Source organism: Phacochoerus africanus, chromosome 3 (assembly GCF_016906955.1).
Source record: "Phacochoerus africanus isolate WHEZ1 chromosome 3, ROS_Pafr_v1, whole genome shotgun sequence".
NCBI classification, from domain to species: Eukaryota; Metazoa; Chordata; class Mammalia; order Artiodactyla; family Suidae; genus Phacochoerus; species Phacochoerus africanus.
In genome coordinates, this window is record NC_062546.1 from 160697585 (window position 1) to 160769673 (window position 72089).

At 37.4% G+C, this 72089-nt stretch overlaps 1 protein-coding gene across 4 annotated transcripts; it reads left to right on the plus strand.

Annotated features, from left to right (window-relative positions):
* The first annotated feature begins 5564 nt into the window (after nt 1–5564).
* On the plus strand, nt 5565–49515 carry NAB1 (NGFI-A binding protein 1). Of its 4 annotated transcripts, none has more exons than XM_047773078.1 (9): nt 5565–5704; nt 6202–6341; nt 16331–17168; nt 29354–29487; nt 32088–32139; nt 39961–40050; nt 42519–42681; nt 44699–44815; nt 47023–49515. In XM_047773078.1, exons 2-9 carry the CDS (start codon nt 6256–6258, stop codon nt 47109–47111), a joined length of 1569 nt encoding a protein of 522 aa, XP_047629034.1. In that variant the 5' UTR covers nt 5565–5704; nt 6202–6255; the 3' UTR covers nt 47112–49515. The 4 variants fall into 4 exon arrangements, with proteins under 4 accessions (XP_047629034.1, XP_047629035.1, XP_047629037.1 ...); XM_047773079.1 differs by having other exon boundaries at nt 42522–42681; XM_047773080.1 differs by lacking the exon at nt 6202–6341 and having other exon boundaries at nt 5570–5704.
* The last annotated feature ends 22574 nt before the right edge of the window (nt 49516–72089 follow it).

A 72089-nucleotide genomic window follows, 5' to 3' on the forward strand; every position in this document is an offset into this window, starting at 1 on the left:
TGTGGAGAAAAGGGAACCCTCCTGCACTACTGGTGGGAATGTAAGCTGGTACCACCACCATGGAAAACAGTATGGAGGTACCTCACAAAATTAAATATAGAACTACCATATGATCCAGCAATCCCACTCTTGGGCATATATCCGGACTATAAAACTTTCCTTGAAAAAGACACATGCACCCATGTACTCATTGCAGCACTATTCACGATAGCCAAGACATGAAAACAACCTAAATGTCCACTGACAGATGAATGGATTAAGAAGATGTGGTATATATACACAGTGGAAATCTACTCAGCCATAAAAAAGAACAAAATAATGCCATTTGCAGCAACGTGGATGGAACAAGAGACTCTCATTCTAAGTGAAGTATGTCAGAGAAAGACAAATACCATATGATATCACGTATCTGGAATCTGATATACAGCACAAATGAAACTTTCCACAGAAAAGAAAAATCATGGACTTGGAAAATAGGCTTGTGGTTGCCAAGGGGGAGGGGGAGGGAGTGGGATGGACTGGGAATTTGGGGTTAATAGATGCAAACTATTGCCTTTGGAGCGGATAAGCAATGAGATCCTGCTGTATAGCACTGGGGACTACATCTAACCATTTATGATGGAGCATGATAATGTGAGAAAAAAGAATGTATATATGTATGTTTGACTGGTTCACCTTGCTGTACAGTAGAAAACTGACAGAACACTGTAAACCAGCTATCATGAAAAAAATAAAAATCATTAAAAAATTAAAAATAAATAAGTAAACAAAACTCTCATCCCCACCTCAAGGAAATCTTTATCAGAGACGAGAAATCAAATGTATTATTTGAAGTTTAACAACTTTCTATTTTTCAAATTTTGTGTAAAAATACCGCAGGGTAAATGGAAAGTGTTTATTTCCTCATCTTAAGTCATGTCACTCCACATGATTTAAATACATGCTCTAAGTGTAATTTCATCTATATTCTGAAGTAAGATTTATACATATTCATCATGAGAGGCATAGTTCTGAGAATACAAATTCAGTGAAAAGCCAAAAAAAAAAAAAAAAAGGTACACGCACTCTTCTCTTCATTGCAGCACTATTCACAATAGCCAAGACATGGAAGCAACGTTAATATCCATCGACAGATGAATGGGTTAAGAAGATGTGGTATGTGTATACCATGGAATATTACTTAGCTGTAAAAAGAACAAAATAATGCCATTCAGAGCAGCATGGATGCAGCTAGAGATTATCATACTAAGTGCAGTAAAGGAGAAAGAGGACAAATACCATGATATCACATACGTGGAATCTAAAACATGGCACAGGAGTTCCCGTCGTGGCGCAGTGGTTAATGAATCCGACTAGGAACCATGAGGTTGTGGGTTCAGTCCCTGCCCTTGCTCAGTGGGTTAAGGATCCGGCGTTGCTGTGAGCTGTGGTATAGGTTGCGGACGTGGCTCGGATCCCGCATTGCTGTGGCTATGGCACAGGCCGGCGGCTATGGCTCCGATTTGACCCCTAGCCTGGGAACCTCCATATGCCGCGGGAGCAGCCCAAGAAATAGCAAAAAAATAAAAATAAAAAAATAAAAAAATAAAACATGGCACAAATGGAACCTATCTACAAAACAGAAACAGACTCACGGATATAGAGAACAGACTTGTTGTCAAGGGGGAGGGGGGAGGGAGTGAAATGGACTGGGAGTTTGGGGTTAGTAAATGCAGACTGTTACATTTAGAATGGATAGCTAATGAGGACCTAAATCTAATCCCTTGGGTCCACAATGGATGATAATATAAGAAAAGGAATGTATATATATATGTATGACTGGGTCACTTTGCTGTATAGCAGAAATTGCCACAACACTGTAAATCAACCATGCCTTAATAAAAAAATAAATTTGGCATTCCTGTTGTGGCTCAGTGGTAACAAATTCCACAAGTATCCATGAGGATGTGGGTTTGATCCCTGGCCCTACTCAGTGGGTTAAGGATCCAGCATTTTTGTGAGCTGTGGTGTAGGTTGCCGAAATGGCTACTATGGCATTGCTGGGACTGTGGCACAAGCTGGCAGCTGCAGCTCTGATTTGATCCCTAGCCTGGGGAACTTCCACATACTCCAGGTGTGACTCTAAAAAAATTAATTAATTAATTTAAAAAGTCAAATGAACTCCAAAATATGCAATGTGTGATAATTTCTTTTTTTAGAAGAGTGTTTTTAAAGTCATGGCTCTTGATCAGTTATACACATTCCTACTAGCATGTCTTTAAGAAACCTGTACATAATCTCTACATATTTAAAACTATTCCAATCTCCATACACTAAAAATCTATTCAATCTGTAATACACATCCAAAACTTTAAAGTTCATATTGCAAAATAAGGGACATTTTAATTTTATTTCTAATAAAATGAATATTACACATGACTCAGTTAACTGTAGGGTCACCAGCACATAGAGTGGAAAATTCTTCAGGTATGGAATTGTTCTGAGGCAACAATAGGAGAACCAGAGGATAGAATTATACCATATCTTAGATATTGTAGGTCATAAACCATAATGTTATTCCTTCTTTCCTCTAAGAACATTTAAAATCTGTTATTTGTTCTTTTGTTTTGAATCACTGAAGCATTTTAAAGAAATCTTTCTAAAAGTAATAAATTAATGCTCTTCCAGGGAAATTTTCACTCTAATGTCAGAATACTACCAACTTTCTAAATTATATTTTTTTTACTAAAAATTTTATTTTTATTTTCGCAGTGTGGAAAATTTTTTTTTCCAAAATTGCCTTTTTGCAAATATGCTAATCATCAAAATATTTTTAATAATTTTTTTAAAGATCCTCTTAAACATACATTTACTGATTTCAAGAGAAGTGTAAGACATACTTATGGGATGGAAAGTATTATAGAATAATCAGAAACCATAATTGTTACCTTACAGGATGGAATGTTTTTCCTTAACAAACCACCAGGGTCTAGGAATGGGAGAAACTGTGTGTGAGTATTATATGGGAGGGAGTGTTTAAGGGTTGCATTGGTGATGACAGTAACTGGTAAGGAAGTAAATAAGAATCAATGCTTCTTTATTCAAGTTGTCTCATATACAGGTCAATGTCTCAATTCTCTTTTTGAGCAGCCATATTATCTATAGTGTTGTCATACAGACATATAGAACTGGATGTTAAAAAGCTTAAAATTTTATCTTTCATTCATTTTCCTTCCTCCCACCCTTTCCTCTGGCAACAAGGGTGTTTAAAGCAATGCAAAGTGGGCCAGAAATGCCATTCTTAATGCAGGAAGAATATTTATCTAAATGTGCTCAGAAAACAAATAAGGAGAGATTTCAATATTTAACTGTGGAAATAACGAGTTACAAGTCAGAAGAAAAAGTATCTGCCCTAACACATTTTCTTTTCAGCATCATGTTCAGTGCTGGCCAGAGGTACACAAGTTTGGGAAGAGAATTTAATGTCATTTCTTCCAACTCTGGAAACAATTCTACTTGGGAGACTCAACAGTCCAGATAAGACTACTCATTTCATGACTTGTGAATCACTGACTGTACATCTTTATGGAAGAAAAGTAGTTTTCTCTAGCTGTTCAGAACCAAAAATGTTTGTAAAACATCAGGATTCCAGAGAGGAACTGGAAAAAAGAATTTTGCAGATTTCTTTTGTTCACTTGAACATTTGCTAACCTTTATCTTCCCAAGAAGGTGTTTTTATTTTATAACAACCTAAGTTAACTTTCTTTTTAGTAGAACAGGGTCCACAATTGCAAAATTGAGACAATTAGGCTAAGACACACTTCTAGGAGTGATTCTTCAGCTGAAGAAAAATTCATATGAGCACGCTTATTCACATGAAATATCAATACAACTATCCCAGACAGAACTTTTCACTAATATGGAAGAAACGGTTCTAATTATACGCACTCCACTGTGGCATTACTCATTCCTATAACGTGTTTTTCAAAAAGTACAAGAAAGGTTTAGTACTTTTACAAGGTCTTTTTCTTTCAATGTTATCATCCAGTCCATTGCTGCAACATAAAGATGTGGTATGAAGAATTTCCCATTTCAAAGAATGCCTTGTATCCCCCATCAGGAAAGTAGGCACACTCTGGGAGGCCAGCCAGGATGTGGGAATGGCCTTTTATAAAACTGGATTTTTATATAGATATTAAAACGGAATTTTACCTGTATTTGCAGTAATTTTATATTTACTAAATATTCTCTAGCCTTCAAGAATACAATGCTAAAATTCGAGGAATTCTTTCCTTTACTCATTTTTGCAAAGGAAAAATAGTCTCTAAAACAAATTTCCACATTTTTTGGCAACAGTTTAAGTACATTTTTGGAAATGTGTAATACTTACTTTGGTTTTAAAAAGTTCATGCAAACCAAACCCCAAAATTCTATAGCTGCCTGGGGAAATCTATTTTAACACACCCCAGGACTGTTCCAGAGCCGTCGGATTTTTACACCATGGAAATAGAAAATATTAACCAGTAAAATAACTGGCAGGTTTTCGGGAGGGTTGAGAAGGCTGGCATTAAGTCACCCAGCAAGCAAGACAGTTGTCAAAGCTGCACTTCGGGTTTGTCGGTTCCCATTTCTCCCCTCCTCCTTTTGCCAGGCCGGTGGTGGGGGTGGGGAGGGGGCAAGAAGGGCGGGCAGAGATTCTCTAGAACTGCCAGTTTTTTTTTTTCCAGCGTCGCGCACCTGCCGTTCCCCCCTCTGCGGGTCGCAGCCAACTTCCGGCAGGACGCCAGGGCCGGCTGGGCAAGGGGCGCACCTGGCCCATCAACCTTTAGCCGGAGTGGGCTGGGGCGAGCCCGGCGCCCAGATTAGTGGGCTGAGCGTGCTATGTTTTTTTTAAAAGTCAGCCTCCCCGGAGATATGGATTTGGCTGGGCGTGCTCTTTGAAATACTATATTGGGAACCTCACACTTTAAAAAAAAAATTTTTTTTTAATTGCAAACCTTCCCATTTCGCTCGGCAGCTGGAGAGCAGGCCCGAGGCGGCGTCTCCTCCCTCCCGCCCGCCACCCCCGTTTTCCTCCTTCCCGCCCCCTCCCCCAGCCCGAAGCAGGACTCGCGGGAGCCGCCCCCTCCCGGGCGCCCACTTGGTTCCTCCCAGCTGCCGTGCGAATGGGCCGCCCTCCGGATTCCGCGGAGGGGGCGGCGGGAAGAGGCCGAGCCCGGCCCGGCGGCCGCCGCCCCCGCCCCCGCCCTGCGGCGGCCCACGCCGGGATCTGCGTCACTCGGCCGCGCGTGGGCGGGAGTCGGAGCGGCGAATGTAGCAAGAGCGGAATCTCCCAATGTGACAGCGCGCGGGGGGTGGAGGTGGCGGAGGCGGGCGGGGGAGGGGGAGGGTGCAGCGCGGGGAGGGGAAGGGGGAGGACGTGGTGGGGGAGGCGCCGCCGCCGCCGCCGCCCGCGCTCCCGAGCCGGGAGGAGCCGCCGCCACCACCGCGGCCGAGCGAGTGCCGTCGGGGCTGGCGGGCGGGAAGGAGCGGCGGGCCCGAGCTGGCGGTGGGGGGGGAGCAGGGAGAGCGCGCCCACCACCTTCCCTTCCCCCCTCGATGGGAGCGGGGGCGTCCCGGCCGCCGCAGCCGACTGAGGAGAGAGAACCGGGGGCCGTCACTTCGGAGTTAGGGCTGAGGCGTCCTTGGGGGAGAGCGCGCCAAGACCGCTGCAGCCGCTGGCCGAGTACGTACCAACTCGCTGTCCGCCTACTGCGTGAAGCGTTCGCGCTCGTGCGGCCGCGGGCGAACTTGGGGCGATGGAGTCTTCGGGCCGCGCCAGCACTTGGGGGGCGGGCATCCAGGGCAGCGGGCCCTGAGCGGCTGCCGCCGGAAGGAGTCCGCAGCATCGGGCTCCTGTGGGTGATTCCCGGAGAAATTCGGTGCGCAGGGGCAGCGAGAAGAAGGCTAGTAAGGCAGTGGCCCGACTAGTACGTTCTCCTGCTTGAAAGCCGGGGGTGCATCGTCCATTCTCCTGACTCGGCTGGGCCGTCGCGCGTGGCGCGGAGCAGTGGTGGGGTTGCGTAGTGTGTTGTGCGTGGTGGTGCGCGCGCCCACCCCAGAGTTTTGCAGCCAGGGGCAGAATCTTTTTGTTGGTTTGTTTACTTTATAAAAGTGTTGCTCTACAGTCTTAATTTTCGTCCTGGGGATCTTCTTCGGAATGTAGTTTTTTTTTTTTTAAAGCGGAAGGAGAGTTTTGCTTGGAAGTGGCTTACAGAAACTTGGCACCGAGGTGCAATGGAAGCGAGAGACTCATTGTGCTCGCTAAGGCCGAGTGTGGAATTTGCAAACACATGTGGGACATACAAGCCTTGGATGCAGAGGTGTGTGACTTTATTCCTGGAGAAAGTGCAGTCAAATGCTTACGGGCTGCAGCCTCAGGGTTCACAAGGTTTAAGATAGGAAACGAGACTTCTAGTGAGCCTAAATGTTAAGATCTTGAGGGAAAAGATAATTGAATTGGAATATGAATAGGTTCCGCAGATCAAGTTTTGCAGCATGTGACCAGTCGGAATCTTTGACTTGCATATACTTATTCCTCATTCCGGGAGGATCCGGAAGGCATGGCAAAATTGGGGGTAGCTGTCAATTTAAAATTTCATCTTGATTCGGAATAACCTGTCACTACCAGTTGGTTTGTCAGTAACATGTCTGCAAGCTTAAAGGAGTGCAAAGATCAGAAGCTGAGAGGGAAATTCTCAGACGGAGTTTAAAAATATTTTGGCAGTTTTAATAGATAATATTAGATTGCATAGGAACAGAGGAACTGAATTTTAAAAAGATTAGTCACGTAGGAAATGCTAGGCTGTTTTGTTAGACAAGTGTGTGCACACACTGAAATGCCTTCTTAGATTTTCACTTCTGTGAAAAATTACCCCTGTAAAACATACCAAATTTTGACATGTCATAATATCTGTGGGTTTTAAGAAGAAATATTGGAAGAGAGAATGCATAGGATTTACTTTCTCTATTTTGGGTGGAGACCGGTATTTTCTCGAAGACCTAAAAAGTTGTTTGTAGTCTAATCTGTGTGCCACTAAAAGTGGTTCTTAGATTCAGGGGTATCTTTTCCCCTTCCATTTCGGGTATTTGAAACATTTAATGTTGCCTTTCATTAAGTTTTTTAAATTATGCTGTCCTTATAGGTATTATCTTGCATGTAAGTGTTCTCTTGAGAGTTTATACATATCTGACAAGGTCAGCCTTCTTTATTCCTATTTGAGTATTGTTGGAAAATCAAGTTTTGAGAGAAAATGTCAAGGAACCATTGGAAGCTTTCTTGTTTTAATTTTATTATTTTTAGCATCTTGCACAAAAGTTAATATGCCAAACCTGATATAAGAAAAATTTCGTTTTCTGTGGCTCTGGTGATTTCCTGTTGTATGAGAATAAATCAGTAATAATAAAAACATTGAGGCATTGTAGATTTTTATTTTATTTCATTCTGCCTGCTAATTGTGAATGTAATGAAGATGACAGAAATCCTTAGAAATAGGTGATACAAGGAAATTTAGTGAGCTTATATATCTAATAAATGATTTAATGTCTAGTGACTACATCTTATTCAAGAATTATTAATAAAATTGAATAGTCTCAGCTAAACTAATTATTTTTTTGTTGTTGACTAGTAAATAACATCCATTGCCCTGTAGAAAAGTTAATAGATTTTCATTCTTCTTATTGTTATTTAGAGAATCAGTTAAAGCATTAGATACTTTCTTTTGATCACACTTTAAGAACATACTGATTTATTATTAAGGATTTTAGCTGTTTGTGCCATGGATGCCTTGAAAGAAGTAACTATAATGTATGACAAAGTGGGGGAGACCTTTGAAAAATTTATTGCATAAACTTTAAATATTTAGAGTAAAAGATGGTTTCATGGAACAGAGTATGTCACGTTTTTGTGTCTGTTGACCTAGACTCTGTCCTAAGACTTGGGCTTCATCTAATCCATTTAATAAGTCTAGTTGTTTTTGTTGGTGCTATTTATGTGCATTATTGGAAATAAAAATATGTACAATTTACATTTAAATGTAAAGCTGTATTTTGGATACCGCAGGAGCATGCTATATTTTGTGTTACTTTCATGGAAATAACCATTGTATAATATGTTTTAAACAGGTTAAGATCCTGCTTATGTATAATTATCTTATTATGCATATTTCATGTGGTGTTTATTAAAAATAAGTAATAAATAATGCCAACTTAAGCAGAATATAAGGTTTCTAGACTCTTTGCTTTGGATTTAGTTTTATTTTAACTGCTTTTTTCATTCTTTTTAGTAGAATGAAGAATAGTGCAGTTGTTATATTAAATGCAGATTTCCTTTTTGATCTGACATGTTCAATAACTAGTACAATAGTAAAATATACTCCCTTAAACTTAACAATGGAACAAGTGGGAAATTAGAGAAGTTGATGTTGGGAAAAATAGTAATCCTCATCAGAATTCTCACAGCTAAAACATACCATTAAGATTTCAAATAGTTTGTCATTTCTCAATACATTGTATTTAGGGGGTTGCACCTTAATTTGCACAGTATGTTAATTTAATGATTTTTAAAGAAAAATTTCTGGAAAAAATGTAAAATTTATATGTACTTCATGCATACTACATGTTCAGATGGCACTTAATGTTTGTTGAATAACTTGATTGTTAGGCAATTGATGAATTTCCAGCCATATTATATGAAATACTACTGTTTTTATGTTGGTATCACAATTAAGTTAATGCACAGTGATCGTGTAATTGCAAAATAAGGAGTTTCCTTGTGGCTTAGTGGGTCAGGGATCTGGTATTCTCACTGCAGAGGCTCAGGTTGCTAGTTTGACCCCTGGTCTGGAAACTTCCACATGCCCCAGGTGTGGCCGAAAAATAAATAATCTGATTTCTTTTTTTTCTAATTCTGATAGATAAATTTAAATTTATACATTGAATACTTTAATTAAAGTTTTGTGAGGTTTATAAGAATTTTTTTCCAGCTTCATTCAGAATTCAGAAAAAAATTAGTAGGAGAGAACATTTTAAGTTAACTAAATTACCATTATTTCATTAGAAGCTATATGTTTAATTCAGGGCTATTACAATAATAAGATCCAAAATATCTTGACTTAAGGTATATCCCTGAATGATTATTAATAAATATGCTTAGTTAAATCATTTGGTACTAAAATACATGCACAGGAGTTAGTACCTGGGCCATCTTAAATAACCCATGCTTTCTACATTTAATCATTCTAGCTTGAATTCTGGGACTAGGACAAAAATGAGAACAATTCACTTGCTAGGCTTAAGGCTCATCCTTCCCTAAGCCAAATTCTGACTTTTTATAAATGTTTTTAGTTTCAACCTGTGTGTACCCTTGCACCCTTCTGCCCCAGGCGCCTATACCTTTAGGCTGCACTCTCCCAAACCTGGCAATAGTTCAGAGGCTTTAAATGTAGGCACTGTCCTCAGATTTCCTATTTCCTTCCTTGCCATTTTCCATCTCTACCTTTCATTTCCTTAGTGTGTACAGGATCTCATCTAGGTGTTAGACAAAAGCAATCTGATGGAACTAATTTACCTTAAATCTGTAAATGACTCATAAGCTAACTGTTCCCAAGATTGAGCTCTGTAAGATGTTTCAGTTAACTTAGGTAATTGTTAAAATTCAAATTCCAGACTCTTTTGGGAGGCAGGAATTTAGAGTCCTCTGCATAAATAATTCAGATTTTACTGGGATTTTTGCCCTTTGGTTTCTCCCCACTCCTGGAAGAGTCTATTCTGCGAATGCCACAAACCTCATAAAAGTGTGTGTGTGTGTAAATATATATGTATTATATATACAATATCATGTATATTTTCTACATGAAGAGGAGGATTCAGGAATAGTGTTTATGAATCCCTTTGAATGTAATGATCATTTGTAAGATTGATATTTGTTGTTTGGGGATAACATACTTCATTTTAATTTGTAAGAACCAGGAGGAAAAAGACCTAGGATCTCTCATGTCTGAAATTGACTTCTTGAAATGCTGCTGTTAGGGCCAGGCTAACATGATGTATATTATAACACTAACTACATGTATTCCTGTAAAAGGAAAGCATTTTCTCTCTTGGAACAACAGCCATCTTATGGGAATCCACCATATAGGTTTATAAGAGATAGTACTGAGGTTGAGAGAATGAAAAGGAATGTAGGTAAAGTAGCAGGACATGCTATTAGAGTGGACACCAATTAATACAGAGGGCAGCCCTTTTGGAATATAAAAGGGAGATGCTGATCAGATTCTGACTCAGACATTGGGTTTCATGCAACAGAAGTCTCTGGAGAGATGTTATTCTACAGTGAACATTTTGTTTGGATTATCGGTGGGGAGGGAGGTGAATAGATGAATGAGACCTAGTTCCTGCTGTCAGGGAGCTTATAGCCTAAAGGAACTTGTTCTGCAGAGCATGTAAGGCTGCTTCCCTGTCCATGACTCCTTATGTGTAATACTTAACATAGCATTTACATAGAGTTGGTGTGTGCTTACTTATCCATCTCTTTATTCTTAACTGATTTTCCATGAAGAACCATTTGAGGGAAGTCCAGTGTATCCTTTTAGGATGGGCATAGGGGCAGATTAGGGACCAGAGAGGAGGCTGGACAGGATGCCTATATGAGTAGTTTGGATTTTTCTTTTCCATGAAGTGGGGAAATCTGCATAGATGAGTAAAGACCCACAACCTGTAATTTAGGAAGATAAAGTTTTATTGCAGTGTGGGATGTATTGAAAGTGAGGAAGCTATTTTCAAAATCCGGTCAAGAAGCAAGGAAAATTAGAACTAGGCGCTTTTAAGACAGAGAAAGCTTAAGGACATGTAGATTTGAGGAAGAAAGAGGAAAACAAAAATAGATGAGTGGATAAAGATGTGGTTTTTATATATAATGGAATATTATTCAGCCATTAAGAAGAATGAAATATTCCATTTGCAACAACATGGACAGAATTGAAGGATATCATGCTAGGTAAAATAAGTCCCACAAATACTGTGTAATATCGCTTACATGTGGAATCTAAAAAATAAAACAGTGAATATAAGAAAAAAGAAACAAGACTCACAGATACAGAGAACAAACTAATGATTACCAGTAAGGGAAGAGAAGTGGGGAGGAGCAAGATGGGGTAGGGGATTAAGAAGTACACACTGGTGTATATAAAATAAATAAACTACAAGGATATATTGTAGAGCACAGAGAATATAGCCAATATCTTATAATAACTATAAATGGAGTGTGGCCTTTAAAAATTGGGAATCATTATGTTGTACCCCTGAATCTTAAATAATATTGTACATCAACTATACCTCAATTTTTTTTTTTGTCTTTTTTGCCATTTTTGGGCCGCTCCTGCGGCATATGGAGGTTCCCAGGCTAGGGGTCAAATTGGAGCCATAGCTGCCGGCCTGTGCCATAGCCACAGCAACGCGGGATCCGAGCCGCATCTGCAACCTACACCACAGCTCACGGCAACGCTGGATCTTTAACCCACTGAGCAAGGCCAGGGATCGAACCCGCAACCTCATGATTCCTAGTCAGATTCGTTAACCACTGTGCCATGACGGGAACTCCAACTATACCTCAATTAAAAAACCTTTTTAAGAAGATGGACTCTGCACTTTCATTAATCCAGGAAACTGGAATTAAATAAAAGAATTAGGAAGAGTAGATTTGGGAATCTGCAAGAAGGGAGGAAAATGAGATAATTGAATTTGGACTTAGCAAATTTGAGATGTCTGACAATCTCCACATGATTGTTAAAATGCTGTATTGTCAGAAAAACAGTTGGGGCTAATGGTTCTCAAACTTTTCAGCTATGAAGATCACTTTTTAAGTTAAAAAAACAAGTATTCATTAATAATTTTGCTTTTAGTATTTGATAGAGAATACGTACAATGATACCTATGAATTTCATTACACTTTTAAATGACTTATTTTATTAAATTGTAGTGTTTATTTATTTGCAAAATAGATATGTATGTGTGAGGAGCATGTTTTTTACTCTAGCTGGTGCCTGGTATGCATACTGCACTTTGCAGTAACTCCATGAACCACTGGTCCAAGCTACAGACAGTGATTTGGAGGTCAGTGTACTATAGGTAACATTGAAGCCTAGAGTGGATGAAATCATCATGGGAGAATATGAAAAGACAGCAGAAAAGGGATCTAATGTAACATGTTGAAGAATTCTTGCACTTAGAATATAGTAAGGGAAGGTAACATAATATAGCAAAAGTCAAGTGAAGAGCATTTCAAGGACCAATATATCAAGCTTCAGAGGTTAAGGAGAAAGGCCTCAGTAGTTAGTCAAGAGTGTTGATGAGGAGTCAAGACAGCGGGCAGTCTGAAGCTCCTTGGAATAGACTGATGAGAGTTTGAAGGAATAGTTTTTTTCCTTTGTGGGTATTAAAGACCTCTGTCCTGCCCTAAATCCTCCCATCCCAGCTTGAAGAAAGCCAGAGAAGTTTTGTTTCCCATATTCATATTAAATGCTTTGTAGTGGTTTTGAGGACAGAGCGGGAGGTGATCAGCAAAGTTTTTTGAGCCAAACCAGCTTCTTGTTTCCTTAGCATAATCTGAATCTGGCAGGTAACTGATCCTGTCCCATAAGGAGCTAAAGTGCAGGTTTTTTTTTTTTTTTTTTCTTGAAAGATTCTGGAACAAATCATTACCATTTAAAATAGATCAGTGAATAACAAGCAACAACAAATGGCCGTAGAGGAATCCATTGTTTAGTTCCTCTTCCTCTGGAACTGACCCAGCTGAGGAACATTTAAGCTGGTGAACGTGGAGGCTTACAGTACTTAGGTAGTAGCCCACCCTTGATTTAGCTCCCCCCCCCCCTTTTTTTTATGGCCACACCCAGAGTATATGGAGGTTCCCAGGCTAGGAGTCAATTTGGAGCTGCAGCTGCCGGCCTACATCACAGCAGTGCCAGATCCGAGCCATGTCTGCGACGTACACTAAAGGTCACAGCAAAGCCAGATCCTTAACCCACTGAGTGGGGTCAGGGATCAAACCTGCCTCTTCATGGATACTAGTTGGGTTCCTTACCGCTGAGCCACAACCAGAACTCCATGGTTTAGCGTTTGAATGCAGTAAAAATAAGTAACTATTTTCTCCTAACTGTGGAATTCATAAAATGGTCAGACTCAGCATGGTTGTTCTAGCATCTTTTGAAAAGGCCAGGTAACTAGAGTTTTCAACTAAGTAGATTTTCTGTACTATTTTGCTGTTTTATATAGTGTTGTATTAGGATCCTTTTATATTTCAGATTGAAGAGATGCAGATCAGAGCTTTCTTTTGATTTATTTGACCATGTTGAAGTATGAATAGAGTTTGTAAAAGAGAAAATCTTCATCTTATAAAAAATTTCTTCTAAATCAAATTAATGTATGAAATTGTGGGTGTTTAAATTATCACAATAGGCTTTTGTAAGAAACTGAAACATTCTCTTAAAGCAAAAAGGTTAGGGAGAAAACTCCTTTCCTAGCAGTAGTGTGGGCCTTTAGAAAGCCTCCTGGGACTCTAAATAGTTCACTTATTTATCTTTCATCTGGCATCTTGTACTCTGGAAATGTACACTTGGTCCTGTCAGTTCTTATAGGGATATTATAATCGTAACTACTTTCTGAGGAACTAGGGGGTTTCCTTTCTTGGTAAATGAGAAAGGATAAAAGCTGAAAATATTTTCTAAAATCATTCCCTATCTCAGAAGAATAAAACCCAAGTTTGGGTCTTAAGTTTCTCTTTTATATTTGTCAAGCATATAGTCTTTGTTTTCTTATTGCTCATAGAAAGATTCAAGAACTCTATTGTAGATTTTTTCATGTCATTTTTACTTTATCCCATAATTTGGAGGAATATATGTCATGAGATTGTTGATAACACCATAAATCTTGCATGGTTACAGTCCTCATAAAAAAGATTGTATTTAAAAGCCTATATTTGTATTTGAAAGCTGTATAGCATTAGGTGTATGAGGGGAAAGTCGGTTTCCTTTTCTCTACCTTGGACACTTTTCAGAAGCCCTTCCAGTTGGTCTACTGTTGTTCAATACAGACTTCAACTTGTGTCTAACCCCCAAGAGCTTGTTTTTGTGGGTTAGTGTCCAGCTGGATGATAGATTCTCTTGCCGAAGAGTCTCCTTGCAGTGGGAGGACAAAGCAGATCCTCCAGTGGGTGATTCAGAAGATGCAGGACTGTTTTTATCCAGAGAACTGAAGAAGCATGAATATGAAAGTGGTCTCAAAACCTGTAGGAGTTTGTGGTGCCCAGAGAGTATACTAAATAGGAATCTTGTAGTGAAGTTTGCCAAATTTGCCAAATCATCAGAGTCTCCTGAGAGGCAACCCAGGGACCTGGGAAATTACATTTTTCAGAAGCACCCCAAGTGATTTCCTGGCTGTCAGCAGAAATATAGTGGGCCCAAATTCAGTCTTTTTTAATGTCTTTTGGGAAGTCATTCGATCACCTGGCAATGTCCTTATAAAATGAAGAGCCATAAAATTTGAGTAGGTTAGTAGTCGACCAAAGCATGTTGTGGATGATGCAGAGGTTCTAGGAGATGGGGCTTCCCAAGAGTCAGTCCTTGGCGCGGGGACTGTGGTAAGGAAGTGCATTCTCCTTGGATGGGAATGACTGGGCTTAGAATTTTATGTAGCGTTCTAGTTGATGGCATAAAGCAAAAGTCCCAGATTTGGTGATCTGGCCTTCAGGGATGTTCCCCAATATTCCTCAGCTTGCCTTATTTCCCAGTTAACAACTGTTCCTTACTGTTTTGAGTTGAGAGTGGAGCTTTCACTTTCCTCTGATGTATGTATTCTTTGGGCTTTCTGTAATTTTTGCTGTAGAGGGTTATAGGGTCCTTTAAATCCTATTGGTGCACTTATTACAAGTTTGTTTGTTTCTCTTAGTTGGAAGTACTTGGCCAACTCCTCTTTGTACGTGGGAGGTCTCCAGGCAACTGTGAATAACTTCTAAAGGCTGCTAAGGGGTCAAGAAGTGCTTTGCTGGGTCTTGTTCTGTCTCTTCGAAGGCAGTCTTCTCTACCTTACTAGGACTCTTAAAATATTACCTCCTTGATTCTGTCTTCAGCTCTTTGCTGGTTTTTTTTTTTGGAGGGATCTCCCAGGCTTCCTGGTTTCATCGTAAAACACACATAGACTCTAGTCTTATTTTGCACTCAGGGCAGTTCTACTTAAGCATTCTGTCTTGTGCCATGTTCAAGTGCCAGTGTCTGAAAGGGAATCCCATCATCCCTGATTTTCTGTATCCCCAATGCCTGTTGCAGACTCACATATATGATCTCATAGTTGTCTATTACTCCTCTCTTCCTTGGAACCAAAGAAAGGGTTAAGAAATGGTAACTGTTTTCATCTCTTATACCTCAGTGATCACCAAGTCCTGTCATTTACTTGTGTGAGTTTTTCCTGCCCCTTTTTTTCTCAGTTCCTAACTATACCACCTTCTATGTTCTCACCTCCAGTTCATACTGAAATCTCTCTTCCTTTGCTTGCCAGACTAATCTTGCAACTTTTTCTTTATAAATGGGAACTAACTATACATCTCAGAGGGCTGCTGTGAGGATTAGACATAATGTAATATAAAGTGTTTATCATATGATCTGACACAAAATAAGTATTCCATGAATGGTAGCATCATATACTGGTTACCCCCTTCTGAATTTGATTATTTTTTACTTTGCCTCTGTGTTCACACCATGAAAGCAGCAAAGTGAACAGTCAGAAATAGGGGATATAGAGCCCTCTGAGCTTTTGTTTGAGTCCCTAGACTTCTAATTAGCCAGTTATGAGATAATTGGGCAAACTACTTACCTTCATTGAGCCTTTATATGTCTTCTTTAAAGCAGCAACAATAGCTGAATACTGACCATGAGGGTTGGTAGGAGAGTAAAATAAAATAACTTATGCATAGAGAAAATGCTTCTTTAATAGTCATTTCGCACTGTGACACAGTGGGTTAAGCATCTGACTGCAGAGGCTAAGGTTGCTGCAGTTCCTGGCCCAGCACAGTGGGTTAAAGGATCTGATGTTGTTGCAGCTTTGACATAGGTTGCAGCTGTGACTGAGGTTCAGTCCCTGGCCCAGGAACTTCCATATGTTTTGGGATGTGGCTATAAAACAAAACAAAAGTCAGCTGCTATGCAAGTGCTCCTTGTTTTGATTCTTCCCAGACTACAAACTTAAATCCTGTAGTGTCTAACAAATAAGTTTAAGAAGTTTGGAGCAAGTGTGATGAGTATTTCCTCTCTTCCTTTTGCAGGTTAAGTCCATTCACAGTAATGGCCACGGCCTTACCCCGGACCCTGGGGGAGTTGCAGCTGTATAGAATATTACAAAAAGCCAATCTGCTTTCTTATTTTGATGCCTTCATCCAACAAGGTGGCGATGATGTCCAGCAACTCTGTGAGGCTGGAGAAGAGGAATTCTTGGAAATTATGGCACTGGTGGGCATGGCTAGCAAGCCCCTTCATGTTAGAAGGCTACAGAAAGCTTTGAGAGACTGGGTTACAAACCCTGGCCTTTTTAATCAGCCACTGACATCCCTTCCTGTCAGTAGCATACCCATCTATAAATTACCAGAGGGATCACCAACGTGGCTGGGAATATCCTGTAGCAGTTATGAAAGGAATAGCAATGCCCGGGAACCTCATTTAAAAATTCCCAAGTGTGCTGCCACCACTTGTGTGCAGAGCTTGGGACAGGGGAAATCAGACGTGGTGGGGAGCTTAGCTCTGCAGAGTATCAGTGAGTCCAGACTCTGGCAAGGCCACCATGCCACTGAGAGTGAGCACAGCCTCTCCCCAGCTGACCTTGGCTCTCCTGCTTCCCCAAAAGAAAGTAGTGAGGCACTGGATGCTGCTGCCGCACTCTCTGTAGCTGAGTGTGTGGAGCGAATGGCCCCCACGCTGCCGAAAAGTGACTTGAATGAAGTGAAAGAGCTGCTAAAAACCAACAAGAAGTTGGCCAAAATGATCGGTCACATCTTTGAGATGAGTGATGATGATCCACACAAAGAGGAGGAAATTCGAAAATATAGTGCAATATATGGCAGATTTGACTCCAAGAGAAAGGATGGGAAACATCTCACACTTCATGAGGTAAAAAGCCACGTTTTTCTTCGTTTGTATGCGATGTGTTATATATCTGAGAGATAAGTTTGGTAATAGTTTTCAACAAAGGATATACATTCCCTGAAAGTGGTATTAAAAATATTTAAGTGTTAAGAAAATATAACTCTTGTGAAATCAGGCCATATTTATTGTGTTAGGGTATTTTTGTGTTGGATTCAAACATGTTGAGCTTGAGGAACTACAGTGTAGTGAATTTAAGCAATGAAAGCATGAAGTCTGCATTTATAAGGCTCTTTTAATTAAGAAATAAAATGGGGTTTTAAATATAACCATTGACTTAAAAATCACTTTTGTCAACCTTTTTTAGAAAAGAAAATTTGTAAAAAAAAAAAAAAGTAAAGTGATTTTCAGCTAGCATGGAAAACAAAATTATATTTGATGAATGTTAGAATTATTATTATTATAGCTTTGAATATTGTTTTAGTTTGACATTTGGCATTAAAAAGTCTCATTTGATCTTTGTAGCACTCTATCCAGAAATATTTTGCTTAAGTAGAAGAATGTATATACATATGTATCTTTTGTATTTAGTCCCCTCTTATTATCTATCTGGCTGACACATCACCTTTAAGATTTAGGTCAAGCATAAGCTTAAGTCTTTTCTGATATGTTTTTCCCCAAGTTGGATAATCTTTCCTTTCCATTTTTATCCCTACATACATTATTGTCACAGTAACTTCAGCACTTTATTGTTCTAATTTATATACTGGTCTGTCCCTCACAGCATACTTTGTGATCCTTCAAGGCAGAGATAATATCTCATTTATTGTTATATCCTCAGAGTCTAAGTAGCCAGTAAATGCTCAAATAATAAATTAATTCCAAAAGTTAAAAAAGCTAAAATGTATAGCCATTTATCCTTTAGAAGAAGGAAATTGTCTTTGAAAAAAATGTTCAGTCAAATGCAGTATTTCATGTTAGTAGCATTAGATCTTTTCCCCAGACATGTACTTTAACGCAAAACATGATATATACTTATTTGAAAAGTATTCAGTCATTTCGGAAGGATGTAAAGTAATTGAAGCTGTAATTGCCCAGATACTTTTCGTTACATATATAAATATGGGATCATATTTTACATACTCTTCTCCACATTCTTTTCTTAAACTTAAAAATATGCTCAATGTATAATATACTATTAGATATATTTTCAAGTGAGTACATATAGAGCTACCTTATTTATTTATGGGTTATATTCCACAGTATGAATATGCTATTATTTATCTAAACCATTCACTTTTTAAAGATTTTTATTATAGTTGATTTACAATGTTCTGTCAATTTCTGCTGTACAGCATAGTGACCTAGTCACACACACACACACACACACATTCTTTTTCTCACATTATCCTCCATCATGTTCCATCGCAAGTGACTAAATATAGTTCCCTATGCTATGCAGCAGGATCTCATTGCATTAACCATTCACTTTTGATGTCACTTGTTTCCATTCTTTAAATTTTACATGTGATGGGATATGGACATTATTATGTATGTACCTTTACAGACTTGTGCATGTTTTTCTGTAGAATTCATTTCAACATTAAAATTACAGGATCAAAGATTATATAGATATAATATTTGAGGAAATGCTGCTAAATTACCTTCTAAAAAAGCTGCAGCAGTTAACATTTTTCACTATCATTATATGCAAGTGTCTTATTTTTACACGCTCTCACTAATGATTGTTGCATTTATCATTTTTAATCTTTTTCAGTTTAAGGGATGAAAAACTTTCATTGCTCAAATTAACTTTGAACAGTGAGGATAAGTACCTTTTCATATGTTTAACAGACATCCAATTTTATATTCATATCCTTTGTTTTAAATGTTGGGGTTTGTCTTACATTTAAAATATTGGTAAAAACTTTTTATATTTTAAAGATATTAACCTTTTAAGTTGGAAACATTTTCCCAGGTTATCATTTGTCTGTTGACCTTTCAGACTCGTTGCCATGTGGAAGTTTAATTATATGTAGTAATATTCATTGAGCTTATCCTATTTGATTTCATTGGTCTAATTTTTTATTCCTTCACCAGTATAGATTTACTTTAATTACTGTAGCTAAGTAATACATTTCAGTATCTGGACAGGCAAGTGCCCCTTCCATACTCTTTTGCAGCTTTTGTTTTTCTTAGGAAATCTTATGCATTTCTCCTTCCAAATGAAATTTTTAATGCATTTGTCAAAATTTCCCACAAATTTCTGCTGGTGTTTTAATTAGAAATTCCTTAAAGTTTAATTAATAAATTAATTTGGAAAAGTCGACATATTTACAATAATGAAAACTCCCATATAGTGTATGTGTTTACTTAGATTTTTTAAAAAATATTCCTCAGTAGTTTTTTAGTTCTGTATTCATAGGTTTTGAACATTTCTTGTTAGGTCAAATACTATATATATCAAATGTCTATATCATAAATTTATTTTACTTATATAGACAAATGTGTAAGATATAAAGGAGATATAATTATAATTGAAGTTTTTTCCATGTTTTTGAAATTACTAATCACTGGCTCATTTTTGTATATTAATCTTATTTTCAGCAATTTCACCATCTGATATTTTGAAATAACTTATTTTGGAAATGAATAGATACCGGCGCTTAATATCAGAGAATTAGTTAGAAAAATTAGTCACAGGGCTTCTGTGGTTTGATCTGTTTTGAGCATATCCTTTTGTAATTGTTATGTATTATCGTTGCCATACAATAAAGGACTCACAAGAAATTGTGAGTAGATCTAGAGGTATCTACTAAAAGTAGAGGTATCTACCAAAAGGCTGTCATGGTTGTCATTTAATAGGAAACAAAGGGCAAAACATCTTGGCAGTTTTAGTTTCATGATTTAATCCAGTTTTCGTATAATTTTTAAAACATAGCTGATGAAACACAAAGTTGAGTCAAAAGACCTGTATTTTTATTAAAGCAAAAATATGTTAAAGAGATGACTATTTTTATTAAAGCAAAAATACGTTGAAGAGATGACTTTAATAAACCCAAGCTCAAAAAAAAAAAATTCCTAACCTACTTTAAAAAAATCCAAAGCGAATTATTTCACACTTGAGTTTTGCTAAGGGGCTTTTTGCTTCTTTGGATAAAAAGGTGCAGTTGGTATTTAACTAGTGAGACCATTGTGGGTTTCCTAAAATAAGGGAACACTCAAAATGAATGCTAGTAGGCTGAGATATGGGGGTGGGGGCTTTGGAAAATGTGGTTTGTGTTTTTGAAACTTAGACCACTTATTATTTGTAACTCAAGTATGTTAATCTGGTCCAATAATACAGTTTAGGATAGAAGTTTATGAATCAGGATGCCTTCTAAAAACTAGTAACCATCCAAGAATTTGGTGGAAATTATGAAATCTTGAGGGAATTAAAATGTACGTTTTAGGTTTTCTGTTAATTTCACATTTTTTCATTTGACTATTTAAAATGAGAGAAAGAGGAGTTCCCTTGTGGCTCAGCAGGGTAAGGATCTGGCATTGTCAATGCAGTGGCTTGGGTCCTTGCTAAGGTGCAGGTTCAGCCCCTGGCTTGGGAACTTCCACATGCTGCAGGTGCAGACAGAAAATAAATAAATAAATAAATAAATAAATAGAAAGATTTTTGAGTTTTTCAAAATTCCTAAGATTAAATAATGTATAAAGTTACTAGTTTGTCCTCAGTTTCCAAATAAATATAAATTTATGACTTATTCTTAATTAACTTTTGGTAGTATTTCTGAGAGTTTTCTTCATACAACTCTGTGGACAGTATTTTTTTAAATTGATCATTCAACACATGTAAGTAGGTCACTGTGGATGAAAATCAAGAAGTTATACTTAGGAGTTCCTGTCATGACTCTGTGGTTAACGAACCTGACTAGTATGCATGAGGACGTGTGTTCGATCCCTGGCCTTGCTCTGTGGGTTAAGGAGCTGGCATTGCTGTGAGCTGTGGTGGAGGTCACAGACATGGCTCGGATCCGCGTCACTGTTGCTGTGGCTGTGGTGTAGACCAGCAGCTACAGCTGCAGCTCCAATTCAACCCCTAGCCTGGGAAGCTCCAGATGCCATGGGTGCGGCCTAAAAAGACCAAAAAAAAAAAAAAAAAGAAGTTATACTTAAAAAAATTTTCAACTTGCAAGTATATAAAATTATCATTCTTGTATGCATTTTTATACTTGTTTCCAAATGTACTGTACACTTAACAGTAAAGAATTATAGAACAAATCATTATAAACACTTTTTTTAAGCTAAAGAATCAGTGATGGTCTTAGGACATGGCTAGGTATGGCCTAGTTCATAGAAGTCAGACCATGAAGACAATGTGAGGGGCTAAGACCTAGAACCACACTAACTATTGGTGTGGGGCAGGTGCTAAGGGACAAACCTAGAAGCAGTACTAGAAAGAAGTCCAGGCAGGCAGAGTTCCATTGGTCTAAAGATGTAATGGCACAGTGTGTGATAAACTAGGTAAGTGGAGTGCATCAGATTTATTAAAGCAATGAAAGAAAGAGGAGAGATAAACTGAAAGTTGAGAATAACAAGGCCATGGAGAATGTAGGAGCTTGTAATATTCAGAAATATAAGCACATAGACAACTTGGCATTACAGTATATTTGTCAGCAGATAGCAACTTACATCCAGAGAGGTCTGGAACTCAAAGATAGGAAGAGGAAGAAGGGGCATGTGGAGTCAGTGGGTAAGTTGTAGACCTAGTGGAAATTCTGTAGGAACTAGAGTGCTAAGCAGGTTACCAGGGAAAGGACCTACACCCATAAGATACATGAAGATGCCAACTTAGGTCAGTTTCCACTATAATGTTGAGAAGGCAAGGCTGAGGGTTTCAGAGAAGTCCAACAGTCTTAACTTTGAGAAAAGGAGGATGCTGAATCTGGGAACCTCATAGACCTGAACACATCATTAGTGAGTTATGATGCTTTATTCTGAACTCTTGGCTTGAATGGATGAATTTCAACAGCTAACACTTGAAATGTTGGACATTTTCTTTTCGAACATTTGAAAAAATGGATTATAGGACTAGTAGGGTAGTCTTCTTGAGTCACTTTTAGTAAGTCACATTTTTCTGGATTGTGTCCGTTTAGTGTAAATTTTTAAACTTACTGGCATAAAGTTGCATATAGTTTTTAAGGCCTAGTATTATTTGTACATTTGTATCTTCTTTTTTTTTTTTTTGCCTGATCAATCTTGCCAGAGGTTTATCAATTATGTTAATCTTTTCAGGGTTTTGCAGACTGGGCAAAATCTAGCCTACTTCCTGATTTTGCAGATATACTTTTATTGGAATACAGCCATACCTTTTTGTTTATGTATTACCTATGGTACTTTTGAGCTACATTGTAGGGTTGGGTAGTTGTAACACAGACTATTTGCCTATAAAGCTTAAAATATATACTATCTGGGAGTTCGTGTCATGGCTCAGTGGTTAGCAAATCCAACTAGGAACCATGAGGTTGCAGGTTTGATCCCTGGCCTTGCTCAGTGGGTTAAGGATCTGGCGTTGCTGTGAGCTGTGATGTGGGTCGCAGACGCGGCTCGGATCCCGAGTTGCTGTGTCCCTGGTGTAGGCTGGTGGCTGCAGCTCCGATTGGACCCCTAGCCTGGGAACCTCCATATGTGGCAGGAGCAGCCCTAGAAAAGGCAAAAAGACAAAAAAAAAGGCAGATAGTGTGTGTGTGTGTATATATATATATATATATATATATATATATAGTCTTTTTGCCTTTTCTAGGGCCACTCCCGCGGAGCTGTAGCCACTGGCCACAGCCACAGCCACAGCAGTGTGGGATCCAAGCCACATCTGTGACCCACACGACAGCTCACGGCAACGCCAGATCCTTAACCCACTGAACAAGGCCAGGGATCGAACACACAACCTCACTGTTCCTAGTCAGATTCGCTAACCACTGAGCCACGACAGGAACTCCTATCTGACTTTTTATAGAAAAGCTTTCCAACTTCTGATCTTGAGGAACCGCTTTTGGCTTAATTGGTATTTTTGTGCTATGTTTATGTTTACGCCTACTTTCTTTTATTTTATTGTTCTGACTTACATTTCATTTGAGTTCATTAATGTTCAGCTGTTCTTTTTCTCCAATGTAAGCACTTAAGGCTGTAAATTCTCACTATATATCGAATTAGCATTATTCCTAAAGTTTTGGTGGGTGGTTATTTTATTGTGTTTCAATACTGATTATTTCTCTATTTATGATTTCTTTTTTGACCCTTGAGTTATTAAGAAGTTTTTGTCATTTCCTAAGATGAAGATTTCCCCCTTAATTGTTTTTCCTAATGATTTCTAACTGAATTATATGTGGTCAGAGAACATGGTTTGCATGATGCCAGCCCTTTAAAATTTGTTGAGATTTTAGTTATGGCCCAGTATGTATGGTCAATGTTTTTAACGTGCTTCTGCAATTATTGGTAGATTGTTCTGTTTGCATCTGTTTTGACAAGCTTATTAACTTTGTTTTTCAAACCTTCTATGGACTTAATTTCTTTTGTTTTGGTATGCTTGCTCTGTTAGTAATTAAGAGCTGTGTGTTAAAATCACCTGCTATGACTGTGAAGTTGTCTATTTCTCTTTGTATTATGTAGTAACCTTCTTCAATCATTTCATTCTAAAAACCTTTTTTGTTTGATATGAATATAAATACATGTTCTTTCTGTTATTTATTGCTTATTCTTTTTTTCCATCCTTTTGTAGTCTTTCTGAATCCGTGTTTTAGATACATCTCTTGTAAATATCAAGTTAGATTTAAAAAAAAAAAATCCAGTCTTACGTTCTTTGTCTTTTAGAAGTAACCTTTGGTTCATTTAATTTATTGTAATGACTGATGTTTTGAATTTATCTCATTTTATTTTCTATTTCTTCCCTTCCCCTTCTTTGTACCTCAGATTTACCATTTAGAATTAGTTTCCTTTTGCCTAAAGTCCATTATGTAAAATTTTCTAATTGAAAGCCTACTGATAGCAAATTCTGTCCTTACCCATTGGAAAACATTTTTATTTTGCCCTCATTCTTAATTGCTGTTTATTCTGGGTATTAAATTCTGTATTGTCAGTTATTTTCCCTTAGTAATTGAAGATAGCCTTTGCTTGGCTTTGGCTTTCACTGTTGTCTTTAGAAGGCAGTAGTTATCTGATTTTGTCTGCTTTTGAAATCTTATGTTTTTCTGTGCCCCATCATCTTCTCTCCTTTTGACTTCTCAGTTTTTCTTGGTCACTTTTACTATATTTCTCTTTAGTCATGTTTTCAACTCCTTTTTATTTAAATTACATCTTTGAGGATCTTATTCTGTTGTCTCTTGTTTCTACTGGTTTTTATTTTGATTCCTCGTTTCTTTGGACAGTTTATGATTTCTGTCTATGTACTTTTATTTCTTGGAACTGTGTTTTGAGGCCTAGGAAGCAAATGGATTCTACTAGAGGTTGTTTTTGCTTCTACCAGGCACCTGTACACTGCAAACTACAACTCAGAGACCCTAAGAAAATAAGTTCTCTGTCTGTCTAGTGTGAATTAGGGCTGAACATTCATGTGAGAGCTGATTTGAGGTTGTGAAATCTCAAGAGTGTTTTCTGTTCTCTACTATTCAGTAGTAACAAGGTTCAAGACAGGTAAATTTCCTTATATTCCCCTGGGGGTACAGGTGTATTTCTAATTCTGCCTTCCATTGGGCATGTAGTACTTTTGTATTTCACCTTTGTGGAGGAGGGGTCTTAGACTCCTCACCCTCACCTTTAATGGATCCTGGGCGCTTCCAGTTATTCTCTTCCCACACTCACCAGTCCTATGAGAGTGTGAAAATTGAAGCTCAAGTTCATCTGGTTTAGTGTCTGTCTTCAACTTATTCCTTTGAAGTACTGTCTTCATTTACTTTGGCCTGAATAGTTCGTACTGTCTTGCTGGCTTACTGATGCATATAAGATATTTTTCCCTCTTTTTGAGCCAACATTTTTTTCTGTGAGAAATGTGAAAGGGGCCAGTCATGGTACCTAGCCCTCCCTATGGTAGAAATGAAACTCTTCATTGCCTTTTGAGCCTCCCTATTACACAGCATTCATGTGGTATTTTTATGCTAACACTTATTTGAAATAATTGAAAGTCACAATCATTTGATTATAATTTTAACTACCAGTAAAAAAAAGTTTTGATATCTAGTCATAAGTAATAGAAAGCTAACTTTTAAAAATATTTTTACATGAAGGTATGAATGGAATTTTGGTATTCTTAGCCATGAAAAGAGGAAGTGGAGGAAGTAAACCAATGAGGGAGAATATCTTATTTTTCTACTTTTAACAAAATTAGAAACTTAGAACTTTAAAAAACCTAGCTTGGAGCTATAGTGAATGACTACTGTTTTGGAATATTTGTGTCATTTTTTTTTCAAAAATATCATAATGGTTATTGATTTTATTATTAGCAACTGGCAGTATGAAATCTAGAAGATATTTAAAGTGAATACATTTTTGAGGGGAAAGCTTGATGAATCAGTTTCATGTTATAACTTAGGGTGAGCTATTGTTATTTCTCCAGCCTCAGTTTTTCTCCTAGAAGGCTCTCTAAGGGCCTGGAGAATTGTCTCCTTTTTTGGTCTGTTGGAGTCTGAATTCAGTAACAAAGATTGTGTTATGTTTGTTTTTCTTGGTTTCTGGTAGGATGATGAAAGGAATACTAAAACATTGTTTTCAGTCTGTATTGAAAAGTTATTTTCTGTGGTTGTACATGAGCTGGTACATCTGAAATATTGTGAATTAAAATATATTACTGACAATCAGAATTTCTCCATCCTAATTTAGATTTATGAAAAGATAAAAAAGAAAACAGCTACATAAAAAGCAACTTGAGAAGGATATTTCAAGATCATTGTAGCTACTGCTAAGCTGAAATTGAAGTTAATTTATTTATGAAATTATTCTTTGAAGTACAGTTTACTTTTAGCTCCTATAACATTGTGCCTTTCACAAGCACTTAGGAAAGAAACTGATCTATTGATGATTCTTTAGGAGGAGGGGAGAAGGTCAAAAATAAATTCTTCCTATTATGCTTTCATATTCAGCTGTGGGTTTAAAATGGTGAAGTATGGGCTTATTGTAACCTTCTTGCCAATAGCCACTTTACAGGCATACCTAGGAGATAATAAGGTTTGGTTCCAAACCACTGCAGTAAAGTGAGACACAATTTTTTTTTAGTTTCCCAGTGCATATAAAAATTATTTTAATGTACTAAATGTGCAGTAGCATTATGTCTGGAAAAAAATGTACACACCTTAGTTAAAAAATACTGCTAAAATATGCTATCATCTGACCACAGAGTTCCCACAAACCTTCAATTTGTAAAAAAATCAATAAAAATCTGCAAAGTGCTATAAAGCAAAGCACAATAAAATGAGATATGTCTGTATTTGTCTGAGAATAAGCCAATGTAACTTATATTTAGAAATCTGGAAAGGAGTATATTAGATGTATATATTACATTATGTGTTATATACCATAAAACATTCTAGATGGGATAAATATACTTATGTGGAAAAATAAAATTATACTATATTATAGGAGAATATATTTATATATGTATTAGGGCGAAAAGGGAGTTTGTGCATAGTACCCAAGACAAGATGATAAGGCTAATGACAAAACTATGACAGAATAAAAAACCAAAACCACTGCTTATGATGAATTGAAGAGTTAAGGGATTCATAACTCACATAATAAATTCCTGAAGTCCCTAAGCAAGAAAACAGTGCAATAGAAGAAACAGGCAGCTTCCATAAGCAAGCAGATTTTAAAGTCAAAAACATAAGAAAAAGTTTGTTTTATAGCTAAAGAAATGCAAATTATAACCAAATGTTACTGAAAATACATCAGGTCGGTAAAACTTTTACAGTGTTGGTCAAGATTCTGGGAAATGAACTCTTCATATAATCATTGGTACCATTACGATTTGGAACAACTGTTTTTGGAGAGAAATGTGGCGAAATACATAAATCTCTTAAAATTTAGTATATTTTGTGACTAAGTCTTTTTGAACTGATTTATTCTAAGGAAATAACTGAATATGTGTGCAAAGATGCACATTTAAAAAACCTCTTTGCAGCTTTCTTTGTAGTACATGAAAAAATGGGGTAATATCCAGAGTGAGGTTTATTTAAATAAAATATTGCTGTTTTTTGCAATGTTAATATTGTATGTCTAGGTAGTAAAAATTACATTATAAAGAATATTTAAGCTAATCCCTAAGCCAATCAATATTTATTAAGTATAGAAGCCATGGCAGATACTAATATAAAAAAAGCCAAGTCTCTGCCTTAAAATATGAAAAATGCAGCATACATAAGTAAAGGAGGTTATACGTCTATATTCACACGTATATATGTACACAGAAATACTGGAATAACATACATTAAAATATTAATAGTCATTCTGGATGGAAGGACTGCATGCTGCATTCATTTTCTTTTGCTTCTCTGTATTTTCAAAAATTTTAAATAAGAAAAATTACTGTGAATAAAGTGGGATGCCTGGTTAAGGAGAGAGAATAAATGCCTGATTACTTCTTATTAGAGAACTTAGAGGTAGTGATATTTTCCCATTTTGCCTCTGAGAAAACTGAGGCTCTGAGAAGTTTTTACATGTCCAAAGTCACATAGCTGGTAAGTGATGGAACAAGACCAGCAAATCCCATTCTCTCATTTTTTTTTAACCTCTTTTTTTTCTTTCTTTCTCCCCGCCACCCCACCTTTATGGGCGGGGGTGGGGGGGCGGGGGGAGGGGAGGCTGCCTCTGTGGCATGTGGAAGTTCCTGGGCCAAAGATCAAACCCATACCACAGGTAGTGACCCAAGCCTCTGCAGTGACAACACGAGGAGCCTTATCCCTCTATACCACAATGGAACTCTCCCTTCTCTTTTTGCCACCAATCATGCCGGGGATGAGTATGTTTCTTGCTTTTTTAAAAAAGTCTGATATACTTCTTGGAAGTTCCTTACATCTATTTAAATTGACAAAATTATATAGAAAATATTATCTAGCCTATTAACAAATTATAGATTTTGAGGAGTTCCTGTTGTGGTGCAGTGGAAGTGAATCTGACTAGTATCCATGAAGATGAGGGTTGGATCCCTGGCCTCACTTAGTGGGTCGGGGATCTGGTATTGCCATGAGCTGTGGTGTAGGTTGCAGATGCAGGTCGGATCTGGCATTGCTGTGGCTGTGATTAGACCCCTAGCCTGGGAACCTCTATATGCCATGGGAGAGGCCCTAAAGAGCAAAAAAAAAAATTAAAGATTTTGAGTTTAGGATAACATTTGATACTTAAAATTTTAGCACGTAGTTTGGTCAACTAGCAAGCAACTCTATATTGGCAATATTTAACACTCAGGTGGAAGAGTAGAATTAGGTGGATCTTAAGAGATTTTGTCCAAGACCTTGATTTTCCATTATAGCTCTAATTTCTTAATTTTTTTCTATTGTTTTTCTTTTTCTCTTTTTCTTTCTTTCTTTCTTTTTTTTTTTTTGCCACACTTGTGGCATGTGCAAGTTCCCAGGCCGGGAATCAAACTCACACCACAGCAGCCACCCAAGCCACTGCATTGACAATGCCAAATCCTTAAGCCACTGCACCACAGAAGAACTCCAGCCCTAATTTCTGATAACTCTATCTTTTACTAAGTGATTTTATAAATATTTAACCAAAATCATATAATTTTTATTCTTTCCTAAGAATTTTCGTGTCAGTTCACATTAAAAAATAAATCTGTCAGACTATATTTACTCATTTTCAGTTAGGGAAATATTTTTATCATATCATATAATCAGATCCCTTGGTTTTTCATAAGGAAAGTGAGAGGTAAAACATTTTAAAACTTTTATTTTGCTTGTTTTCCATAAACTCTCCTATTTAAAAATAAGCAAAGCATATAAGGAAATAAAAGCAAAATGACTATTTTGATTAGTTTGAGTTCTAAGAGATGGTAGATGACTTTTCTTTTGAAATTAGGCAGTAAGACTAATCAGGAGTAAAGGCTATTCTGATTTTCATAAGTTATGATTTTATTATATAATGATGTGACCTTTCTATATTAATAAGTGAAACATTTTCTGTATCAGTGAAAAGTTTATAATTTTTAAAACCTTATTTTGGACATACAGCTCACTGTTAATGAAGCGGCAGCTCAGCTCTGTGTGAAGGATAATGCCCTGCTGACAAGAAGGGATGAACTTTTTGCCCTAGCTAGGCAGATTTCTCGAGAAGTCACCTATAAGTATACTTACAGAACCACCAAGTAAGTGTTTTAACTGATTGGCAGTATTTTTGCATTGTCTGATAATACCAGAGCTTGAAAGCCCATCCTCCATCGATGGAATATAAGCATATCTGAAAAAGTAGCAGTGTGTTATAGTACTGTAAAATTAAACAGTGAAGTGACTTTTCAAAACATTATTGCTAAAGGGGTTTTTGTTTTTTGTTTAATCTTCTTTTATTGTCTTTCGAAAGATAGTTCCCTAGCACAACAGCATTGTTCTGGTAGTGGTTCTAGACATTCTTCTCTCACGTAAATGCTTTGGTTTTGAATGTGGTGATGGGATTTAGTCAGCATTTTTAAACTTTTTTTTATATCCTGCAAAATACATGAAGTTATTGAACTCTCTGTAGAAGCAGTTTCATTTTGTAAGGTGTTGGCAATCTAATAAGATTGGGTTCATAGATAAAAAGACTCCATTGCCCAGTATTTAAGGAAAATTGGAAAATACTAGGTTACTATCAAGTAGAATGTGGACTGTGTTTGAAACAAAAAACTGTCATGTTTAAAGCTGTGATGGTTTTAAAATTTAGTGTAAACATAATCGTATTATTCATCTCAATGTTCCTTGAACCCTAAGCATTGCCTATAGAGGACCATCTTGATTTTGTTCACTTGGTTCCACATGGTCCCTCATGTCCAGTGCACCACCAGTTGTGCATGCCACTGCTTACCTGAGTAGATGCATTAAAGTGATTGAGTGTGTATTGATAAAGCCACATTCTGAGCACCCTTCCCAGCTCTAATAAATCACATTCTCTGGGGATGGAGCCTTAGAATCCAGACTTTTGCAAGTGTCTCAGATTATTCTTGTCCATATTCAGGTTTGAAAATGACCACTATAGGCATTTGCCGTCATTACCATTCTCTTCCCTAATGCATAGCAGCTTTGTTTTTTTAACCTATCTCAAGAGCCAAAGTATTTACAGACTGGAAATAAATAAAATTATGTAGACTAAATGAGGGTAAGAATATACAGCAGTATTACAGGATTGTTTACAAGATTTTTTTTCCATTTGAATTGAATAAGCAAGAGGTAATTTTGTGATTTTCTTTTTCACTGTCTTTTTTTTTTTTTTGTCTTTTTAGGGTGCACCCACAGCATATGGAGGTTCCCAGGCTAGGGGTCACATCAGAGCTGTAGCTGCGGCCTATGCCACAGTCACAACAACATGGGATCCAAGCTGCATCTGCCACCTGCATCACAGCTCATGGCAACACTGGATCCTTAACCCACTGAGCAAGGCCAAGGATTGAACCTGCATCCTCATGGATACTAGTTGGGTTCATTGATGCTCAGCCACAATGGGAACTACTGATTTTGTGACTTTGTTTTCTTCATGGTATTATACAAAATTTTCTTTCTGACTGCTTTATTTAAATAATTTTCTTTACTTAAAGTAGACATGTACATGATTTAAGAAGTCATATATTACACAAGGCTTATCATGTAATGCAGCAGTTCCCCTGCTCCATCCCCCTTCCTTCTGAACATCATGCCCCAGAGGCAACTGCTATCAACAGCTTTAGCTGGTTTTTGTAGATTTATTTATGCTGCATTTCTTTTTTTAAGTTAAGTAATTTTAAAATACACAAGATTTTTACTTTATTTCAAAGCCAGTATGTAAATAGGTAATGCAAAAAAGTTTCACTCTCATTTCTGTCTCTTTTTATCCTATTCCTCTCCTCATTTTAGGTAGGCTTTGTTAGTTTCTTTTTCATACTTCTAGTGTTTGTTTATGCACATGCAAACAAATATAAATATGTTTTCTCACTTTTATCTTAAAAAAGTAAGAAGCATGTATCTGCATTATTCAATGTTTTGCTTTCAACATGTCTTGGAAATCTTGCTATATTAGTACATATACATCTTCCTCATTATATTTTTATAGCTGCATGGTATTGCATTGTGTGAATATACTATAATTCATTTAACCAGTCCCCTATTGATGGGTACTTGAGTAGTCTTTTGTCTTTATAAATAATATCACAGTAAATAACATACATATCATAGTTTGTTGATTCTGATATTTCCCCCCACATTTTCACATCCCATAGTTTAATTGGCAGTTGTATCTCATATATGTATAGTTGCTTCTTGGGATAGATTCCCAGCAGAGGGATCCCTAGGTCAAGGAAAAATGAATTTATAGTTTTGATAGATAGACAAAATGCATTTTAATCTTATGTAGCCTTAAGCATTCATCTTAAATGGACATTTTTATCATTTAATCCTAAATTTTATTAATCCATAAAGGGTATCATGGAATATGGTTCTCCTTGATTTTTTTCCTTTTTCATTATGTGATACTCATGAATACTTACTTGGTACTTTGTGTGAGGCATTCGTAGGTAGTGGCCTTTAAAATGTATGATATAATTGTGAGTGCCTTTTTCCCTAATGTTAATTTAGAAGTGATGAAAAGTCTTTTTTTCTTTATTTTAATGTTCATTATGAATGTCTTATTTCTGGTGTCAGGGTCTCATGGTTATATGATTTTGTGGAAGTTTATAGATTGAGATACTTTTACAAAAAATTTGTTACCGTCTCAAGTTTTTCTCTCTCCCCCCATTCCCCTTAGGTCAAAATGTGGAGAAAGAGATGAATTATCACCAAAGAGAATTAAAGTGGAGGTATGATTATATATATATATATATATATATATATATTCTTATGCTAATGGTGTTTGTATACTAGTTCAAACTGAAAAAAAAAAAAAGGAATGGTCCTATCAACTAGGTAAAAAGCATGAATTATAGACTCTTAAAAACAATATAGAAGTTTGTTGCTTTAAAGTATCTATAGTAATTTGAACTAGAATACTCAGGAAGTTCTTAGAAGGAAACAACAATGATGAGCTTCATGCAGGCCAGTCAGTTTATCAGAGGTTGTTTTGTAAATAAATGTTTCTTAGTATTTAAAACTCTTTACCAGTTAAACTATTCCTTTTATAGTTTTATTTACATCATCAGTCATTTTCACAAATATAATCGGAGGAGCTATGGTTTAATTTCTTTCTATTAACTATCTGAGGAAAGTGGCAGTTTAGTAGCTACAAGTTACAGAGACTTTACTGTAATTAAAAGCCTCTTTTAGGGGATCATGGTTGAAGCTGTCCTTCTGATTTTAGATCTGTGAGGAATAAGATGAGTTGAGCAAGAAAAATGTGCTTTTCATAGGGCTCTCAGAACTAAGGCATGGTTTCAGAACTACTGCTTCTTAATTTGGATTGAATACTTTTTAAAGGCCAGTATGCAGCAGAGCAGAAATTTGAAGTCAGGCAGCTCCTCCCCTTCGCCCTTTATTTTTTCTTTTTGCTTTTTAGGGCAGAACCTGCACCATATCGAAGTTTCCAGGCTAGGGGTCGAATCAGAGCTACATCTGCCAGCAGCATGTGTGACCTACACTGCAGCTCACGGCAGCAATGGATCCTTAACCACTAATCGGGGCCAGGGATTCAACCCACATCTTCATGGATACTAGTCGGGTTCTTTACCACTGAGCCACAGCGGGAACTCTCTTCCTTTTTTCTTGGGCAGGGGATGGAGGTCAGTAACTCTCTTAGCCATTCATTATTTAATTTCAAGGTAAAGCAAATAAGCTATGTTTAACTACTCCAAATTTCCATCATCAAATTATTCTTACTAAGCGTCTGTTTGTATGTAATAATATTGCATTTATACCAAAGCCAGAGCTAACCTTTAAAAACATAAATCCTTTTTCTTGCGTTAATCTTTGCAATGGCTTTTTACTGTACCTAAAATAAAATACACACTTTTTCCTGTGGCATCTGAGAACCCTACATGATCTGACTCTAGATCTGACTCTAGCTTGTCTCTAACTTCATCTGTTACCACACTTCCTCATTCTGGCTGTGTCCCAGCTCCACGGACCAGCTTTCTGTTCCTGGAACACATCACTTGCGCACTCACTGTTTGTTCCCCCTACCTGGATTTTCACATGCCTTAAATTCATAGCTGAGAGTTTCCTCTGACTTCCCTGCTTCCCTTGCTAAAGGGGCACTGTTATCCCAACATCAGATTTAGGTTCTTTGTTCTGGTTTGTTTTGTTTGTTTTCATAGCACTTAACAGTTTCTGAAACGGTTATGTATTTGTTTTTAATTTATCAGTCTGTCCCATTAGATGAGATAGAACTCTTTGTCTGTTAGCTACCTTATACTTAGTTTATAATGTGCCTTGCACTTAATAGGACTTAATAAAATCTGTTCGATGAAATAATGAATGGCCATGGATAAACATCTTTGAATTCTAAAAGCTTTAGCATAAAGCAGTCATTCTCAAAGAGGAGAAAAATTTTGTTCAAAAAGCACATTTGTAAAAATTGTGCTTTTATTTGTAATCTGACTCACTGTTAGCTCTGGAGTAATGTTTAAGATGGGTTAGCCTCAGATACCACTCAAAACATTTGTTGAAATGACCTAAAAGAGCTAACTAGTGACATGGTTTTTTCCCTGTTGATCCCAAGAAAATAAGAGAGGATCCCTGTGGATTTAGCTGGTAGTGACTCTGCCACTATAAGGGAAGTCAGGTAAACATAGACACTGCTAAAAAGGTATGTGCCATTGGAGGATTTAGAGGAAGAAGGTACAAAACCTACCCAGTGGTCTGGAAAGGTAGACAGCTACCAGGTTTGAAATTACAACTGCCTCTCTTTCTCACCATTGGTCCTCCATGTCATCATGACTCAGGCTGTCCTCACATTTAAGCCTTGGTTTCCTTTTAGTCTAGCTTCAGAGGTCATTATTGAACATTGATGTTTGAGATTATAAATCTCATGGACTTTTGGATTATGTTTTCTTGTTAGGCTGTATTAATAAATATTTCTGACTCTCAATGGGCCCTGATCTGAAATGTAAGCAAATTGTTTCTTGTATCCAGTTATAGTGTTTTGAGTTTCTTTTTTGGAGCTCAGTGTTCCATTATGGCATTAGATGTGACCCTTCTACTCTTTTATATTCCACTAGAGATAATTGAATTATAGTTCTATATGGTTAGTTTATTGCTTTACTAGACCTAAAAACCATTTGAACAGTTGTGGATTTAGAATTAACATAATCAGTGTTTCAGTTTTTTTGTGAATAACAATTCTAAGCCTTCCTAAACAGACAAGTGACTTATCAGCCCTAAATGTCTTTAAATGCTGTTATAGACACTAAATTTGATTTTGTTCTCAGAAGTGAATAAGGACTATAGCTTTTTTTTATTATTATTATTCTTTTTAGGGCCACACCTGTGAAATATGAAAGTTCCTGGGCTAGGGGTCAAAATGGAGCTGCAGGTTGCCAGCCTACAGCCACAGCCACAACCATGCTGGATCCAAGCCGCATCTGCAACCTACACTGCAGCTTGCAGCAACACCAGATCCTTAACCCACTTGGTGAGGCTAGGGATTGAACCTGGATCCTCATGGACACAATGTCAGGTCCTTAACCCACTGAGCCATGACAGGAATCCCAGGACTTTAGGACAGTAGTTTACTTTTTTTGTTGGTTTGTTTTAATTTTGCCTTGGTTTTGTTTAAAAGCTTGTATATTGCAGAGCATCAGTCTCTTCAAAATGCATGTGTTATGCATGTATGTATACCTACACATGTATCTAGTGTAATGTTTAATCCTTTGCAAAATATACAATACTGCCGTAAATCCTCGTCTAAATTTTCTTGTGCTTTAAGTTAAATTTGAGATACTAGAGCTGTTCATTTGGTTCTGGAAACTGATACTGAGGCAGTTAGTTTTGGCCATATAGGGATACTACTCCCCTAAGAAGACTTTTTACCAAGCATTAATGCTTTGTTTATATCTGCCTTCTCAGTGGCTACTGTGGAGGAGAATATTTCTGGCATGAGACGAGATTAGGGAGGGCTTTATTGAAATATCACCTGATCTGGGTTTTACAAGAAAGGTAGGATTTCAGAAGGTACTGATGTTGGGTGGAGGGTAGAGGGGCACTGCAGAGAAAGTCTAGCATAGGCAAAGACATAGAGGTAAGAAAATACTGTGTTTAGAGAACAATGAGACCAGTTTGTCCAGAATATGTGGTTAACACAAAGGATGTCATAGGTCAAACTAGAAAGATTTTAGAATTCTTTGAAGATACTGTTTTTCTTATTTCATTTGAGTATTTGTTTTGTGATTCTTAGCTTTTTAATTCTCTGTTAAGAAAAAGTAATATAAAAGTAAGCATAAGCTTAACCTATTGTAGTATAGCAGCAGATTCCTAATTACTAGGCTCAAATGAATGAGTCCCTTTTTCTCTTCCTTTTCATCTTTATTTTTCCAAGATCCTTGACAGCAGCTAATGAGCATACATGGGAAATCGCTAATTTTTTCAGTCTTAAAAAGACCATTTTTACAGAGAACAAAAAGAAATGTAATGCCCGGTAGATGAAATAGGAATGACTCAAAATAGAAATGTAAAGGAAAGAGAAACATTTTCTTGTATGCCGTTACAAGTGCATTAGGATACATTAATAAAACTAGTGCTTTATTTAAGCTCAGTAAATTGCTAAATGCTGTATTTTCCTTACCTGTTTTTGAAGGGTTGGGTGGAATGAAGTTTTAAAATCCTGATCTGATTTTTTTCATCTTGTTATATAGTCGATTATTCCCTCTTAAGTGTAGCTAGCTATTTATTTGATTATTGTTGTTGTTTAATATCAGTATGCCTTTTGTGAAGTACTCAGGATAATCTCTTGTCCTTGAATAGTGCTTCTTCCTGAAGGGCATGTGAGACATTAAAAACATAAAGATTTTGAACTTTATAATTCCTAGAATATATGAGATAGAGGAAAAAGCCTGCTAACTTTGGAAGGTCTTATTAGGGTAGCCTATAATTTGTAATGAAACCTCTAGGGAAAGCCTCTTCAGCCCTTTGTGTTAGTAAGCAAGGTTTAGGAATATCTCCTGCTGAGGCTAGGTGAATACCTTATCCATCTGGAAAACAACCCTCTGGGCGAATCCACTTTCAGCTAAAATGCAAATGGATTATGTTAATCCTTTTCTTTTTTTATCAGAGACCCCAAATCTAGTTCTGTTTTGGTTGTAAAAATAACTATTTTTTATTGAGTCTGTTATATGCCTGCCCTGCTATTTGAAATTCATAATCACAAACCTTGTCTACTCTACATGGAGGCTTTATGATTTCCATTTACAGCCTAGGAGAGATCCAGAAAGGCTCCGTAACTGGCCCAACTTTGCACATTGCTGTCTAGTGGCAGAGCCAGGGTTTCAAATCTGGGTCTGATTTCTAAACTTCAAAGCGATACCATCCTCCTGGGTGCTAATGAGCATTCACAAAGCATCTTAGGTGTGAAAAACACTATCTGGATTAAACCTTTCCTCCTGCTAGGAGAGGAAGAAGGGCAAAGTGTGCACAAGACTGGTAGTCTATGAAGAAATGGAAAAGAATAGCACTTTTTTCTCATCCAAGGAAGTTAACAGTTACGCATTTTGAGTTGAAAGTTTTAACAATTACAAAATGTATTTAACTATAAGATATCACCGTTTGACATACTGATTTTTTTAGAATTAAGAAAAACAACGCATGGAGAAGATAAACAGCAAATCAAGAAAAATTAGTTTGATTTGTTTGTACTCTACCTTTGACAGAAGGTATTTAAGATGGCTTGACTACTAGTTAAAGGAGATGAAAATCAAGAACCAAAGGCCCTGTCACTCTTGTCTTCCCCTCCATTTTTTTTTTAACCATTAGTTATAAGTGGATTCAGTTGATATCTTTTTCATTTTCATTAAGTACATATCCTATAAACAAACCCTGTCATTGTCTCCAGTGTAATTAGGGTTATCTTAGAAGAGAGGAAGGATGTGTAAAACAACCAGTCTCAGCCCTCATGATGTTAGCTGACTAAATGGACTGTTACTGTTCTGATCTCATCTGCCAGTTTTTTTCGTTCACTGAAATTGCTGGAGACTAGGCAAAGAGATTAGAGGTGACAGCATTCTTGAACCTGTGTGGGCTGGGAGTGCAAAGCAATCAGAGATAACTGGATGAAAGAAATTAAGTTTGTTAATAGAGACCAGAAAGTCAGAGAATTGGGGCTTGAAAAAGAAAGACTTAGAGGAAACATCTGCTAGCAGTTCCACTAGGGTGGGGGTGAAAGAGTGAGGAAGGAGGAGAGAAGAGGGTCAGAATATCCACCTACGCTATTGCTAAGCTTGTTGAAAAGAAAGCTGGTCTAACTCTTCCCCTCTGGATCAGAAAAACAGAAGCATTACAATCTGCTATTCATATAGAAAGTGTGAGTAGAAAAAGGGAAAAATGCACGTGTGAGGCTGAGAACATCTGTTGGAACAGTCATTTTAAAGATAGCTAAGCAGTGGCTTCGAAGCAACTTGCTAGTATTTGGTGGAAAGAATGAGGAGGAATGGGGGTGGAGACCAATGAAATGAGAGTAATTAGGTCATGAACAGCATCCCACCCTATATCTTTTATTTTCTTGGTGCTCAGACTCAGAATCTCTCCAGTGAGAGAACAGTGTGATTAATGGCAGCAGCCAAGAATATGACAAGAAGATAAATTGCTCATAGCATGGTACAGCTGGTTCCTGGGAAAAAAGCTTGAGAGACATATAACAGGAGTCCTGAACCAAACATAATGTGAAAGAGACCATTTTCTTGGGAATGTTCTCACTTTTATTTCTAAGTCATATATTTTAGGTATGTTAAACCTACTTTATATGTCATGAAGTGATAGCTACTCAGTCCAGTAGTTTTGCCATCTATGATGAACTGCCATAGGTTGGGAGAAAATCAGAATGAGTAATGTACCCAGGTGCAGAGAGACCACCAAACTGTGTTATTTATTGCTTATTGCATGCTTTTATTTCTCTTTATTAATGATGGAGCAGTATCCATTTTCTTAAAACTTTCACATGTAGAATTTGAAGTTCCCCCTTCTAGCTTTTCAATATTCTCATGGTTAATAATCCTGACTATGGTTCTGTCATATATTTGTATAGCAATGTGTGCTTTTCCAAGATTTACCATTTGCATTACTTTATTTAATCCCCACAAATCTCCACTGGGCAGTTAAGCTATGGTTTAATCTCTATTTAAAAACTAGGAACACTGGAAATAATGAGGTTAACTTTCTTGCCTGAGAGCACACTTCTAGTTCCTAACTTGAGTAGATTAGATCACTCATTTTCTCCTTCTGCAAGCCCCATCAAAGACAGCACTGAGATATTGGAGCTTCTTGGGGCTTCTGGCTTGGGCTGACTCTACTCTGAGGTGGAACTCTTCAATCTGGTTCTCTAGCTCTGACCTTAGCCCTAAGTTCCAAAGTCAGTGCCCTTGCCTACCAGAGGTCTTACCAGCAGATCAGACTCAACATATCCCCAACTGAATTCATCAACTTTTTGCCTTCAACACAAACCTCCTGGTCTTGAGTTTCAGATTCTAGTGGAATGTTATCATCAGACTTCTCATTGCCAAAGCCATCTCTCAGGAATTCATGTTTTTCTCTATCACCTCTGCCGTTGTCTAGGACTAGCTCACTAGTCTCTCTTCGCTACAGCCCTCTGACCACCATCCTTAACACCCCTATACACTGTCCCCATGACATTCTGATTGGGTTTTCTAATTCAGATCTGATTTGTCCTTTCCCTAAGGCCTTCAGTGGCTTCTCTTTGCATTTAAGAGAAAAACTAAAGTTCTTAACATGGCTTACAAGGTCTCACAGAATTTAGCTGTGGGTATCCAACTTCTCAAACCATTTCCTCTTTCCTAGTGTATTCCCCATGTTACCATAATATAGGTAAACTAATAAAGGCCCTTGAGGAACATATGTGAAGGACATTAAAATGTTCATCCCTGAGAGTTCTTTTGTGGCACAATGGATTAAGGACTGGTATTGTCATTGCAGCAGTTGGGGTCACTAATGTGGTGCAGGTTTGATCCCTGGCCCAGAAACATCCACACCCTGCAGGCACAGCAAATAAATAAATAAATAAATAAATAAATAATAAGATAAAATATTTATCCCTTTGTACATCTGAGAATCCATTGTATTAGATAATCTAAACTATGGAAAGTGCTATTTCCATGAAAATATTTTTGCAGTATCTTTCATAAAACCAAAAATAAAGTATTGTAAATGTCCAATATGAAGATGGTGATTCAGTTGTCAAGCCACCAGATGAAATATTATATAATAATTATTGACTAAGATGATCAGTGATCATAAAACCTGTGTTCCAATGTAAAACATGTATAAACTTTTCATTTATGTTTTTACTGAGGTTACAAGTGTAGAAATAAGGTAATTGTACTATAAACGACTGAAATGAAGTAGTGTACATTAAAGTCTTCAGTATGATTATTCAGGTAGTTAAGGTGGATTTCTTTGCTTTATTTTCTGAGTTTTTGATAATATGGTTATTTTAAAGTGAAAAGGACCTGTTCTTTGACTCACAGGATGGGTTTCCAGATTTCCAGGACTCTGTGCAAACACTCTTTCAGCAGGCTAAAGCTAAGAGTGAAGAACTTGCTGCTCTTAGTTCACAGGTAACTTAAACCACCAACTGATATTTCATAACAGTTTCTGTAGGTTAAAAAATAAGTGGCTGCTTCAATTAGCTTCAGTTTTAAGCATCCAAAGACTGAACTTATTTCTGGTTGTTTTTAGAATGTCATCTGATCCGTAACTGTATTAACAAGATAGCAATATCAACTTAGTTTGGTTTGCTTTATGAACAGATCCAATATTATGCTGCTTATTTAGTCTTTGTGGTTTTGTAGGAAGTAAGATTCTCTACTTCAGGAGTTCCCATTGTGGCGCAGTGGTTAACAAATCCGACTAGGAACCATGAGTATGCGGGTTCGATCCCTGGCCTTGCTCAGTGGGTTAAGGATCTGGCGTTGCCGTGAGCTGTGGTGTAGGTTGTAGATGCGCCTCGGATCCTGCGTTGCTGTGGCTCTGGTGTAGGCCGGCAGCAACAGGTCCGATTTGACTCCTAGCCTGGGAACCTCCATATGCTGCGGGAAGTAGCCCTAGAAAAGGCAAAAAGACAAAAAAAAAAAAAAGATTCACTACCACTACTTCAGAAAACTCAGAAGAAGCATTCTTTTTTTTTTTTTTTTGTCTTTTCTAGGGCCGCACACGTGGCATATGGAAGTTCCCAGGCTAGGGGTCAAATCAGACCTGTTGTTGCTGGCCTATACCAGAGCCACAGCAACTTGGGATCTGAGCCACATCTGCCACCTACACCACAGCTCACGGCAACGCCAGATCCTTAACCTACTGAGCAAAGCCAGGGATCGAACCCGCAACCTCCTGGTTCCTAGCCGGATTCATTAACCACTGAGCCACCATGGGAACTCCCAGAAGAAGCAATTTGATACCAGGAAAACAATTGTGTTGACCACGGCCTGCATGTGATGTAACTGAGATAAAATAGTTCGAGTTCTCAATAAAATATTAATACTCAATATAATAGGTATTGGTGAATCATTTCAGTTCACGTATAATGCAAAATTAATAAATTCATATGTAGCTTCAGGTCTTTTGCTGCTAAATTATTGAAATTAACATTTTAAAAAGTCATTTTTGCAAACATCACCTTTTAGAAAGTACTCTAAGTTTTATTCCTATTGATCTTCTCTCTAGTGACTGCTTTCGGTCATATTTAGTAATGACAAGTTTTGTGTTTTCATGTTAAAAGGATGAAAAATACATTTACCCCTCAGAAATCTTACTGAAATTTTACCACTTAATTAGTAATGAATTTAAATAAAGTTATGGCTCCTTTTGATCTGATTTATTTGCATTCAGAAAAAAAATTGTATAAGGTTTTATCCTATTCTATGAAATACTGTATCTCACCTATAGATTTTTACTACTGTGAATCAGGATTGTTTGTAACTAATTTTATCTATTTTATTTTATTTTTTTAATTAATTAATTTAGTCTTTTGTCCTTTTAGGGCCCTACCCGTGGCATATGGAGGTTCCCAGGCTAGGTGTCTAATTGGGGCTGTAGCCACCAGCCTATGCCACAGCCACAGCAAGCCAGATCTGAACCTCATCTGCAACCTATAGCTCATGGCAATGCCGGATCCTTAAACCACTGAATGAGGCCAGGGATCGAACCCGCAACCTCATGGTTCCTAGTCAGATTCGTTTCCGCTGCACCACAACGGGAACTCCAAGTAACTAATTTTAAATAGCAAACTCCTTGTACTTCTCTTTTATATAGCATGGTAGGGATTCATATCTCTGCACCTTGACTATTAACTCCTTGGCAAAATATCACAAATATACTGCTTTGAACATCACACACAGGTAATTTAGAGTAGTGCGTAGAGAGGGGCTTAGAGAACACATGCAGAGATAAATTTCTATATCAGCCAACTAATTGTGTATTTTAAAACATGTCTTTTTATGATTGGTTGGAAAATACTGCAGTTTCATTCCATGATGAAGGTGAAGCTCCTCTTTGGCACTGATGATCTCTGCATAATTTGTATTGTTTAATTTTAGTGGGAGGTATGTTTGTCTTGTTCTTCTAGACAGCCGTTTTGCACCTTCCCCCCCCCAAAAAAATACTGTCATCATATCAGAGTTTGTGTAGTGCCAAATCCTAAAATAAAAATGCCAAGATTTCACCCCCTATGTTAGAAACAGTTTATAGCAGATGTTGCTGTTGCTCTGAGGTTCCTTTTAAAATAAATCTTTAAAAGGACTCAGTACCTTGGAAAACAAAGCTAAGGTTATTTTGCTTTTGAGCTAAAATGGAATTTTCTTTATCGAATTGAGCAGAAAGCTTTTTTCCTTCTACCAACAAAATCTAGCACTCTGTGTTTTAACATGGTGATATAGACATCGATGCATATTTATGGAACGTATATACCACATGAAGTGTGAACTAATTTTAATGAATACTAAATATATTTGCTGGAATCTGAAATTGGCATCTTTAAACCATTAAAAAATCCAGAGTGTTTTAGTTATTTTATTTTTGCTTTACTTACTAGCAGCCTGAAAAGGTGATGGCAAAGCAGATGGAGTTCCTTTGCACCCAAGCTGGCTATGACAGACTGCAGCATGCTGAAAGAAGACTGTCTGCAGGACTTTACAGGCAGAGCTCAGAAGAGCACAGCCCTAATGGCTTGACTTCTGATAACTCTGATGGACAAGGTACAGCTTTAGAATGACCCACACCTGTAGAGCTACTCTTTGTATTTCAAAGAGAAACAAAAAATTGCTGATTTTTTATAAAACTTGAAATCTTGTGGAGATTATATTATAGATTCTCCATGAAAATTAATTTTTAAATTGTCTCTTTTTCTAAAAAGGAAAGAATTCTCCCTGCAAATTTAATTTATGAAGTTTTTTTAACCTTATTATCTCTAAACAATAGCTGGCCCATGCAATTGATGTGTATTTTATAGAAGCTGGATTGGGAATGGGAGATGTAAATGGTACAGAGCATTTTCCCCAAAGAAATGGATTCCATGGGAGATGTTTATCATTTTTAAAAAGATTAAAACTTGGTATTTTTTTGACTTCATAAACAGATTTGTCTGAAATTTATAACATTTGGTTCCTCAGCGAATGTGGTAACTGCTTTCAAAGTACAATGGCAGAGTACAGAGATTTATTTGAAGAGACAGTGTAAGAATGGAGAGCCTTGTGGAAATTTTGTCTTCTTTTAGGTTTCACACTGGCCTGTCATCCCTATGAAAATATTTTGTGTGGTATATACTTAGGAATTTGTTTTCTTCAACTCTTAGGTGTAGAAAAGCTTTGATTCACAAGTAATTTTACCATTTAAAATTTATTTTATTTTTTGTATCCACACATAAAGAAAATCCCAAGTCATTGTCATTCACTCATTCAATAAATATATTTTTTTATTATCTCCTATGTGCCGGGCATACTTTTAGGCACTGAAAATGCCACAGTGAATAATATAAAATCCCTGCTCCCTTGGAGCTTACACTTGAGGGAGATATACAGTATATAGGTATAGAATATCTACTCTGGTTTTAAATAGTGATAGTGTTTGAAGAAAAACAATTTTTTAGGACCTTCTTTTTTATGTAGTATTGTTCCTGTTTTTAGAGAATGGTTACTACAGTCAAAAAAATAAGACTATTTCTAAGTAAGAATACTATCTTAGCATTCTTCAGCTATAGAGTAAAACATGCCAGCAGATCAAAGTACTGGTGGAGAATGTTCTTCCTTTTTAAAATATTACAGAACTTTTTTAGTGGAGGTCTTGTTTAATTTTTCCAGTCATCCTTGACAGTTAAGATTAGAGTTAAGGAACAAAGGCATTAATGAAATATCTGATGACTCTAATTTGTGACACCAGGATAATCCAGTGTAGGGCAGCAATTTGCTAAGTATGAAGGATTTAGATTTGTTTATTTATTTATTTATTTACTTACTTACCGCTTTTTAGGGCTACACTTTTTGCATATGGAAGTTCCCAGAGTAGGGGTTGAATCAGAGCTGCAGCTGCTGGCCTGTGCCACAGCCACAGGAACTCGGGACTCAAGCCGTGTCTGTGACCTACACCACAGCTCACGGCAAGGCCAGATCCTTAACATACTGTGCGAGGCCAGGGATCAAAGCTGCATACTCATGAATACTAGTTGGGTTCTTCACCGCTGAGGCACAGCAGGAACTCCAGATTTAGTGTTATGACAGAGAACAAGATTTGGTTTATGAAGCATTTTTTATTATATATGTGCTAATTATATTTTTTCATGGATTTGCCATAGGTTTTGTTGTTGTTTTTAATAATAGGCAGTTGGCTTGAAGCCATTTCTTACTCTCTAGTATTTGTTATTATGTGGTTAATGATTTAGCTTGGTAGTATGTTCCACTAGTAAGAAAATGCCCTACAGAAAGTGATGCATTTTCTGCCAAAGTTGAAGTGCATACTGGAAATCTCAGTCTTTAGTTTGTCGATTAACCTTTTAAAATGTCCTGGAAGAATTGTAAATCTCAAAACAAGCTTGAATTGCCATTTTCCTCCTAAATTATTCTTTTAATTATTTTCTCACTGTTGTTCAAGTTCTTCAGTGCCTGTTGACTTTCCTTACTCATTTCCTAAGGAGTGTTCAGGCAATTTGTGAAAACTTACTTTTAAGAAAAATTACAATGTGTTTTTAATTATTCATATTGCTTTTTTTCTTTTCATTAGGAGAAAGACCTTTGAATCTCCGAATGCCTAATTTACAAAACAGACAACCCCATCATTTTGTAGTGGATGGGGAGCTGAGTAGACATTACTCCAGTGAGGCAAAGTCCCACTCATCAGGTGAGAATGTACAGTATGATCAGAGGGAAATAATTCTTGATTAAAACATTCTATTCTCCTGACCTTCACTGTGCCCCTCCTTAAAAAAGAGTCATTATTAATAATGTTACTAGGCAGTTTTCTCCCCTTGGAAATAATAGATTACCATTTTAATAGCCAGTCTTTTTGAGAACATGATATTGCAAAGAATTGACAGGGAAAAACTTGATGGTTGAGATTATTTTAATTAGCTATTACATGAATGGTGACTTTTTTTTTTTTTTGGTCTTTTTGCCATTTCTTGGGCCGCTCCAGCGGCATATGGAGGTTCCCAGGCTAGGGGTCGAATCGGAGCTGTAGCTGCTGGCCTACGCCACAGCAACGCAAGATCTGAGCCGCGTCTGCAGCCTACACCACAGCTCATGGCAATGCCGGATCGTTAACCCACTGAGCAAGGGCAGGGATCGAACCCTCAACCTCATGGTTCCTAGTTGGATTTGTTAACCACTGAGCTATGACAGGAACTCCTGAATGGTGACTTTTATACAAAATTCTAAACCAGATAATAAATAGCCAGTTTATTATTAATTCCCTATTCCGGCCTTTCATAGTATGAAAATGATGGATTATATGTTTGCTGTCGTGCTAAGAAAACCTTATGTACCAAAGTCTAAACTCTTACAGGTGCATTTTGGGGATGATATTTGTATTTTAGAAGTAAATTGAACTCCATAAAAGGACAAGCTATTCCTTATTATAGTCTGATGTTTTCATGTTTTTATCCAAGTAAAGTGAATTAGACAAAGTTAAAGTATTAGAGACCAACACCATTTGAAAGAATCCAGTATCATTCAGTCTTTGAGTTAAAGTAATTTGAGGAGGCACTTGAAGTCAGTTGTTTTATTTGTAAAGTAGAAATATTATCTGCCTCATAGAATAGTTAATGAGCATTAAACAGTTAGAGCCTATATGAATTTCCTGGTTGATAGGAATTCAATAAATGGCAGCTACTTTTTTTTTTTTTGGCTGCCCCACAGCATGTGGAAATTCTCAGCCAGGGATCAAACCCACCCCACAGCAGTGACAATGCCAAATCCATAATCCACTGCACCACAGGAGAACTCCTGATATCTACTGTTTTTATTCCTCTTCTTATGCTGAATTTAAAATCTACTTCTGTATAGAGAGGGTAGATTCATAAATTGAACTGCCTGATTTCAGATAAATTGTCAATACTGGTGACTTTTCTAGAGTCCTTTTTAAAGTGAGTGTGTGTGTGTGTGTATTTCCCAGTATTAGTACTTCACGTAAATATTACATTTTATTGTCATTCTGTAGCATTTGTTTGATGTTGAAATAACCATTCATGTAACTCCAAAGAATGATTCCTTATGAGAGTAGAATCTTCTTTCTTCTATTCCCTATTTCTCCCATCTTAAGTTTTCATGGCTAGGGAAACTTGTAAAAACTATTTCCATGTTTAAACATGGAAGATGTTTTTCTGCCTTTGACTTCAATTATAATAAGTATGTTAGCCAGTAACTTTGTTGTATGTGAGTGACCAGTTTTATTTTATAATTTTATTTATTACTTTGGACTGAGCATTAAATAAAAATCAGTAGGTTCTATATGCTGTGTGCTTTACATGCTTTTCATGATTAACTCTCATTCTACCCTAAGATACTATCCCCATTTTATAGATGAAGACAGTAAAGCTTAAGAGAGGTGTGTAACTTGCCCAGAGATGTATGCAGCTAGTAATTGACAGAAGATGAATTTAAATCCAGAATCCAAACTCTTAACTACAACTCTATAAACATAAAATTTTTTAATGGAATTACAGAATCATGAATAGTTGATACTGTTTGCTTTGGAGTTGGGGGTTTTAATTGGTTAGGGTTTTTCTTCTTCGTCTTTTTAGGTCTATACCCACAGAATATGGAAGTTCCTGGCCTAGGGGTCAAGTCAGAACTCCAGCTGCAGCTGCAGGCCTATACCACAGCAATGCCAGATCCAAGCTGCATCTCGGATCTATGCTGCAGATTGTGGCAACACCAGATCCTTAACCAAGTGATGTCAGGGATTCAACCTGAATCCTCGTGGATACTTGTCGAGTTCTTAACCTACTGAGCCACAATGGGAACTCCTGGGAGTTTGAGTTTGTGTGTGTGTGTGAGAAAGAGAGAGAGAAATCTATTGATTTAAAATATCAATACTTTTTTTTGCAGAGAGCCTTGGGATTTTAAAAGACTACCCTCACTCAGCTTTTACTTTAGAAAAGAAAGTCATCAAAACAGAACCTGAAGATTCAAGATAGCTGTAATTTTCCCATTGTTCTCTGGAAATGGCATCAGATTTAAGGATAATACTCCATCATAGAAATAAGCCTTAATAACCAATGTTGCCTCATTCAGCACAAACAGATTTCATAGCCAAAGCATAAGGACTGATATAGTAGTCTGTGGAAACCAGGAAGACAAAACTACAGCCACAAAGGAGAAAATTGAAAGAATGTTGCAATTTGTAACAGAAATATTGATTCATTCACATTCCTGTATAAGTTGTTTTAAGTGGAAAGGCTTACAAAATATTATTGTAAGCACTCATTATTTAAGAGTGTACAATGCATTTGTGTAATTTATAGAAGTAAAATCTAGATGTTGAGACTTGATAGGGCCAATAGGTGTGGATACAGTTTATTTTACTTGAAGTTTTATTGTCTACTATCAGTGTGTTTTGCGTAAATATATATTATTGTATGTCAGAGTTTAGCATCTTTGCAGTCATAAAAAAGAAAGTCTAAGCGATGTAGTTATTGGCAAGGTTGCAATGACTTTGGAAAAATGGAAAGCAAATAATTCGATTTAAGCCAAGGAAAATATTGTAGATTGAATATCTGATAAAACTGATTTTAAGATGAAATATGTCATTTTTAACAGTTAAATATTACTTTTACTGGTTTAATCAGGCACATAGTTAATAAATATTGGAGTGAAGTAAAAGAAGATGAGCAGTGGAGTACAAAACCTTTTACCTAGTTGACCCAGCTTGCATTATATGATAGCTACTTAAGGTGTAACAGAAAAAGGAAGCTGTTACTTGGAGAGAGAACTTGAAACAAGTAGACTGATATGTAAAAGCCTTGACTTAAAACATTGCTATTTCAAGTGTGTTATATAGATTAAGACATAGTAAGTTAACCCTAAATGTGATAAGGATGGTGACTGTTAACAAAGGCTGTAAGAGTAAGTACTGGTTTATATCCAGAAATTATCCTCTAGGTATCAGAGTCAGAGAAACTAGATAGCCCTCCCCTGGGGATGTCTTCCCACCAAACCATCACAAGTGTGGACAGTCATTGCATCCACATTTGCAGGCATGTTTCTATGGAGGTTTAATCGATACCGATATTCATTATTTATTTTACAGTTTCATTTTTGTACACATTTCAGATTTGCGAATGCAGTTTTTTTCCTAAAATTCATTTTAACTTGAAAATATTTTAATTCTCCCTATTTAATTAATGCATATATATGAGGTATGCTTAAATGTTAATTACATAATTGCATACATATCAGATTTCACATTGGAATCTATAGTGAAAAAACAAATACTACTTTTACCAATTTACAGTTTTTTCTGTTGGTTTAAGAGAAGATGTTTGACAGCTTTGCCTACTTCCTCCAAGTTCATCTAAACCCACATGTTGCTGAGAAGAGGGTATTGACTTGGAATATGTTTTTTTGTATAACTGTGTAAAAAATATTAAGTTATAATCTGTTATACTGAAATTCATCAGCAAAATGTTAGATAAAATGTCTGCACTGTAATCTCTGATCACTGTCACATATATAATTGCTTTTTCATTTTGATTTATAGAATAGCTTTACAGTGGAAACACCAGTAAACAACTTTTATACTATTAAAAGGCTTTTTTCCCTTCCTAAATGTTTTAATTGTACCAGTGTTTTGCCCACTGAAGAAGCTTTTTATGGACCTTGCAACTTTGTTGCTAGCTTGAGGTTGAATATTGTGGTTGTACTGTTCATTGTGTGTAGAAATAGTATGAGTACGATTTACATAGATTGTTCAGTTTTTAATATTAGCCATAGAACTGGTTAGTATCTCAGTAGTTTCATGAAACGTTTCCTGTATTCTAATCTATTTTGAGAAATTTTGTGGGTTTTTTTAAAATTGTGTCATATGGTTCAAGTTTGTAGATTTTAACAAGCAACAGTTTTTAAAGATGTGGTAATCTTCCAACTAATAATTTACCTGTCTGTCATGACCCCACGAACTGCATCTTTAAATCCATAAATAAGTTTCCTTAAGTATCATACTTTTCTGTTCTTTCATGATTAGTGATAAGGGGAAGCACAAGAAAAATTTCAGTAGAATACAGTTTTTATTTTGTAAACACTAATGTATTAAACTTGCTATACCTTGAAGCAAATAATATATATTTTTATTTGAATTGTATATATGAATTGGATGTTATAACTAGTTGATTTTTTTTCATTGTGTTAGAAGTATTTTCACTAAACCAGGTCAATTGGTTACCTCAGTATTACAACCAATTATAGTCCAAGGGACCATTTTCCCCCAACTCTCTGTTGTACTTTATTATGTGAAGTCTGCGTTTCTGTGACTCTTAAAGCTGTTGGTGAGGTGGGACGAGTGCACTTGCTTCCTGTGGCAATAAAGACTTTCTGTGCCTCACACATCTATGTTTATAGAACTTTCTGCATAGCAGTCTTCACAGTAGTGTTAGCCTATTGTCTCCCCCTTCATTATATGGTCTGGGCTTGAGTGTTAGAGGCCAGGGACTTACGTCTTAAGTCAAATCTAAATATTATCACATACCTTCATCTCTATAAAGTTATTTGGCAGACAGGTACTCAAGTTGACTCTGTCTGAGAGAATTTGGTTTATATTGTTCTCGTTTATGATAAGTTTACAAAGACATTTATTTTCTTTTAGGGCTAAACCTAAAGTTTGGAAGTTCCCAGGCTAGGGGTTGAATCTGAGCTTCATCTTCCAGCCTATGTCACAGCCACAGCCACACTGGATCCTTAACCCAGTAAATGAGGCCAGGGATCGAACCTATATCCTCATGAATACTAGTCAAATTCTTAACCCGCCGAGGCACAATGGGAACTCCTACAAAGACATTTTAAAACCACTCACCATATCCAACCAACTAAATAAATAAAAGGAAGAACATTAGGATTTAACATTTACAGTGTACTAATATGCAAAAGGTTAATGTGATTAACATAAAAGCCTCATTATTAAGGGCTAACTATATGAAATTGAACTAACTTGTGGAGAGTTAGCAAAAACTTTCAAGAAGCTGTAACTATTGAGTTTGGCAGATTAATGAGCTTCAGTGTGTTCAGTGCTGGGCCAGGTGCTGGGATAAAGGTAGAGGCCAAACATGATCCTTGCCCTTTGGGAACCCAGCACCTAGTTGAATGGGAAATAATACCACTTGGAAGTAGAAATTTCAGTGTGTTAACAGACTTGGGATGAATAAGAAGCTAATATTTAAGTGCATTCTGTGTTGAGCAGGCATCATGGTGGTAGATATGTTACAGGTGAAAGAAAAAAAAAAGCATATTTACTCAGTGAGACTCAAGAGATCACCCAGGACTAGAATACTTAACAGAAAGAGGTGGGATGTGCTTTTACTTTGAGGTCACTTTTTAAAAAATTATTAAGCTGAGTGCTTCCAAGTAATGCTTGATAATCATTCTTTTGACAGTCCCAATGAATCTGTCAACAGGTATGGGAAAAAAATTGCTTTTTCCTGACCTTAAAGCCACTTGGATAAAAGCTCTTATTTAGAATTTGTTCATTATGAGCACCTAGTGTACCTTTACATTTATGGTACTTAAGATTGAAACCTAAATAAGCATTCAAGGAATTTCCTAACATATGATCTGCTCGGCTACTCAAATGTTTAAGTATTACTGACACAATACCCATTTGGCTTGTGACTTAATACTGCCTTAGGTCTTTAAAAGAAAGTCAGCCAAGGCATTAACCTCATAAAACTAGAAGGTCTAGCTCTTGTAGGAGATGAATTCAGTTAGTAAATAGCTAAAGTTAGAACTGAGCAAACATTTTGTGTTTATAACAACTTGAAGCAAATATGGTGGCTGCTATTTAACTAAAATCACTTTATAGTCTAGCTGTGTGCATGGGTGGTGTTTCAGGGAATCTGGCTTATTTGTTATTATCTGTGAATGTTCTCAAAAATGAGATTCTCAAGTGGGCTCTAAAGTTAATAAAAGAATGACCCAATGTCCAGAAATTTATTTTTATTGTAAATATGTTTAATCTCAGAAAACTTCACCGTTGGCTAGTTCTTTAGTGACTATAAGATGATTCTTATTTTACATAGATGTGATCAAAAGCTAAATGCTAGGGCTAGGGTTTTTCTTACTTTAAAACCTTTAAGAGCTTTAAAACCTCTTCTCTGGCTTCTGTTTCTACTGACCTATGGAAAATTTTTTGAAAAGAAAAAAATCACCTATATGGTGTTTTGAATTTTTTGTGCAGAAAAAGCTAATCAGAAACTGATTTTTAAATTCATAATCAACTGATTAAAGTTAGAATCCAAAAACTTACTGTGCTTAAGTTTTTAAGTTCAACTTAGAAATCTTGTTCTATCGGTAGTTTAGCATTTTAAGGGAACTATGAATAATGGCCAGTTCCACTTAAAAAATTGGTTAATTAAGATCCTTTATATTGTTATTATTTCATTCTTCCTGTCTTCTAAGGGTTACAAACTTGTGAATTTTGGGTCTCCTAGTTGTGTCTTTTGGTTACAAATTTAAGAGTTATTCTGACAGCTAAATAATCTGCTTCCAAGTATTGCTCCTAATAATGTTGAAGTTCATCTTCAATTAAAGGAAATTTTTATGACATTTTTGTAACAATTGCATAAAACTCTCAAGGAACATCAGAAATGAATCAAAAAATACTGATCTTAGTTTTGTACTAACATCCATATCAAATGTTTAGTTATAATCCTTTTCCTGTTTTATTTTTAATGCCTGATTTCAGACACTTAAGTGAGAAATTCCCTTTATTTTTTATACTTTATTATACAGTTGCTATCAATTTAAGTTATCCAATGTTACTTCTCAAAAGAATTAACTTCTTCTCAGTCTCAGAGAAAGCGTTAATTGTCATCAAACATAAATTGCAAAATCCAGATAAAGAACATGTAACACTGGTTCAAGATACAGAGCCAAACAGGTGTTAAAATTAACCCATGAATTTTTCTCATCAGCCTATTAAGAGTAACAAAGTTTGTGAATTTCCTGGTAGTCCAAATAATTTGGTAGTCAACCCAGGCTAGTTTTGCTGTGGGTGAGCACTAGTGGCGGTATAAGTTAGATTGTGCTTCATATTTACACATTCTGAAACCTTATGAGTCATCTTTGCATTAAAAGTTTGCACCTCATAAATTTATGTTTAAAGTGCCATGTTCAACTCCCACACACAATCCTAGGCAAGTAAGGCCCATTCTCTTGTAACTGTCACAGACACCCTCTGCTGACAGGTCACTTAGGCTCAAGTATGTAGGAAGATATTTAAGTAGTGCGCACGTAGGTGGAACCTTACCGGTAAATGGCTCAGCAGAGGCATTTTATAGTTTCGTGAGACTACCTACCATCCTCAACTATGAACTGTTAAACCAAACATCTGTGATCTAGCCCCATGCCCTGCTATTTAGTATCCTTTCCGGAAGACGGAGTGATTTCTTTGGTAGCACATTCTCATACCGTAGATCCTCCAGAGTCTCATCATTTTAGGGTATATTTACCAAAAAGAGGTACACATTTCCCACCCTCAGTTCCCTGACAACATAATGGACAGTTAAAATGGACTAGGTCATCTTTCTCTTTTCTGAATTCATCCAGTTACTCTATCATCAGAATATGCCCATTTTTGATTAAACAAATTTCTTTTGCATGCATCAGCTAATCCTCAAATTGGAGCACATCTTTCTGATTTTTATTGATAAGAATACAGCTTGTATAATGAGATAGTTCACAGATATAACCAGGTACTTAACTCCAATTCTCAGGGTATTAAAAAACATATATATCCACTTGTTAAAAAAAAATTACATTCAAGGTGAAATAAATTTTAGATTACCTAACATCCAAAGAAAAAATGAATATATTGTAATATTTTAAAGTGAGAAGAGGTAAGTATCTCATTCCCCAAGATGTTAAGCATGTGTGTAATAATATATTTTTCTAAAAGTCACTTCTATGCTCCCTTAAAAAGTCAACTAGCTCTGCTTTGCAAAGCACATGATCTGAAACTGAGGCTTCTACTTTCAATCTCATGGCAATTGTAGTCATACTATATTATCAAATTTACTGTTTTCTAGCACTGGGCCAACTGCTGTACTTTTAATTCTCTCTGCAACTACTGGAGGTAGCTATTATCACCCCCATTTTACAGATGAGGAAATAGAGGCTGCCAGATTAGGTAATTAGTTATTACACATAGTAAGTAGTAACTTGGGCCAGTACACTTTTTTGATGCCAGTCCACGTGCACCCTGTTCTGTCATATTTTCTTTGAACCAAGTGGCTTGTACTGTATCAAAATTTTACACTAATACAGTGGACACTATAAAATGCAGATGCAGCTTAACTATATGCACATACAGAAACTACTCGGTATGTGTATGTATATGTATCTCCACTGGTTAGTTGTTAGTGGTGTCTAGATTCTGGCAGAAGCTTCCTAAAGGACATAAGTATCAAGCCATTCTGAACGTAGGTATTTAAGCAGAAATGTTAAAGGCCATTACAATGCTTTAGGGCTAGCATGTACGGAAGGCCTAGGTGGGGGAGCAGAAAAGTCACATTCAGGTACCATTGGGAAATTTAATGGACTAGAGTAGAGAATTCAAATAGAAATTTAACTAGAAGTGAAACATCTAGAAAAAAGGGTGCCTACGAAATGAAACCTTTTGAAACGCATAGTTCTCATTTAATTTGGGAAGCAATTGGAAGTGTTTGAGGAGGAGAGTGCAATAGCCCAAAAATGTTTGAAACAGGAGAAAATAATACAAATCAGATCCTTAATACAAGATGTTCCAAGAAGCTCCTAAAGAGCTTGATTCTGGCTCTAACATAGGGAAGGAATGATTAGGATGTTCCTCCAGTATTCAGCCTTCAACTGGTCAAGCTGAAGTAGTGAGAATAAGGACAAGGGGACCAAGAGTTAAGGCTGGCCAATCAGTCAATAATTCATTAATCAAGCAAACATTTGTTAAGCCACTTGCTTAAAAATATTAATGCACAATGTTAGAAGCTAGGAATATGAATATCATAGGACATCATTCTGGACCTTGATAGATACTCATTTTTTAGCAGAGGAAGATGATGATTTTTTGTTGATGAATTGGCAGGACTTCAATAACAGTCCTGAAATAGGAGTTCTTTTGTGTCACGTCAGGATTGGTGGTGTCTTGGGAGGGCTGGGACGCAGGTTCAACCCTGGCCCAGCACAATGGGTTAAGGATCTGGCATTTCCACAGCTGTGGCTTAGTTCAAAACTGCGGCTCGGATCTTATCCCTGGTTTGGGAACTCCATGTGCAGTGGGACAGACAAAAAAAAAGTCCTAAAATAAATGTCTAGCTCGTGAAAAAGGAACATACTGGTCAACTGGATGAAAATTATCCATGCTTGTGACCCTGGGGAAAGAAGAGAACTGTAGCACCACTTTCCAAAAGAATTTAGGAAGGAGAGATTTGATGTTTGATATTTTGTTTCAGACAGGTTTGGGTTGTTCGTATATATGAGTAGTGCTGCCCTGCAGGCAGCAAGGAATACTGAACCAACCGTAATGTGGATCGTCTAAGCTAGAGCTAAGGATTTTTGAGAATTTAAAGTCATTTTCCTAGAAAGACTCACACAAGAGCAAAGTTAGTTATAAACCGACAGTCTATGAATAAACCTAAAACAAACAACAACAACACAAGAAAACAAAACCCCTGATTAAAAGTTCAGGTGTATTTTGTGTTTAGAGATAAGAGAGGAAGGAGGGATTCAAATTAGCTAGATTTCCAACTATGTTTTACTTAACTTCATTTGCATCTCCAAATGTCACCCAGAAATTATTAAAAATGGAAAAAGCTAATTTTACAATTGTGAAATCTAGTCTATTCTTCTTTCCTGAACTGAGTGAAAAAATTCTAGAAATAGTACCTTTACCTAAAGCTTGTAAGGCCATCTTTATCTTTACAGTTGTGACCTAATTAATGCTTTCCACAAACTAGCAAATTTGGCATTATTTTCCTCATTTTATGAAGGAAAAACTGCACTGAGAGGTTTAGAAGCTCATTGATACCTCGAGAAGAAATTAGTTTGCAGGTGATAATTACTTCTGCTTTGGTTTCTGTCCTTAATGAGGAAAGAAAATCAGACTGTGCATTTAAAAACTATAGGTTGCCCTCCAGCTCCTTTATGTGGGACAATGTGAAAGTTCCAATGAGACAATTATCAACGGGTTGAGGAAGAAGCAGCATAGGCACCAATGGCTTGAGAGAAATTAAAAATCAAAAAATTGTATTTTGTTTCTTAAATGGAGAGTCTTTTTTTAAAAGATAGAGAAATCATGTGTTGTTTTGCTAAAAATTTTCTTAACATGTATGGGTTTTCTAAATACAACAAAATTTATTATCATCAACATCCTTTCTTTCTTTCTTTCTTTCTTTCTTTTTTCTTTCTCTTCCTTCCTTTCTTCCTTCCTTCCTTTTCTTTTCTTTTCTTTTTAGGACTGTATCTGCAGCATATGGACGTTCCCAGGCTCTAGGGTGAATTAGAGCTGCAGCTGAGGCCTATGCCACAGCCACAGCAATGCCAGATCTGAGCAGCTTGGGGCAACGCCGGATCCTTAACATACTGGGATCGAACCCACATCCTCATGGATAATAGTCAGATTCTTAATCCAATGAGCCACAACAGGAACTCCTCATTAACATTTTTAGGCATGTATCTAAGGACAAGGTGACCACGAAAACAACTTAAGGTATGATTCCTGAACTTGAAATATTTATAAAACAGATAACATGATTCTGAACAAATTCAAAGAGTAAGAGAAAAGAATTACAGACTGCCCAGCACTCAGATCCATACTCCGCCTTCTGTCAAAGGCTTGCATACCGGGAATGGGTATCATTGTGGCCATCTTGGAGGCTGCCTTCCATAGTAAGGGGGGACAGTGAGCTCTGTTTGACATGCTGAATTTGAGAGGCTGCCAGTTTATCCTAGTGGGGCTATTTAGGATTTACTTGGAAACAAGACTAGAGATCAGGAAAGCCTGGAGCTCAGGCCAAGGTTGGAGTCATGGATTTGGGAGTTACCGGTGTCTTATAAACGGTGGTTGAAAACTTTGGGAGTGAATGAGAGAGGGCTGAAATAGAAGAAAGTTAAAGATAGAATCCTAGGAAATATTAACTCATATGGAACAGGTGGAATGAGAAGAGCTGCCAGAGATAGGAAAGAAAGGGCAGTTAGAGAACACAGAAAGAGAAAATCATCCCAGAAGCTAGAGAATAGAGGTACCATCAAATCAGACAAGTGTCAAGTGGTATGAGAATAGGCTGTTGGATTTGATTATTAAGTAGGTCAGTGTTAACCTTTAAGAGAGTGTTCCCAAACAGGGTCATTGGGAAAAATAATTGATGAAATTGTTTAATCAAATTTGCTAAAGCAAAATACAACATACTGATAAAAGCAAATAGTAATGGCCTTTATATAAGGCATCTTTTATTCCAATCTAAGGGCCTATTCCTTGATAAAAACCACATCCCTCCTTCATCAAAGAAGATTAAACATGTTTACTTAGAGCTATTTGACATGTCCAGCTCACTATGCAATCATAGTGCACTTAGATCCCTCAAGCTCCTCAGCCCAACCCCTGTCACAGTCTGCATCTCAAAAGGCTGAAGAACAATCCTGTAACAACTGATCAGGAATACAAAACTTTACAACAGAATAGATTTGTGTAAAAGAAAACATTTGGGTTTTTTGGTTTGTTTTCTTTGTTTTTCTATGCATCTCAGTTAAATGACCTTTTTACTGTAAAACTCTAACGACATATGACGCCAGGCCGCATCATAAATATCTGGCTGTTTATAATAATTTTGTGTTTATTTTAAAACACTTCATTATTTTATCACTGCTTATTTTCAGTTTTTGTGTCTTCAAAAATAGGTAGTAAAAATCAAGATTGAAGAGAATGTTTAGAATAAAACAGTAAAAGTTCACCAATGAATACATATTTTTTAAAGATTTGAAATATGTTTTAACCTCTAGAATGTACTTATTTTCCTCATGCTAAGCTAAGGGCAGCTTCAAGGTACGATGAGAACACTCTAATAGCTGTAATTTAGCCAAAACATATTCTCCCTGATTTGACTTTTGATGACTTTAATTCTATGAAAGGAAACTTGATACATCTTTTCTTTGCTTCTGCCACCAAAGAGAGTGAATGTATACATAACAGAGCCTAAGAAGGAATATGTGCCCAAACATGTCCTGGCATCTTTCGGAAGATAGGATCTGCCCAGACTCAAAGAACATTGGAATTTTGAGTAAAGAGGTATACAAATCAATATTTTAGTAGCCCATAATCCACTATTTTTTGCCCACACCTGCGACATCCAGAAATTTCCTGCGCCAGGGATTGAACCTCTGCCATAGCAGTGACAATGCTGAATCCTTAACCACTAGGCCACCAGGGAACTCCAAGACCCACTATTATTAATTGACTTTTGTAAAAACCTCTGTGTTAAGGAAATTATACTAGCCTCATTCTTTGTAATTTGCTGTTTTTAACTTAAGAAAATTAGCTTTCGAAATTCACTTCATTCTTTCAAAATTTCTCACAAGATGTCCATTTTGTTTGTTTAACTGCAAATGGGGCACCAGAATGCTGAGGTAGAATTTAAAACATGGGTTGTGATACATATATACACACATACAGATGGAAGAATCTAAGGAACTTTTTCTATTGAAAGAGTGTAGAGTGTTAAGATCACCTGCCCAATTCCCAAAATGGACTTGAGCCCAACTGTTAAGTGACTTGCCAAAAGTGTCACAACTGACAGGTGACAGAGCCAGGGTGAGACCCCAGGTCCCTGTCTTCCTAGTCTGGTGCTCTTTATCCTACACCACCCTGCCCCTCCACTAGGTGAGATTTTCAATATTTCCCCAAAAAGAACAAACAAAAATTTTTTATAAGACTATTAGTGGTTAGAGAAAATTCAGGAACATAAATTTGAGTTCTGGCTCATCTACCATTTATTTGCCACCAGCAAATCACTAATATCTCCACATCTATAGCTACATTTCCCTTATTCAGAGAAGTACATTTTGGTACTTCAAAGCCATGTGCTACAGATCAAGACCAGAGGTCAAAAGCTTTTGTTTCATAGCTGGTTTCCTCTTCAGGTCACTAGACTTTTAAGCAAGTCGATTAAGCTTTTTGACTTCCAGTTTTATTTGTAAAATGTAGCTCATAAGAGATGCTCTCCAAATCCCAGGACTGTAGTGGGATTATGGCACATAAAATAAATTAAAATGTTCTAAAATAGTCTTTCATGAGGTACAGGTATTGTCTTACTTGATTCCATGAGTATCCCCAAGGATATCCTTATAAAGTTTAAGGTATTGCTAATAATTACTGAGGAAAAAATTATTGGAGTCTGAAACCTTATTTCCATTGAAGAACATGCTTTGCTAATTTGTTATTACTTGACTTCAAAAATAAAGGCTTTTTGTTGTTGTTGTTGTTGTTTGTTTTGTTTTGTTTTTTTCCCCAAGAAACTGGGAGGTGCTATCACGCAGCAAAAGAATATTGAAAAAGGTCTAGGACACTGGATTCCAGTCATTGGCACTGCCATTGTCTTAATGTACGATTTATCAGATCACATCTTTGTTGTACCTTAATTTCCTCTTCTGTAAAAAAGAGGGTTGGGCTTTCACTGGTTAACTCTTTGTGCCATGTGTCCTTTTGATAATCTGATTAATGGCATTGATCTTCTCCTGATATGCAGTTTATGCATAACTTTTGCATAAATTTCAATGGATTCACAGTCTCACCCAATATATAATGGACTCAAGGTTAAGAATATCTAACCTTATTGGCCTCCTCTAGATTTAACTGTCTAAAAAAGCTACAACCGATCTATTTTGAACAAAGATAGCATTCCATTTTCAATTAGCTTTTTTATTCATTGGAGTTCAACGTGGATCCTACATATGGTAGATTTCTAGCACAAGGTCACTTCATAAATAATTGAAATGTGGGAGGTAAAGGATCTGATGGCCTCAATATTATTTAAAATGGGAACTCCTGAGAAAGATCAAGATGGCAGAGGAGTAAGACATAGCACTCACCTCCTCCAACAAAGACATCAAAAAAAAACCAAAAAAAAACCTTCCTACATGTAGAATGATTCACATAGAACATCTACTGAATAATGTCAGAAGAACTTAAACCTCTAAAAAGGGCAAGAAACCCTCAACATAACTAAGTAGAACAAAAGAAAAAAGAGAGAGAGAGAGAGAAAAGGAATCAGGATAGGACTAGCATTCCTGAGAGGGAGCTGTGAAAGAGGAAATGAACCCACAACCTGGGAAGCCACTGAACCAATAGGGAGATCAGCTGAGATGAAGGAACCTAAAGTTGCTGAGAAAAGTGCAGCAGCTAGACTGAGGAAGGCAAAGAAGATTAACAGCTGCACAGACACCACAGCACCACTGCCCCAGACACTACAGCCTGTTATGCTCGGGTGGGGGCTGGGTGCTGAGACTCAGGCTCCAGAGGTCAGTTCTGGGGAGAGGAATAGGATTGGCTGTGTGGAGACAGCCTGAGGGGCTAGGGAGCAGTATGCCATGGGTTGGGGAGTGGAATGCCACAGCTGAGGGAACCCAGGAGAAGGTCTGGGCCTGAAGGAGAAGCAAAGCAACATTGTTGGGGAGGATCAGAGAAGGAGGGGCAGACCACCATAGGAATCTCTTTCCCTGTGCACACGCAGGCTCTCCGAGGGTGGGTGCCTCCAGCAAAGGCTATGGATGGTGAGAGGCCACTTGCTTGGGCTGCAGGAGACCGGGCACTTCTTGTGTGGGCTATGGGTGGCCTGGCACCTCTTGTTTGGGCTAAGGGCAGCAGAGAGCTAATTGCAATGTGGTGCCTCTTGCGTGATCTACAGGTGGCAGGGACAAACCACAACAGCCATGTCAGAAACCAGAGGGAGGAGTGGCCTGCCACCACTAGGGGTCTGTGAACAGGCCCTACCTGCGCCCCTAGTCATTTGAGAGGTTGGCAAAAAAGAGGTCACTGCAAATAAGCACCATCCGTTGTTGCTTTCACTCCCCTGAGAACACATCCACCCTGCTACCATCATTGCCAAACACTCTGGGCAGTGCCCACACATGCTTGAACACTGTCACTTCCCAGGACCCTGCAACTAGGAGCAGCCTGTGCAGCACTTCTTGTGTGGGCTAAGTGGGATGGGGTGCTTCATGTGTGGTCTATAGGTGGTGGGGATAAACCATGGCAGTTATCTCTGACTCCAGAGATGGATGTGGCCTGCCGCCACTAGGGTTTTGTGAACACTTGGGGTCCAAATCACCTCAGAGGACACCACAGAGGAGGGCACTGTGACCAAACACCTGCTGTTATTGCTCGCACTCCCCTGGGAACTCACACACCCTGCCACAACCACTGCCGAATGCTCCAGGCACCATCTAAATCTGCCTGAGTCTCATTACCATTTCCCAGGGCCCTGCAATTGGGAGTAGCCTGCGCCACCTTCCTGCAGGTCCTTGCTACTGTCAAGAGCCCAGAAACCAGGCACTGACTACTAGCCCTGCCCACTGCCTCCTTCTCTCTGGAAACACACTCAGCACCCAGGGGATAACAGCCTGCTCACACTGAAGGAAGCAACAGCAAATATCCAAATTCCCACAAGTAAAATAAATAGTAACCCCCCACAAAATACAAAGGGGCATTCTTGCATAGAAATAGCCCTCTAAGATCACAGTTTGTTTTTCCTAAACTCATATAAAAAGAAAAACATAAGCAAAATGAAGCAGCTTAGGAACTATTCCCAGTTAAAAGAACAGGAGAATTCACCTGAAGCAAGAAACAATGAAATAGACCTCTGCAGTCTGACAGACACTGAGTTCAATAGGGAGATAGTGAAAATACTGAAGGAATTAAGGGTGAATATGAAGGAATTAAGAGCAGATATAAACAGTAATGTAGATAACTTTAGGAAGGAACTAGAAAAAATAAGGAGGGACCAAGAAAAATTAGAAAATTCATTTGCAGAGATGCAAACTGAGTTAAAGGCACTAAAAGCAGAATGAAAATGCAGAGGAAAGAATTAGTGACCTGGAAGATAGAATAATGGAAATAACTGAATCAGGACAGCAGACAGAAAACCAAATGAAAAAACATGAAAGCAATACAAGAGAACTATGGGATAATATAAAGTGGGGCAATTTATGCATAATAAGAATTCCAGAAGGAGAAGATAAAGAAAAGGGGGTTGAAAATATATTTGAAGAAATTATTTCTAAAAATTTTCCAAATCTAAAGAAAACCAATATCAAGATACAGGAAGCACAGAGAGCCCCATCAAACTGAACCCAAACAGGCCCACACCAAGACATATTCTCATAAAAATGGCAAAAGTTAAAGCTAAAGAGAGGATTCTAAAGGCAGCAAGAGAAACACAAAGCATTAATTATAAGAGAACTGCCATAAGGCTACCAGCTGATTTCTCTACAGAAACACTACAGGCCAGAAGAGAGTGGTAAATTATGTTCAAACTTATAAAAGGGAAAAATTTTCAGCCTAGAATACTCTACCCAGCAAGAATATCATTTAAAATAGAAGGAAAAATAAAGAATTTCTCCAACAAACAAAAACTAAAAGAGCACAGCAATACTAAACCCACTCTAAAAGAAATACTGAAAGGGCTTCTTCAAATAAAAAAGAATTAAGAAGAAATAGGATAGAGGAAATCAGAATTGTAAAGCAATCACTTAAGCCAGTATACAGAACTAAAAGAAAAAAAAAACCTTATTGTAAAGTGACAGTAAACACAAGAAACAGCAAAAAGGACAAACATGAAGATGTTAAAAAAGGACTTCAAAATTGTAGAATGTGGGGAAGGAAAGTAAGAAAATCTAGACAATCTTTTCCTAGAATGTTTGAGCCTATATGACTATCAGGCTAAAGCAAGCAGATATAGGAAGGGGTTAACATACTTAAAAAACAGGGCAACCACAAATCAAAACCAAACAATACATTCACAAAAACTAAAAAGAAAAGTACACAAGCAAAAAATAGATGGAAATCATTCAAACAAACAAACAAAAAAAGAAAGAAACAAAGGAGAAACATAGAATCAACTGGAAAACAAGGTTTAAAATGGCAATAAATACATATCTATTAATAATTACCTAAAATTTCAATGGATTCAATACTCCAATCAAAAGATGCAGTGGGAGTTCCTGTCATGGCACAGTGGTTAATGAATCCGACTAGGAACCTTGAGGTTGCGGGTTTGATCCCTGCCCTTGCTCAGTGGGTTAACGATCCGGCGTTGCCATGAGCTGTGGTGTAGGTTGCAGACGCGGCTCGGATCCCGTGTTGCTGTGGCTCTGGCGTAGGCCGGTGGCAACAGGTCCGATTTGACCCCTAGCCTGGGAACCTCCATATGCCGCAGGAGTGGCCCAAGAAATAGCTAAAAAGACAAAAAAGATGCAGTGGCAGATAGGATAAAAAAGCAAAAACCTACAATCTGCTATCTGCAAGAGACTCACCTTAGAGCAAAAGACACATATAGATTGAAAGTGAGGGGGTGGGAAAAGATATTTCATACCAATGGACAAGACAGGAAAGCAGGAGTTGCATACTCATATCAGACAAAATAGACTTTAAAATGAAGGCCATAAAGAAAGACAAAGAAGGACACTATTTAATGGTAAAAGGATCCATTCAAGAAGAGGATATTGCAATTGTCAATATGTATGCCTCTGATATAGGAGCACCTGGATACCTACAACAAATACTAACAGAGATAAAAGGAGAAATTGATGGGAATACAATAATAGTAGGAGACTTTAACAACCCACTCACATCAATGGACAGATTTTCTAGACAGAAAATCAATAAGGCAATGGAGATCCTAAATGACATAGTACAAAGGTTAGGTTTCATAGGCATTTTCAGGATATTACATCCAAAAAAACCCCCCAGAATACATATTCTTTTCAAATGCACATGGAACACTGTCAAGGACTGACCACATACTGGGTTACAAAACTAACCTCAACAAATTTAAGAGCATAGAAATTATTTCAAGTATCTTCTCTGACCACAATGGCATGAAACTAGAAATCAACCACAGAGACTAAACAACATGCTGCTAAAAACCAATGGGTCAACAAGGAAATCAAAGGGGAAATTTAAAAATTACCTCGAGACAGATGATAATGAAGACATAACTATTCAATATCAATGGGATGTGCAAAAGCAGTGCTTAGAGGGAAATTCATAGCGATATGGGCCTTCCTCAAAAAAGAAGAAAAATCTCAAATCGACAACTTAACCCACTGCCTAAATGAATTAAAAAAAGAACAAGAAAAACCTAGTCAGCAGAAGAAAGGAAATCATAAAGATCAGAGAGGAAATCAATAAAATAAACATTCAAAAAACAATAGACAAAATCAATAAAACCAAGAACTGGTTCCTTGAAAAGGTAAACAAAATTGACAAACCTCTGGCCAGACTCACTAAGAAGAGGAGAGAAAAAACCAAATAAAATGGAAAAACCTCAACGGATACTGCAGAAATACAATAAATAAATAAATAAATAAATAGATAGATAAGAGAATACTATAAACAATTATATGCCAACAAACTTGACAACTTAGAAGAAATGGACAACTTTCTAAAGATATACAGCCCACCAATACTGAATCAAGAAGAAACAGATCAATTGAACAGACTGATCACTAGAAATGAAATTGAATATGTAATAAAAACTCTCCCTACAAACAAAAGTCCAGGACCAGATGGCTTCAAATTCTAGTTCTACCAAACATACAAGAAGAATTTATACCCATCCTTCTTAAACTTTTCCAAAATGTTGAAGAAGAAGGGACACTCCCAAAGACATTCTATGAAGCCATCATCACCCTAATACCAAAATCAGACAAAGATACTACCAAAAAGGAAAATTATAGGCCAATGTCTTTGAGGAATATAGACACAAATATTCTCAACAAAATTTTAGCCAACTGAATCCAACAACATATAAAAAAGATTATACACCACCATCAAATGGGATTCATCCCAAGTTCTCAAGGATGGTTCAACATATGCAAATCAATCAACATCATATACCACATTATCAAAAGAAAATTCAAAAGTCACATGATCATTTCACTAGATGCAGAAAAAACATTTGACAAAATCCAACACCCATTCATGATTAAAAACTCTCACCAACTGGAAATATAGAGGGACTGTACTTTAACATAATAAAAGACATTTATGACAAACCAACAGTCAATATAACACTCAAAGGAGAAAAACTGATAGCCTCTTCACTAAAATCTGGAACAAGACAAGGATGCCCACTCTCACCATTTTTTTTTGTCTTTTTGCCATTTCTTGGGCCACTCCTGTGGCATATGGAGGTTCCTGGGCTAGGGGTCGAATCGGAGCTGCAGCTGCCAGCCTACACCAGAGCCACAGCAACACAGGATCCGAGCCGCGTCTGCAACCTACACCACAGCTCACGGCAACGCTGGAACCTTGACCCACTGAGCAAGGGCAGGGATCGAACCCTCAACCTCAAGGTTCCTAGTCGGATTCATTAACCACTACGCCACGACGGGAACTCCACCATTTTTAATTCAACATAGTACTGGAAGTCCTAGCCATAGCAATCAGTCAGAAAAGATATCCAAATAGGAAGAGAAGAGGTAAAATTTTCACTATATGAAGAAGACATGATACTATATATAGAAAACCCTAAGGACTCAACCCCAAAACTACTCAAACTGATCAACAAATTCAGAAAATTAACAGGATACAAGATTAACATTCAGATATTGGTTGCATTTCTGTATACTAACAATGAAATATTAGAAAAGGAATACAAAAAATGTAATACATTTTAAAATCACAACTAAAAAAATTAAATACCTGGGAATAAACCTGACCAAGGAGGTGAAAGACTTATATGCTGAGAACTATAAAACATTAATCAAGGAAATTAAAGTGGATTCAAAGAAATGGAGAGATATTCCATGTTCCTGGATTGGAAACATTAATATTGTAAAAATGGCCATACTACCCAAAGCAGTCTACAGATTCAATGTGATCCCTATCAAATTACCCATGACATTTTTCACAAAACTAGAACAAATAATCCAGAAATTTATATGCAACCATAAAAGACCCAGCATTGCCAAAGCAATCCTGTGGAACAAAAACCAAGTGGGAGGCATAACTCTCCCAGACTTCAGGCAATATTATAAAGCTACAGTAATCAAGAGAGTGTGGTACTAGTACCAAAACAGACAGACAGACCAATGGAACAAAATACAGAACCCAGAAATAAACCCAGACACCTATGGTCAATTAATATTCCATAAAGGAGGCAAGAATATAAAATGGGAAAAAGACAGGCTTTTCAGCAAGTAGTGCTGGGAAAACTGGACAGCCACATGTAAATCAATAAAACTGGAAGACAGCTTCACACCATGCACAAAAATAAATGCCAAATGGCTTAAACACTTAAATGTAAGACAAGACACCATCAAACTCCAAGAAGAGAACATAGGCAAAACATTCTCTGACATCAACCTTACAAATTTTTTCTTAGGTCAGTCTCCCAAGGCAATAGAAATAAAAGCAAAAATAAACCAATGAGACCTAATCAAACTGACAAGCTTTTGCACAGCAAAGGAAACCATAAGAAAACCAAAAAGACAACCTACAAAATGGGAGAAAATAGTTTCAAATTATACAACTGACAAGGGCTTAATCTCTAAAATATACAACTTATACAACTCAACAGTAAAAACCAACAACCCAATTGAAAAATGGGCAAAAGACCTGAATAGACATTTCTCCAAAGAAGATATACAGATGGCCAACAGGCACATGAAAAAATGCTCAACATCACTAATTATTAAAGAAATGCAAATCAAAACTATTATGAGGTACCACCTCACATCTGTCAGAATGGCCACCATTAACAAGTCAAGAAAGTGAATGCTGGAGAGGCTGTGGAGAAAAGGGTATCTTCCTACACTGTTAGTGGGAATGCAAATTGGCACAACCACTATGGAAAACAGTATGGAGGTACCTCAGAAAACTAAATATAGAACTACCATATGACCCAGCAATCCCACTCTTGGGCATATATCTGGACAAAACTTTCATTGAAAAATATACATGCACCTGTGTGTTCATTGCAGCACTAGTCACAATAGCCAAGACATGAAAACAACCTAAATACCCATGGACAGATGAATAGATTAAGAAGATGTGGTATATATACACAATGAAATACTACTCAGCCATAAAAAAAGAACAAAATAATGCCATTTGCAGCAACATGGATGGAACTAGAGACTCATACTAAGTGAAGTAAGTCAGAAAGAGAAAGACAAATACCATATGATTTCACTTATATCTAGAATCTAATATATGGCACAAATGAACTTTTCCACAGAAAAGAAACTCATGGACTTGGAGAACAGACTTGTGGTTGTCAAGGGGTTAGGGAGAGGGAGTGAGATGGACTGGGGGTCTGGGGTTAATAGATGTAAACTATTGCACTTGGAATGAATAAGCAATGAGATCCACTGTATAGCACAGGGAACTATGTCTAGCCACTGGTGATGGAACATGATGGAGGATTATGTGAGAAAAAGAATGCATGTATATGTGTGTGAGACTGGGTCACTTTGCTGTACAGTATAAAATTGATAGAATAGTGTAAACCAAGTATAAATGGAAAAAATAAAGATCATTAAAAAAATTAAAAAATAAAATGGGAATTTCTGAATTTGTCACATCGTATTTTAAGCATGGATAATTTTTGGCTCTAACATATAGGCCTACAACTAAAATACAATGCCACTTTATAAAACAAATTCCTGAATCTTTGTTGATATTAAAAAAGAAATTTAAGAAATTAAAATAGCCTTCTTTGCTTGAAAAGATCGATGGGAAAGGGAAGAAATAAACTTGGATTATGGTTTTTTTGATATTACCTGTTCTGAGAACCAGGTGAAGGAGTGACAGGTTATATACTCTATCAGTTACATAATGACTATAGCAAGCTCTTGGTTGGCTGCAAAGGAGCTCATTCAAATCAGTTTAAGCACATAGGGAAGTTTTTTGGAAGAATGCAAGTATATCTCAAGAACTCTGGGGCAGGAGGAAATCAGTGCAGGCTGAGGAAGAACCAGCCTGCGAGAAGCTAGAAATTCCGAGGTGAAGTTTATTCATTTCTGCTCTCTCAGAGAAGCTAAACATTTCCTAGTTTCTCCTTCCCTCTGCATGTCTGCTCTATCTGCCCCACCAGCATTGTCTGCTTCAGAATACTCAGGGCTGCTCAGATTAGCACAACGATGACTTTCTGTCCAGATCCCAACCAAGATTGATGGAGTCTTGAAAGTCCAATTCCAAATTCCCTCCAGGGAAAATTTGATCCCTCCAGCTTAAGGCAGAAAGAGTCATGGGGCAAAATTTACCATAAGGTTCCCCCAAAAAAGGGTGTCAGGAAGAGTGCAAGTAATAGGGAAAGAAAATGACTTTCATTCCTAGCATGTGGCAGACCTCAAATCAAGGCAAAGGTATCAACCACACTATGAGCATTCACAGTAACAGAGGATGGGGCACTGATGCTTGCTCTCAAGGCCCAGTCTCTTCCCATGACTCCTCATGCTCGGAGGGAACCTTTGTCTGGAGAAGACATCCATAGCCCAGCAGCTACGTTAGCATGGGGGAGCTAGCCTAGTATCTTGTCTGTACCTCTTTCCAGACGGATACTGACACTTAAGATTTCATGTTACAACCACATTCTGAAATCGCCCTCAAGAAAATATTAACCACAGAGTTGCAGTGAATAACACAGATTTTCATAATAAAACTTATAGGATCATTTGACCACCTAATAATGTCATTTTAAAGTGTCTTTTTATAAAAAGATAGTTGGGAAAATGTAGATTAGTTTTGAAACTATAAAACTGTATTCATTAGCAATGTTCTGGTTGCTAAATATATAAGTTCACTTGAGCTAGCTTAAGAAATTTATTTTTAAAATACAGTGATGTTTAAGGATATGAAGATAGAAGGGCAGCTCTAGTAGGGCAGAAACTGGGAAACTGACATGTATCAGGAACCCACTTAGTTCTCTCCCCACCATTTTCTCTGTTTCTCTTTGTAAGTCCACTTCCTTATTACCCTTGCCAATTGGCTTTTACCTCTTCCAAAATTCACTAAATGGAATATGATTGCCAACAATAGTGAGTTTACCCACTTAGGAAGTGATATTTTGAAATAGGAATGTGTATGTGTGTGTGTTGCCGTTTTGTACTTCTTTCTGCTCTTCCACATTGACTGAAAGAGAATTAGGAAGGTTCTAGCTGATGTGCAAAGATAAAGAAACAGTTAACGCTGGCTTTTTTTTTTAAATTTTATAAGACTCTTTTGTAAGAGTCTATCAGAAACAATAGTTCTGGAAGCCAAAAAAATTTATTTATTTTTTGGTAAGACTTTACATTTTAGAGTAGTTTAAGAGTCACAGTAAAATTGAGGGAAAGGTACAGATATTTCCTATATATCCTCTGCCCTTACCCCTTTCCCCCCAGGGCGTTTATTCAGGCCAACTTGGGTGGGGAGGCTGTGCATCTAAACATGGGTGTTGAGCCTCTTAATAGTGAAGTGGTGGTTCTTACTGTTGACACAGGCACATGGTAGGGCAGTGGGAACTTGATGTTGAAGTTGTGGAACTGCCTGAACATCACTGGGTGGCATCAGAGATCTGGATCAAGTGAGCCCAGTCTTGGTACCTGGCAACCACATCTCAGCACCCCTGGGTGACAGTGCCTACATTAGTCAGGTCCCCCAACTCCTGGTACAGTGGTGGGTGCCGCTGCGAGTGTCATAGCACAACCAGATGCCAAAGTTCTTCATCTACAGAGGTGAATATCTGCCCATAGTAGACAGTTTCCCCTGAAGACTTCATAGAAGTCATGCATACAAGCCAAAGTCTTCAGGAAGACAAGCATAGAAGCCAAAGATTTTGATCTGAATGAGGTAGGTTTCGTTGAGAGATGAATCAGTTGTGAGAAATGAATGAAAAAGCTTTGAAGGAAGTAGGGCATGGAATTTACAGACTAACAATAAAACATTGGAAAGAGGCTGGAAGAAGGCCCTGAATGTAACTACTCCCTGCCCCTGAGGAGAAGGAAGGCAGGTCAGTGGAGCCTAGGATGAGGCACCAGGATCTTGGGGGAGCCACATGATGGAGGCAGAGTTGGTCTAGAGAGGCTATGAGCACCTTACTCACCAGGGCTGGGAACCACACTGGGGAGCCCAGCCAGGTGTGCACATCATGGATCCCCACTGGAGTGAGCCCACATTTGCCCAGGGCCTTCTGTTAGGGCCACAGTTATCTGGGTTCTGTTGCTTTGCTACTTGTAGAGTCCTTCCACTGAGAGTAGCCAGCACACCACATAACCTTGGCCCATTTAGCAGAAGGGGGCCTCCTAGACTCAAGAATTTGAGGATTTCCATCTGATTGGTCAATGTGGACTGTCAGCCCTTTTGAGAGAGCAGAATATTCCTTAGTCTTTCACCACAGAGAATGGGCCCTGACCCCAGAAAGGGGGTAGTGATAGTGGGAGAAAGATGCTACCGTTCCAGTATTTAGATACTACTGGACAGTGGGGAACCTTATTTCATCATAGCATCACACAGATTTCTGCTTCCTATTCCACATCCAATTCCAAATTCCCAGGAAGGGAATTCTGATTGGTGTAGCTTGGACCAGGCATCTACTCCAGTCCAACCAACTGAGAAAAGAGAGTGGAGGTTGGGAGGATATTTTAGAGTGATGTCTTTAACTGGGCAGACACTCCAAAATGCTTTCATATGAAACTTTTTACACAGTTATAATTCATAGTATAAGATCATTAGACAATATCTTAGTTTTCAGACTTATAAAATTTAATCTTTTATGAACTATTATGTAACTTCAGACACAGTATTTCTGTGCCCCAGTTTTTATTTTTTATTTTTATTTTTCACATAAACACTAAAGGTACTGGTAAAATTATCTGTAAGTTTCCCTATAAAACCTGATTTAAAATTCAATGATTCTGTCTATTTGTAAATATCTAAAATGTCTATAGACAAGTTTATCATTCAGAGAGCTAGTACTAAAAAATCAAATTCTGTGCTAAAATAACCAATACCGTCTATACATACAAACACACTACACAACTTTTCATCATCTGCAAAGCACTTCACCACCCCACATATGTTCATGTGCCAGAGGTTGCATGTTTCCATTCTCCAGGATTAAAGTCCCTGTTTTGAGATTGTGAGGATGTTTTGTAGGACTGACAGGCTGAGGGGAGGAGGAGAAGGCTTAAGAGGGCAGAATGAAATCTCTCCTCCAAATCCGTTGGATTGGTTTGTAGTCCTCTGTGAGGTAAGGGGTTGGAGGCTGGAGCTGAGTAAGTCAGTCAGGAAGACTTCATGAGACTTTGAGTACAGGCAGGGTTGCTTCAGGAGCCCAGATGGCATGCAGCTGGGAGCAGGGCCATGGCACCCCAAGAACTGGCAGACTCTATACCCTGGAAAAGAACTTTGGCAATCTCACAGGCTGGTGGCCACAGTGAGCTTTCTCCCAGCAGCCTTGTGAGAAGCAGATGTGATTGAGCTGGAGTTGAAGTAAAAGTAGAAGAAATAAAGCCCAGTGAGCATGTCAGGCAGTACTGGTATAGTTTGAGGACACATTTGGATCCCACTTTGCCTGAGAACAAATGTCTACACTGACTAAAACAGGGACTAAAGACCTTCAAGATCCATAAAACCTTGTCTCTAGATGTTATGGGGTAAACTGTGTTCTCCTAAAAATTCATATGTTGAAGTTTTAACCACCTCCCTCAACCCAAGTACTTCAGAATGCAACCATATTTAGAGATAGCATCTTTAAAGAGGTAATTAAATTAAAATGAGGTCTTATGGGAGGGCCTTAATCTAAAATGACTATTGCCTTTATAAGGAAAGGATATTTAGATGCAGACATAGTGTGCAGAGAAAAGACAATGTGAAGATACCGGGAGAAGATGCTCATACTCAAGGGAAAGAGGGAGGCCTGGAACAGATCCATTCCTTACAGTCTCCAGAAAGAACCAACCCAGCTGACACATTAGTCTCAGACTAATAGTCTCCAGAACAGTGAAAAAAATCAATTGCTGTTTTTAAGCCACCAAGTCTGTGGTACATATGGCGGCCCTGGAAAACTAATGCACCAGAATGTTGTTTTCCAAAGGAAATTTCTTGGCCTCTGCATTTTATGGATTTCCTTATAATTTTCCAGATTAAAAGATTCATTGCATTATAACTGTGGGTTTTTTCGTTTGTTTTTTTGGTGGGGGAATTTGAGCAGGGGCATGGTACCAGGAGAAAACATTAGTATTATCCATGTAAAACTAAGCACAGGGGAGTTCCCGTAATGGCTCAGTAGTTAACGAACCCAATTAGTATCCATGGGGACATGGGTTCAATCCCTGGCCTCACTCAGTGGGTTAAGGATCTGGCATTGCTATGAGCTGTGGTGTAGGTCACAGCCATGGCTTGGATCTGGTGTTGCTATGGCTGTGGTGTAGGCAAGTGGCTACAGCTCCAATTTGACCCCTAGCCTGGGAACCTACATATGCCTTGGGTGTGGCCCTAAACACACACACACACACACACACACCGCTATACCTCCAGCCCAACTAGTGACCAATAGCCTCATAGGTAGAGAAATGGCCACAATTTTAAGTTATTTTGTAACAATATTCTTTGAAATAAACCAATTAACTGTTGAATAATTGAATCCTACATGATTTCCCACAATAGAAATTATTTTAAACTCAGAGCTGGTTTAAAAGGTAACTAACTACCTGGTTAACTGTCTTGGGACTCCAGTCTA

Excerpts from the sequence above, each read along its gene's own strand:
- NAB1 (XM_047773078.1), top strand. The coding sequence starts at position 6,256 with ATGGAAGCGAGAGACTCATTGTGCTCGCTAAGGCCGAGTGTGGAATTT. Across the intron at positions 29,488-32,087 it reads TATACTTACAGAACCACCAA|GTCAAAATGTGGAGAAAGAG; the intron begins GTAAGTGTTTTA and ends CATTCCCCTTAG. Across the intron at positions 44,816-47,022 it reads GGCAAAGTCCCACTCATCAG|AGAGCCTTGGGATTTTAAAA; the intron begins GTGAGAATGTAC and ends TTTTTTTTGCAG.